At 32.0% G+C, this 60,948-nt stretch overlaps 13 protein-coding genes across 13 annotated transcripts; 6 read left to right on the forward strand and 7 right to left on the reverse strand.

The window, feature by feature from the left end:
* Positions 1 to 2,148: 2,148 nt before the first annotated feature.
* Positions 2,149 to 3,117, forward strand: PGO_132100 (ribosomal protein L15; the record flags this gene model as incomplete). Its single annotated transcript, XM_028689726.1, has 1 exon — positions 2,149 to 3,117. The coding sequence occupies one exon, from the start codon at positions 2,149 to 2,151 to the stop codon at positions 3,115 to 3,117; it is 969 nt and encodes a 322-aa protein (XP_028545527.1).
* Positions 3,118 to 3,541: 424 nt separating this feature from the next.
* On the reverse strand, positions 3,542 to 4,171 carry PGO_132110 (hypothetical protein, conserved; the record flags this gene model as incomplete). The annotated part of the gene is made up of 1 exon (XM_028689727.1): positions 3,542 to 4,171. The coding sequence occupies one exon, from the start codon at positions 4,169 to 4,171 to the stop codon at positions 3,542 to 3,544; it is 630 nt and encodes a 209-aa protein (XP_028545528.1).
* A 1,527-nt stretch (positions 4,172 to 5,698) lies between these two features.
* On the reverse strand, positions 5,699 to 8,035 carry PGO_132120 (diphthamide synthesis protein; the record flags this gene model as incomplete). Its single annotated transcript, XM_028689728.1, has 1 exon — positions 5,699 to 8,035. One exon carries the CDS (start codon positions 8,033 to 8,035, stop codon positions 5,699 to 5,701), a length of 2,337 nt encoding a protein of 778 aa, XP_028545529.1.
* Positions 8,036 to 8,738: 703 nt separating this feature from the next.
* Positions 8,739 to 16,157, reverse strand: PGO_132130 (rRNA (adenosine-2'-O-)-methyltransferase; the record flags this gene model as incomplete). Its single annotated transcript, XM_028689729.1, has 1 exon — positions 8,739 to 16,157. The coding sequence occupies one exon, from the start codon at positions 16,155 to 16,157 to the stop codon at positions 8,739 to 8,741; it is 7,419 nt and encodes a 2,472-aa protein (XP_028545530.1).
* A 1,985-nt stretch (positions 16,158 to 18,142) lies between these two features.
* Positions 18,143 to 21,992, forward strand: PGO_132140 (CPW-WPC family protein; the record flags this gene model as incomplete). Its single annotated transcript, XM_028689730.1, has 16 exons — positions 18,143 to 18,215; positions 18,437 to 18,476; positions 18,714 to 18,730; positions 18,910 to 19,042; positions 19,162 to 19,262; positions 19,433 to 19,524; positions 19,616 to 19,657; positions 19,817 to 19,832; positions 19,949 to 20,034; positions 20,210 to 20,278; positions 20,524 to 20,632; positions 20,763 to 20,831; positions 21,094 to 21,152; positions 21,448 to 21,550; positions 21,732 to 21,785; positions 21,916 to 21,992. 16 exons carry the CDS (start codon positions 18,143 to 18,145, stop codon positions 21,990 to 21,992), a joined length of 1,140 nt encoding a protein of 379 aa, XP_028545531.1.
* A 3,394-nt stretch (positions 21,993 to 25,386) lies between these two features.
* PGO_132150 (transcription factor with AP2 domain(s)) lies at positions 25,387 to 27,852 on the forward strand (the record flags this gene model as incomplete). The annotated part of the gene is made up of 1 exon (XM_028689731.1): positions 25,387 to 27,852. The coding sequence occupies one exon, from the start codon at positions 25,387 to 25,389 to the stop codon at positions 27,850 to 27,852; it is 2,466 nt and encodes an 821-aa protein (XP_028545532.1).
* A 1,007-nt stretch (positions 27,853 to 28,859) lies between these two features.
* Positions 28,860 to 30,527, reverse strand: PGO_132160 (50S ribosomal protein L15; the record flags this gene model as incomplete). Its single annotated transcript, XM_028689732.1, has 1 exon — positions 28,860 to 30,527. The coding sequence occupies one exon, from the start codon at positions 30,525 to 30,527 to the stop codon at positions 28,860 to 28,862; it is 1,668 nt and encodes a 555-aa protein (XP_028545533.1).
* A 1,436-nt stretch (positions 30,528 to 31,963) lies between these two features.
* Positions 31,964 to 32,716, forward strand: PGO_132170 (hypothetical protein, conserved; the record flags this gene model as incomplete). Its single annotated transcript, XM_028689733.1, has 1 exon — positions 31,964 to 32,716. One exon carries the CDS (start codon positions 31,964 to 31,966, stop codon positions 32,714 to 32,716), a length of 753 nt encoding a protein of 250 aa, XP_028545534.1.
* Positions 32,717 to 35,210: 2,494 nt separating this feature from the next.
* Positions 35,211 to 38,882, forward strand: PGO_132180 (hypothetical protein, conserved; the record flags this gene model as incomplete). The annotated part of the gene is made up of 1 exon (XM_028689734.1): positions 35,211 to 38,882. One exon carries the CDS (start codon positions 35,211 to 35,213, stop codon positions 38,880 to 38,882), a length of 3,672 nt encoding a protein of 1,223 aa, XP_028545535.1.
* Positions 38,883 to 39,171: 289 nt separating this feature from the next.
* PGO_132190 (transcription initiation TFIID-like) lies at positions 39,172 to 40,884 on the reverse strand (the record flags this gene model as incomplete). The annotated part of the gene is made up of 3 exons (XM_028689735.1): positions 39,172 to 39,366; positions 39,498 to 39,587; positions 39,997 to 40,884. The coding sequence occupies 3 exons, from the start codon at positions 40,882 to 40,884 to the stop codon at positions 39,172 to 39,174; spliced, it is 1,173 nt and encodes a 390-aa protein (XP_028545536.1).
* A 2,205-nt stretch (positions 40,885 to 43,089) lies between these two features.
* PGO_132200 (hypothetical protein, conserved) lies at positions 43,090 to 44,250 on the forward strand (the record flags this gene model as incomplete). The annotated part of the gene is made up of 1 exon (XM_028689736.1): positions 43,090 to 44,250. One exon carries the CDS (start codon positions 43,090 to 43,092, stop codon positions 44,248 to 44,250), a length of 1,161 nt encoding a protein of 386 aa, XP_028545537.1.
* A 993-nt stretch (positions 44,251 to 45,243) lies between these two features.
* On the reverse strand, positions 45,244 to 47,498 carry PGO_132210 (peptide chain release factor 1; the record flags this gene model as incomplete). Its single annotated transcript, XM_028689737.1, has 8 exons — positions 45,244 to 45,381; positions 45,528 to 45,636; positions 45,773 to 45,837; positions 46,018 to 46,155; positions 46,311 to 46,457; positions 46,626 to 46,676; positions 46,889 to 47,068; positions 47,421 to 47,498. The coding sequence occupies 8 exons, from the start codon at positions 47,496 to 47,498 to the stop codon at positions 45,244 to 45,246; spliced, it is 906 nt and encodes a 301-aa protein (XP_028545538.1).
* Positions 47,499 to 48,451: 953 nt separating this feature from the next.
* On the reverse strand, positions 48,452 to 55,892 carry PGO_132220 (protein kinase; the record flags this gene model as incomplete). The annotated part of the gene is made up of 5 exons (XM_028689738.1): positions 48,452 to 48,742; positions 49,040 to 49,174; positions 49,536 to 55,317; positions 55,501 to 55,624; positions 55,826 to 55,892. 5 exons carry the CDS (start codon positions 55,890 to 55,892, stop codon positions 48,452 to 48,454), a joined length of 6,399 nt encoding a protein of 2,132 aa, XP_028545539.1.
* Positions 55,893 to 60,948: the final 5,056 nt, after the last annotated feature.

The raw sequence follows: 60,948 nt of genomic DNA on the forward strand, positions 1-60,948 counted from the left end.
TAGATGAAAGACGAACGTGCCGAGTGGTGTAGCAAAAAAATGGAAATAATGCGAAAATAAAGTAATGTAAAACAAAAGTGAAATATTTTCCACCGTGAATTTAGCACAAAAAAAAAAAAAAAAAAGGACAGAAATGGCATTTCTTCCCCTTCCACTACAAAAAAAATTCTCAGCAAGAAAATGCCAAGTGAAGAAAAAATGAAATAAAGGTTAACATTGAGAAAAAAAAAATATATTACATCATTAAGAATTAGCAAAAGTTGTGTGTTTGTCAGTATCAACGTAGTATCCTCTCAATATGTTAATCAAATAGACCTGTTCTTTTTTTTTTTTTTCTCTTTTTTTTATGTACTTTCATGTTTTCTTTTCATTAAAAAAAAAAAAAAAAAAAAAAAACATATCCCCCTTAAGATAAATTCCTCTCTTTTGCTTCTGTAACCATTGCTTACGTTTAACGGTATTAAAGAAGAAAAAAGGGGAGAAAAAGGAAAGAAAAAAGAGAAAAAAAAGGGGGGAAAAAAAGGGGGGAAAAAAAAGGGGGGAAAAAAAGGGGGGAAAAAAAAGGGGGAAAAAAAAGGGGGAAAAAAAGGGGGAAAAAAAGGGGGGAAAAAAAAGGGGGAAAATAATTTGTCAAAATGGCTAAAAAAGAAAACGATTGCTTTATGTTGCCTTTAGGGGAGAATATGAAGATAATATTTATTTTTATATTCTTCAAAAAGTTTTCGCTTTCAAAGTGTGAACATAGGCTAATACATTGTAAAAAAAAAAAAAAAAAAAAAAAAAAAAAGGTGACTTACATATATATAATGCTATGATGGGGATAACGATCGCAGACTTGTAACTATGTTACGTGTAAGAAAAAAAGGACATTGCAAAATCGTGTAAATATATATATATATATATATATGTATATTATGCCTTATCGCGTACGTCATTTGTGAATACCTCCCATTTGGCAAGGCACTCCCTTTAGCTAATTCGTTCTGACCAAACTTAGAGGAACCAACTGCTGAAAAAAACTAAAGGGAAAAGTAGCACACGGATTGGCCCCCGAACTGACACGCGAACTGACACCAGGTCGTGTAACAAGTTGACAGCCTTGTCCGCCTTAAATAGTCCCCACTTCAGAAAACGCAGAAAAAATAAATATATACATACATGTATATATATATATATATATATATATATATATATATATATATATATATATATATATATATATATGTATATATATATTTATTTATTTTTTCCGCGTCATATATGTGTACAGCCCTGTTAGTGTTTTGCTTCCCGTTGGGTTATCACGCTGGGCAGATTTTTTTCTTATCATGTTACTTCGCTAAGAGCTGAAGGAGGTGCGAACTGATAAGAAATTCAAATACTTAAGGTAGTGCTTAGGAGTGATTGTAGCTCTCGGTAGGAGAAAAAATTCACACATTATTATATAAACGCGCAATGTTTACTTACACGTATACATATATATATATATATATATATATATATATATGCACGTAGGCATGCCGATACATGTGCAAATGTGATCGAATTCAATTTTATTAACTTCTAATGTATAAAAAAAAAAAAAAAAAACATCCAGCCCATCAATATGTGTTAGTTCCATTCGATCAAGCAAGCCCTTATGAGTAAAGTATCTATTCATGGACACGTGTGAATAAATAATATATAGTAAATTAACATTCACGTTGTACTAAACTTAGACCTAACGTTTTGCAAATATTTCCATTCTCCTTCAAAAGGGAGAAAAAACTGCCATTTTAAATAATTACAACAATAGGTGGAAAAAAAAAAAAAAAAAAAAAAAAAAATATAAAATCTACATTTTTCTAAAATATTGAATATTTATTATTTTATTTTTTCATAAGCTCAATAATTGAGGTAGAGGGGGAGTAGGTATACACAACACATACAGATTTGTACATTTATGTACCATTTCGACTGATAATGATTAAGTAAATCTAAAAGGTTTTTTTTTTTTTTTTTTTTTTTTTTTTTTTTTTTTTTTCCTTTGCAAACATGATAAAAAGTGGCAAAATAGCTAGCTGTCTTTTGGTGAAAAAATTACTAGGTGTTAATAAATTCGTGACATATGGTAGATATATGCACACAGAAAAAAAGCCTACATACGAGATGAGCCACATTGTAACGGAACAAAGCAACAAATGCAACCAAGCCTTAAGAGAACTAAAGGTAAGTAAACATTTCAGAGAAATATTTCATGATGGTTCAGAAAAAAATTTCGAAAGTCATCCATTTAATAGAAGATTTGCATATAGCAAGAAAAGTTTATTTCCAATTGAACCTCGAAACTTAAGAACATTGGGATTGAACAGACAAAGAAAAAAAAAAAGAGGAAGAGGAGATAAATGTCCAGCAAAAGGAATAAGAGATAAACATAAACATAGAAAATCGGGGAGACCAAATAGTCGAACTTTTGAAAGTGGAAGAACTCCATTATATAGAAGGCTACCAAAATGGCCAGAGGCTTGGTTAAGTAGACAAAGAAAAAATTATGATTGTTTGAATTTAGCAAAATTAAGATATTTTATTGAAAAGGGAAGATTAGATACTAGGTTTCTTATTACTCAAAGACATTTACATGATTCCAAATGTGTAAAAGTTAAAAATGGAGTTAAATTATTCAACGTAAATGATTATCCATTTCCTTACAAAATTGATATTGAAGTTTCAAATGCTGATCAATCTTCCATTGACGTTATTAAGAAAGTTGGAGGTACAGTAACTATTGTATATATGGAAAGAGTTAATTTAAGGGCTCATATAAAACCATACAAATTTGAAATATTACCAAAAACGGCCAGACCCAACCTAGACATGATTCATTTTTTGGAAAAAATGAGAAGTAGGGGATGTATTGTTAAGTATATAAAACCTTTGTGGTTGATCGAGGAAGAGAAGAGAATTATCAATGAGCTAACAGAAATGGAAGAGAGTTCCAAATTATCTGATGGGTTCCCCTTCTCGATGGACACAAGTGAGAGTTCGAGAGAGCGCATAAATGATGATGATGATGAAGGGGTGCTAAGGGACAGGTTACTGCAGAAGTATCGGTTGCAGAACACACGCTTCGGGGGGTAGCGGTGAGGAAGTGCACCGATTAGAAGTGCACCGATTTGGGTGCCCCGTATTTTTGCACCCTATTTTTGCACCCTATTTTTGCACCGTTTAGTATTTCTCCATTTTCGTATTCATAATTTGATTCTCATTTTGCCGCTCTGTTTTTTTTCGTTCATAACTACAAACAGGTATATGTGCACGTAAAAAAAAAAATAATAAAAAATAATGAATAAAAAAAGGGGAAAAAAAAACAATTCACCAAATTTTGTATAAATGAATAAAACTGGTGTGGGTGTGATGGACTTACCCTATGCCAAATAGGTAAAAAAAAAAATCCTACGTACAAATCCTGTGGAAATGGAGAAGGCACATAGATGAACATGTGCATCCAAGTATATCAGTATGAGCACGCAAAAGAACGGTCGCACAGAAGGTGAGACTTTTCTCAGCGCCTTTGTCGAATATTGAGATTTTTCTTCTGCTCATCCTTGAGCTCTGAAATTTTTTCCTGCGAATTTGCATTCTCATCAGTTGTTGCATCACTGTCTGAGACTATGTCTTCATCTTCTAAACGGTTAGAATACTTTATCTCATCTACTTCGTCATGTATTAGTTCGGTCGTACATTTGTTGTGAATTCCCTTGAGTTCCATAATTTGTTCATATTCTTCATCACTTTTTTTTATTTTCTCTCGATAATATAAAAGTAAATGAGTAAAACGAATGTAAAATATCCACGCTATTGAACAGAGTAATAAAATCCAAAAGTTTCTCTGCAGTCTTATTTTTTTAAAATATGTTCTGTTCATCACATTGTGTATAGGACTGGAGAATTCTAAATTGGCCTTTTCATTATCGTAATTGTTCAACTCAAAAATTGTAAATGCCAATCTTAACAAGGCATAAAAAGAAATTAGAGATGACACGCACACGTTTATTTGATATTTGTGAATCTGGAAATTGATACTTCTTTTTTGTATAGATATGGCCATACGTTGAAACAGAGCCACACCGCTTAGAAGCAAAAATGATAACCCTATACCCGCAGGTAAAAAGAAAAAGGCAATGTCCTTCATTCCTTATGAGGTATTGTTCAGACCGAAAAGATAATTCAAGCGAAGAAATGTTCAGAAAAACAAATTGAGAGAATTATCAAAATGGAAGAGCGATCAGGGTGGGGAAAAAAAAAAAAAAAAAAAAAAAAAAAAAAAACTCCGTCGTCTTTTCAACCACTTGGTAAATATGAAATCATTTTTCTCCTACTAAAATGGTTCGTATGGATAAGGGTCAGGGATTTTTGTAATTCCACGAGAGAAGATAATAACTCCTCGCCGAGCATAACATTTATGTCAATATGTATATATATATATATATATATATGTGGTCACATTCATAGTGTACATTCCTCTTCTCTATAAAAATGTATCAAATTTTGGAAAAAAATAATTTATCGCACAAAAGTGTGGACATTGCAAAATTAATTTTATTCCGTTTTGTTCCGTTTTGTTACTTCTTTTTTTTTTTTTTTTTGCCATAATTATATTCATGCTTATACTTTTAAAATAGAGGATTTCTTTTGGATTTGCTTGGATGGATAGAACATACTTTTTAAATGGGTCATCTGCTTGTTTTTCATGTGATTCCTTTTTTGACTCATCCGTTGGAGGAAATTTATTTCTGTCGCTAAATTTGTTCTGTCATTTTGTCGGCTTCTCTTTATTTTTTCCTTGTTATGCTTCCTTGAGGGGTGCACAATGGGAAGGAGCTGCATAAGATTAACCTGTAGCTCCTTGAAAATGTCACGGGTTTGTCACCATGAACTTGATAAGTTGAATTATACATTTTTTTTTTTTTTTTTTTTTTTTTTTGGACCAAACCGCACAACTCGCAGCTATTTTCTGGGTGGAAGGAGACATACGTTGGAAAGAATTCTCCATATATGATATAAAAGAAGGTCAAAAAAAAAAAATAAAATAAAATAATAAAAAATATAAAATAAAAAAATAAATCTGCCAAACTAAGTTCCTATATCTTTACGCACACACTTTTCATTTCCCTGTTCTGTGCGTAAAAAAAATATATTTTGTCAAAAGAGGGGAAAAAAGGGGAAAGTAAAAAATTCGCTACTTCCCCCCCCCCCTTCCCAACCTTTTAATGTTGAAAGAAAAAAATAAAATACCCATCACATGACGGCCTGTCGAATTATTTTTGAAAATGGCAACAAAGTTAACAACTTTTTGCAACATTTATGTGCAATGTATTTATATATGTTAGAAAGTTTTCCAGTTTGTCTTTTTAAAAAATGGAAAAACCTAATGAGGCATAAAGAGAAGAAGAAAAAATTGGTCAAAATTCACGGAAAGGAAAATATGCACACAAGAGTGGGGTCTGAGGGGAAAAAAAAAAAAAATAATAATAATAAAAATAAATAAATAAAACAAAACTGTAATAATAAAAATAAATAAATAAAACAAAACTGTAATAATAAAAAATACACCCACATTTTGGCCTCCCCATGCTTGCTTATACTTGGGACCCCTGTGGTGTACACCCACCTACAGACATAGAGACATGGGTGATATTCTTCACGAGCCCGGCCACAATCAGCCACAAAAACGTATATCAGATTCATAGCGCTGGGCTATTCCATCATCCCCTTGAACAATATCAGGAACAATGTCAATATTGTAATTCATGTCAACCCCTCTGTATTCCCTCGAAGCGTTCTCCTTGAGAGTTCCCAAAAAGTTTATGCACATGGGAGATTTTTCATGAAACATAGTTATAAACTTCCTTTGTTCTTCTACAGGGATAGGTAAGGAGTGATCGATGAGATCTTGGTACTTTTCCAAGAGGTTGCTTGATTCGTCAGTTGTTTTTGGATTGTTTTCACTTTGTAGCATTTTTTCTGTCCTATGAGGAGGATTGCTACTCTCATTTGGAAGAATGTTTTTACTGCTGCTTCTTTGCTTTGGATTATTTTCTAGTTCATGTAATTCGGAGCGATGGAACCACAATGTATTATACTTACCTTTGTTCATGTTTTCCAATATGTGTTGAACAGATGGGAGAGTCAACAAATGGGAAAATTCAAAGAAGTATTTACATTGCCATTCCAAATAACCATAAGCAATAAATAACTCACAAGGGTTAATAATTTTTTTCGAAAAATCAGACAATTCTAGGAAACTTTTTTCAGGACAGGTAATCAGAATGTACATTTGAATGTCTGAAAAATTTTCCAATTTAGCACTATTTAATTTGTTAGTAGCAATTGTGTAGCATTTTTTCCCCTTTGATTTTAACATATAATTTATGAGATTTTTTATTTCTTTGTTTTTTTTTAAATTTACATTTGCAACCAAAATTCCAAATGTATCCACAAGTTTACATTTTTCTATAAGATTATACCTCCTAAGTAGTAGTTTATCTGGATTTCCACTTTTCTCAAAATGGCTATTGGAAATGGTTATCTTTTCCCCTATAAAAAAAGTTTTCTTTTTTTCTGCTTCCCCATCTTCGTTGTCTCTTCGCGTCGCCACTTGCTCTTCATAAATATACACAGAGTCAGCTATATTTCCATATTCTAACATACATCTATTCTTTAAATTTACATTTCCATTTGGAAAGAGAAAGATATTTGTATTCTTTTCTATCTTTCCATTGATAAAAGTTTCCCATGATTGTGATGATAGTTCTTCCTTTTTCATTACTTTATAAATGAATTTCTCTAATTTCACATTGTACATAATTTTTGTTGCCAACCTTCCACATAGAAACGCATACTTCCCCCCTCCACAATCATCATTAGTCATGTCAAGTGTGATATAGTTGTCATAAAATCCATAACACGTTTTTTGCTCCATATTATTTGCAATTTTGTGTAAACATACAATTATGTTCGTATCGATTTCATCCATATCAGATTCTAATAACCTCTCTATCTCTTCATTTTTTTTACAAAAATGTATTGTTTTCATATTTTCACTAGAATCAGATGCATTTACATTGTTATAACCATCCGAAAGGAATGTTTTTCCCTGTACAATATTTTCATCAATGTGGAAAAATAATCTCATTTTATCAGTCTTTTTCATATTGGAAGAACTTCCAACAGAAGGATCTACATTATCTACTCTCCTCCCTTGGGGAGTGGCAAGTAGAACTTTCTTACAACTGTTTTCGAAAAAACACTTCACTAAACTGGGAATGCAGCTTGTGTATGTCACGTCGCATAATATAATAGATGTTTTATCATTTCCTATTATTTTATTTCTTTTTAAATCCTGAATAACATTTTTATAAAGAACCTCTTTCCCTTCTTTAACTTCATTAAATATGTAAACAGAAGGTATGTATGGAATAGTAAATGATTGGCATGCATTTCCATAATGAACTAAAAAATCTGATTGAACATGTTCAGCGTTTACATAATCCTCACAGCATTCATTTAATGATGTGTCTCCTAATATGTATATGTTTACATCTATTTCTTCACTGCTTCCATTTGGTTCACTTCTGTTGGTCATATCACTACAATGTGCTTCATTTTGGCAATTATTATCGTCCCCACAGCATGTCCCAGCGTCTCCTGCTGTTGTCATTGGAACTGTCGGTGGGATCGACTCGATAGCATGTGTTTTTTTTACTTCTTCTTTCACGGTTTCCACATTCACGGCTTCTCTTTTCATGTCTTCCACTTTTACCCCTTCCACTTTTACCCCTTCCACTTTTACCCCATCCACTTTTACCCCATGCGGGCCTCCTTTCCGCCTTTTCTGGATCTCTTGCTGAATGACATTCGAAATGGTTAGAGAATCTTCAAGCATACAGTCAGGTAGCTGGATTGCCACCCGAGTGAAGTTGTTTTTTAAAATTATTGACACTACTAAATTCACCTCATACTTTGCGTAAATTTCGTTTTCCCCCTTTTGCTTCATTTCGGAGATGAGGCGAAGCTAGCCAAAATATGCGGGAAAAGAAGGGAAAAAAAAAAAAAAAAAAAAAAAAAAAAAAAAGCTAGCTGGATTTAACCCCTTGGATATGATCGTTCTTCTCTCTCAGTTTTGAAAAAGTGAAAAATAGGGAGGAGTCAACATCTTCTATGCAACTAACACCCATCCATGGATTAAGAAAATTCAAACAAATTGAATCCCCCCTAACTGAGCCCTTCGATCGAGTTGCACAAACATCCCACCTGTTGTAGTTTAAAAATGGAGAAGTGCTCAAGCTGAAATATTAAAAAAATGAACAAACCCAAAGCACCGTGCTGTACATGCGTTAAACTTAAATGTTGCATTGCGTGAAATGTAGGCACTCGAAATGGGCCTACAAAAAATTGGCAGAGTTTCAATAACGGGTCTAGTATAATTTACATTTACGTGTTATACTGTTTGTGCAGTTTTAGTTTTTGCAGTTTGGCAGTTTGGAAGTTTCACAGTTTGGCAGTGGAAGAGCCGAAGATGGGCGTGCCAAAAAAGAACAAAATAGCACTATATATAGATATATATACATGAAAATGTATTTACCCAATTGACTTTCCCACCCACCCCCAATACCCTAAAAAAAAAAAATCCTTCAGGAGACAAACGGTTGTGCAAAACTTAAATCGGGGAGGTGAAAATAGAATCTTGGAAATTCTCATCACAGAATGTGCTGCTTGAAATATTCATATATGGTAACGGCTGCAGAAACATGCACATTCAATGAGCGTATGATTCCTTTTCCAGGTATTTCGATACAATAATGGAGGAAGAGAAGAATGGAGGACGGGAGTCCCTCTTTTTCGTCTCCCAAAATTAAGATAGTTTTTTCTGGAAATGTAAATGTGTTTAGGGGTTGGCTACAATTGGTTTGTTCTAGTCCTATGATGGAATATTTTTTTTTTTTTTTAATTATATACTTTAAAATGTTACTTTTTTTTAATTCTTTTACATACATCCACTTATTTGCAGTGGAAGATATTTTCTGAAATTGAAAATCTTTCACAATATTTGCATTATGAACATATAATTTTTTCACTTGAAAAATTTCACATGTTCTACATAGCCCAGCTAAATTAGGTACTTTATCAATTAGTGATGCCACGACAATTAATTTTTTATTTCTTTTTACCCTTACCATTTGATGATAAGTTTTTCTAAATTCATTGTTAATTTGGATTATATCATTAATCGGGTCGAATTTTTTTTGATAATTTTTTTTGTTTCTCTCCAAAATTGTTTCTATTGATATTTCTTCACCCATCCCTAAAAACAATTTCTCTACATTTGGTTCATTATCCGCTGTTACGTATGCTTCTTCTCTATGGTTTATGTACATCTCTCCATGCAAAAGATCAGAAAAGTTGGGGGGAGAAATGGTATTCCTCAAGGAGAGAGCTTCTTTTTTATGTTGCTTTTCCAAGTCTATATTAAACATGATACTTGACATTTCCTGCTGTACATCCTTTTTCACCATATCAATGAAGGTGTATGATGTGACTAATTCATAATTCCTTAAAACATGTGTAAAGGTGTTAGTATTTTCTTCATTTATATCTTCATCGAAATTATTGTATGAATAATTATATGCAGGAAGTAGAATGCTGATATCATCAAACGCGCTTGGAGTCCACTTATGAAATTGTATTTTCATTTTTTTCCTAATCCGTTTGCAGTCCTTATTATTTTTAATATATGAATAGATACATGAAAAAAATGGGTTCGTCAAAATTTCTTTTCTTATTTTTACAAACCTGTAAAGGGTATACTGTGCAATACTTCTCACTAATGCTGCGTGAGATGAACATAGACTAACAACCTGTTCTACTAATGAAATTAAGCATTTGCGTATAAATTCTGAATAAAAGTAACTCTTATTCGATGGGTATATCTTTTCTCTTTCGTATTCCTGATGGGGAAGCTGTTCATGATGATGCTGCTGGTTATGCTGCTCATGATGATGCTGCTGGTTATGCTGCTCATAATGATGCTTCTGGTTATGCTGCTCCCTATGATGATCATCATTTCCTTGATTGATTTTAATCTCTTTGTGGAACCCCTTCTCGGGGTGAACACAAGAGCTGCTTCTCCCCTGCTTCTCTTTGATAACTTTTGATAACATTTGTGAATACCTCTTCTTCATATCTTTAACAATTTCTTCTTTATTATTCTGATTTCTCTTCACAATTTGGTTGACAATCTGTTTAATTTTTCTTGTATCATCTCTGCTCCTTCTCTTAGTTGCTCTTTTCAGCCTTCCTTCTGCACTGAGTTCATGCGTCTTCTGCTTTTTTCCTTCAAAGGAAATTTTTCCAATCCGGGAATTTCCACTAGAGAGACAAGCTTGAGAAAAGGATGAACTGACATACAATTCTGTGAAGGAGTAATAACTAAACTTGCTTTTCAATAAGATGTAAGAGCATATCATTAATGAACTTACAACCAGTTGCAAATTTGTATTTTTATCTGTGATATGTTTTTTTAAATATGGATAGAGCAGAACGAAGGAAGAATTACTAATTGAGAGACAAAATAATTCCAAGTATTGCCGTGTGCTGTTTAGATGATCATCTTGTAGCAGTTGATTCACTTTTGAAATTATTCCTTTTCTTTTCCCCTTCTTTAGATGCAAAAAATATTTTGACAAACAGCACAGTGCTTGCAGTCCCCTCAGTTGCGTGTTGTGTCCGCTCGACGACGGCAGCGGGGAAGCGGCTGCAGGTGCAGATGTAGGTGCAGATGCAGGTGCAGATACAGATGCAGATCCAGATGCAGATCCAGATGCAGAATTGGTGGCTAGCCAAGCTGACGACGTATTCGTCGGATGGCCGCCTCTCCCAGTTTGACATTTCTTCCCGTTTGACGTGACATTTTTGTTTTTTATTCGGTTCAGAATCTGAAGAAGAAGATTCTCGTAAATCTCTAAAATGAGTTTTCTTCTTTCATGCAAGTGCTCTTTGGCAACACGTCTTGCATTTCGGATGTGCACATCATGACCTTTGCTCATATGGATTAAATTTACTTGACAGAATTTGTAACGAGAAAAATATTTCTCCTCTAGTAAGCCAAATAAATTTATCAAAAACATAAGGGTCAACAATCTGAGGAAGATTGGTGTATGGTGTATTCGATAAAGATCAGACGGGAATATAACATGTTCATTATTCTGTATTTTATTGGAAAAATGGAAACATATATGTTCATTCACAAATTGATGTAAGAGAATATTGCCTCTTTTCATTTTGTAGTGATTGTTTGTAAAGCTTTCTTTCGAATCTACTAATACAAACTCTTTGTATACCAAAATATCCACAATCACCTGTACAATTTTGTCTATATACTCTTTTTTCACTTTAATTATGTCACTACCTTCAATGATTGCCATAAAAAATGATGAAAGAAATGGAATCACTATGCTTCTACTTATCGATAGTTTTGTTTTCCCGTATTCCAAAATTTTCTGCACATAATTTAGGAGGTAAAAGGTCTGCCCATCGCTTGTTCTCTGCTTCTTTGAGTTCATATGCAAATTCATGTCATATTTCACAATTAAGGGATGAAACAGGGTTATAAACACAAGTTCCAATATCTGTGGTGGATATTTACAAGTGCAACACCGGTCAATCAGAAGATCGCTTTGCTGAAGCAGAAGAAACAAAATCTTTCTCCTTCCATTTGTTATGCTCGTACATAGAGAACAATCTGACATCTTCTCCTTATTGCTCTTCTGATTTTCCTTTCGATGGGGACATGCTTTACTTTTTTCCTCGTGGGAATTTTCCTCATTTGTTCTATCAACGCTGTCGCAAAAAACCGATGGAATAACAAATCTTCTGATAATCATGTATAGATATACTAGCTCGTCCTTGCATAGCTCAATATCACCAATTACTTTTTCTGCAAACGTGAAGACATCTTCCGTTTGCTTCAAACTATCAGATTGATTCGAAAAATTCGATTGCTTCAAACTGTCAGATTGCTTCAAACTGTCAGATTGCTTCAAAAAATCGGATGGCTTTAAACTATCCACCTGATCCTGGCTCTGCTGCCGTTCGGGGTGAGCCTCCCTGATTAGAGGGGAATTGCTGAGTGCACAGTTGCACATATTGATATATGCAAATTTGTACTTATAGTAATGGAACTTTTCAAAGTGCTTGTTTCCATATTGTCCATTATTTACCCCTTTTCGATAGTCCTCATTGTAAGTTCTTTTCATCTCAAGATGTATTATCATCTCGTTTGGAACTACTTTACATGCGTGTGGAAACAGCACACCAACATTGGCCATAAATGCAAGAGTTAAAATGGTTCTAATGCTGTCCTCCTGCTTCTTACCATTTGCAAAATTGATTATGTACTTTACACATTCATCGTGCAATCCCTTTGTCAGTTCATAGAAGAGGTTATTTTGTTCTATGAAGTTCTGCTGTTGTAGTGGGGGAGTAGTATTTTTTTCCTTTAAAAATGTTGATATGTCCATTCTGTTGACTCTTGCATAATTCTTCTCTGCTTCGAAATTTACTTCACCTTTGTAATAAGAAACATGTTTAGCCCCTGTGCTGTCGTTATTTGGTGCTAAAAATTCGAGAGTATCAACAAAAAGGAAAAGCATGTTTAAAAGATTGTCCTTATTGGGGTGGTTCTTGCTTAAATGGCCACTTCGAACTTGTACATGTTCTGCCACTCCAACTGCACGCTCTGCCACGCCATCTACATGTTCTGCCACTCCAACTGCACGATTTGCCACTCCAACTGCACGATCTGCCACTCCAACTGCACGATCTGCCACTCCAACTGCACGATCTGCCACTCCAACTGCACTATCTGCCACTCCAACTGCACGATCTGCCACTCCAACTGCACGATCTGCCACTCCAGCTGCACGATCTGCCACTCCAACTGCACGTTCACACGTAGCACTTTCCCCTTGACAAAGGAGAAAATGTCTCAAGCTTTTCAGATGGTGGATCATCACTTGGTTCAAATTTTCCCGGTCAAAGAGGTACATCAAGTTATACTTAAAAATATAAAACAAGAAAAGAGTCATCAATTCGTTCGTCTCTGCTGCTTCTGTACAAAAAAGGAAATTTTCATTTTGCATATCCTTACATGTTACATATAAATGAAAAAATCGCAAGTATCCCCATATATACACATGCTGATTCGTCAATACAACTTTGTTACAATTTTTGAGAAAACAGTTTATTAACAATTCATTGCTTTTATTCTTAAGTGAAATTAAATTTACCATCTTTTGAGAGCTTTTTTCAATATTTTCTTTTACCATACAACTTTCATTTAACTTCAACAAGGCATGAAAGTAATTCATCTTTTCAACAAAAAAGTTGTCTTCGAAGAAATTCAGAAAAATACAGAATTTTTTTACACAATTGAATATGGTTACGTGCTCATTCAATTTTACAACTGTCTGCAACATTAGTGTAAGAATATCCCTCCGTTTACTTATGCAAATATTACTTACATTTTTTGTGATTCCTACAATAATTTCCTGCAGGTTGTGATGCAAACATTCGTCCTTCTCAAATGTCCTCACCTTTTTCCCACTTCTATTGGGGTCAACGAGATTGTAAGAGAAAAGCCCCTCAGATATGTAAGGCCCTTCCAGATTATGTAAGGAATGAAGTAAACTTTCCAAGATAATGCGTACATTAGTATGGAAAAATTTTAGTGTGTTCAAACATGCAAGAAACTGCTTAACATAGAAAAGGGAATTCTTCTTTAAAATCTTCAAAATGATAAATTTTTTTACTCGCAATTCGTAGAAGGGTATATCTCCCCTTATGAACAAGGTCGGTTTTATGCACTCCTCAAAGAAACTGTGGAAGAGAAAGGTATCGCTCATGCTGTTCAGAACGGTTTGCACATCGAGCGTTTCATTCAGTTTGTCTCGCTGATCCTGTTTATCACTTCTCCCAGTTCTGCCATTCTGGGGGAATTCTCCCTTTGTGCGACCTTCCCCAGTGCAGAGGTCACCATAGTCCAACATCTGACAGAGAGAAAAACGAGTTACAGTACCATTATTGTGGTGAAGCAAAAGCCATATAAGAATCTCCATCTGTCGAAGCATTATGAACTCAGCGTAATGTACAAAATTTATTTTTTCTTTTCCTTCGCCATCACATCTTGTGCAACACTGAAAAATGTAGAAATCTAAATCGTCAAAAAGGGTGGAGGAATTGGTTATTCTGATTCCTAATTTTTGCTTAACCATATACACTCCATCAGTATTCGGGTATGAACATGGATGACCTATCCAATCGCTACCGTTGTTCTTCCCCATGAGCTTACTATTCCTCTTTTCAACGTCCTTAAGAATTAATTCGTTGTAACATTTTTCATATTTTTTTCTCACAGAACTAACCATGAGAAAAAGACGAATCATTTTTTGCCAATTGGCTTTCAATAAGTGAACGGAAAAATTTTGAATACATCTCAAAATACACACATACAATTCCCAAGCCTCTAGAAACAGACAAATTTCCTTCTTTGTGCAAATCATTTTTAATTTATGTACAATTATGTTAAATATATAAATCACCTTCTTCACAATTATTTCATTTGTATATGCCATCTTCATGAGTAATAAAAAATAACGCACGTCACTTAAATGTGCATTTTCTAAAAATTTCTCATTATACAAGTAGTCTATATATAACACTTGAAAATTGTACACATCATTTAACAGAGCAGTGTCCATTTTATCAATTTCCTTGAAGTAAACAATTTCATTAAAAGCAAAATATGTGTTCATTATTGACATACTTTCAATGCAACTGTTGTCACATCTTTCCCTTTTGTTTTCTCCTTCTTCTGGAACTAGCATATCAGTATTTTTAAAATCAACATCCACCACTTGATCATTTCTTAAATAAAAACACATACGTTTGATGATGTCCAAACATACTTCTTCGAATTCACTTTTCGTGAATATGTATTCCTTGATTGTGCAGCAGAAATCTTTTATTATAATGTTACGCATTTCGGAGTTTTTCACAAAAGTGACAAAGTTCAAAATTTTTTTTGAGATGTTCTTTACTTCTGCATACCTGCCGATGTGCCTGCGCTCAGGGAGAAAATATACACCTGCCCCTGCACATCCACTTCTATCTGACCCTGCACATCCACTTCTATCTGAACTTGCATCTGCACTTGAACCTCTTTCCTCTGTGCTTTCCACTGGGTTCACCTTATTCCCCACTTGTTCCACAACCAAAATGAACAAATGACACAACCATCCGAAGCTAAACTCTTCATCGTCTAACTCTGTTGCGTATGAAGAACAGATCTGCACATATGTCTCTTCTGCGTTTTCTGCGTTTTCTGCGTTTTCTGCTTTTTCTGCGTTTTCTGCTTTTTCTGCTTTTTCTGCCTTTTCTGCTTTTTCTGCCTTTTCTGCCTTTTCTGCTTTTTCTGCCTTTTCTGCCTCTTCGGCCTTTTCTGCCTTTTCTGCCTCTTCGGCCTCAACGCGCGCGAAGTTATCTCGCTTATCTGACACTTCCGCGATCCGTATTTCTGAGGGAAAACACCCTTTTGCCTTTTTAAAAAGAAGAAAATTTTGATTGTTTTCTTTTACATTGCTTTTAATCCTTTTCTTAATGCAGTTTAATAAAAAAAGCAAAAGATTCAAGATGCCCTTTTCCCCCTTTTCTGTCATGTGAAATGTTAAGACAAGCATATATGCTAAAAATTTAAACAGAATTGGGTTCAAGAATCCATTTAATTTTATCAAGTGAAATACCCAAGAAATGTCAATGCTGAGGAAGTCTCTATTAAAATTTTTCTCAAATAATGAATTTAAAAATAAAATTAAAATCTTTACTTCTTCAAGTGTTTTTTTGTTCCCCATTTTTTTCTCTTTTTTAACTTCGCTAGCTATGTAATTGTTAATACGTACCGCTAGTTTGTATTTATCTACAGACCTCAAGAAAAAATCAGTTATGGCACAAAAGAAAAAAGTGTTCAAAGTCTCCTCATTCTGTTCTATTTTTCTTATATTCGTACGACTGAAATTCAGCAGGGCTTTCAGAACATCTTCTTCGCTGTGCCCCTCGTCTGCCATTTGGTTTGACGAATGGGGAAGATGGGGAAACAGAAGAAATCCACAGAATAAAATGTGACAGTAGGGGAGGAGACGTGGTGGATATTCGGGATGTTTGGTCTGGTCTTCCTTCGAACCAGCTCAATGTACGCACTGAATGTAGCTGTCACAAATGTTTTATGACTTTGTTGGGCGAGATTCAAATTGAAGCAGTTACAACGCAACTTGATTGAACTACTTTTTGGAAAACCAACTTTTCCCCCCTATCTCTCTCTCTCTCTCTCTCTCTCTCTCTATATATATATATATATATATATATATATATATATATATGTACACCGCTAACGGCCACTCCGAGTCGTCGAGAGAACTGCAAAATAATGGACTTTACTTTCCGAGAAAGGAACAAATATCTACCTTTCCTTTTTTTTTTATGAAAAAATAGTCACGCCGATTTGTTTACCTGCCGGTTTTTCTATAAACGTATTTAGCCCCGATTTACTATTTTTTTTTTTTTTTTTTTTTTTTTCTTTCCATATTTTTTCACGATAAACACATCACCCTGATGAGAAGGAGATGCATTTATATATAGCATCTCATTTCATCGAAGAGTTGAAAAGGATTAAAATGAAAAGTTACCATGTCCCCCTCATTTTGAAAACCATGATATAAACCAAATTGGTATTCCTACCAATTGATGATATGTCAAAATAGTTTGATTATAATTTCCTTCCCAATTTTTTTTTTTTTTTTTTTATGCTCATACGAGAGTCAGTCATACGCCTTATGTATGTGGATCATAATGTGTGTGTTCGAATATGTTGTGTACATGTATCTTTTTGAGATTTTAAGAAAAGGTTGAAGCTTCCATGGATGCATACTTGTATTTACCCTTCAAAAAGTAGAAATCCTTTACACCTATCGCAATAATAACAATAGAAGGATTATTTTTGAATTAGATCTATCAACTATGTTACAATAAAAACCTATTTTGTTTCTTCTTCTGAACTTTAAGTCTTTTTTTTTTTTTTTCAAGTCAAATGTTTCTACTTGTACGAGATAAGTGTGTTCGATTCAAAGAAGGTTACTTTGAGTTTGTCTTCAAATTGAAACGTGGTAACATGTAGGGAGAAGTCTACCCCAAAAACAAAGTGAAGGAAAAGGCTTGTTTTGCCATATTTATGTATTCATTTGTTCATTCATTTGTTATTTCATTTGTTCTTTCATTTTTTTTTTTTTTTTTTTGTTGTTGTTGGGCTCCTTTTCGTTAATCTAAATTTTGTTATACCCATTTTGTAAAAAAAAAGAAAAAAAACAGAACGGATGGAAGGAAGGGTTGAAAGAGAAGGACTCTCCATTCAATTATAAAATGTTATTCAGAACCGTTCGGTGTACATACACAAAGACTGATCATTTTCCATAGCTAACAATACCATACAATTTGACTTTCCTAATTCTCCCCTTTTTTTATTTTATTTTTTGGACCTCATTTCAAATGTTCCTTCAGTGTACACAAATATTATGTAGACACAGAAATGGATGGGACAACTTTTTCGGACATTACGTGGGTGAAGAAAAAAAAAAAAAAAAACTAGGAATAAAAAAAAAAAAAAAAGTCATTGTCAATTTGTTCTCAAGCAGCTTTTACAGCTCATATTCCGTTTATATAGCTTGTCATATGTCACTTACATGTTCATCTATTTTGTTCTGCTTTACGTTTTTTTCTCGCATCTTTTTTTATTTTAATAAAAATAGTCAAGTGAATACAAAGTTTAAGGAAGGTGTAATGATGAACCTCTCAACGAGGTACAAGACCGACCAGTTGGCATAATTTTTTTTTTCGTATATTTTTTGGTGTAATTTTTGGTGATTATTTTTGGTGATTATTTTTGGTGATTATTTTTGGTGATTATTTTTGGTGATTATTTTTGGTAATTATTTTTGGTGATTATTTTTGGTAATTATTTTTGGTGATTTTTTTTTTTTTTTTTTTTTGCCTTGACGTTATGGGACTTTTTCAAAGAAACATGTTCCAAGGAATTTTTTTTTTCCTCTTTTCTCGCGCTGTCATTGGGGAAGGTCTATAATGAGGACCCCCTACGCATACATATGCAGATATATATGCAGATATACATGCAGATATACATGCAGATATATATGTATATATATTTGTGCACATTCTGGAAGCACAAATTAGATTTGCATAAGTTGTACATATCTGGGGACTCCCCGTTTAGTTCATTTTTGAGCGACCCCTGAAAAATGAAGACAACATAGATCATACCCGTTTTCTATTTTAGCCCTTTCTCAAAATGGCAAAGCCTGCCGTAAAGACTATTCGTATGAACATTTGTTTCCACCAAGCTTTACATATGTGCACACACAAAATTGTCTAATTGTGTGTATGCCACATATGTCTGATTCATATCTATACACTTTCCTTTCCCTCACCCCATCATCCCTATTTTGTGCATACTCATCCAAAAAAAATTAACCATAAAAATGGATATATATGTACATGTATCTCTCTCTTTTTTTTTTTTTTTTTTTTTTTTTTTTCATTTCTTTTTGATGAAGACGTCCCTGCGCAGAGGGTACTACAAGAAAGATGGACACACAAAAAATTAAACTTTTCCCCACCATTTTTGACCTTACCTTTCCCCATTATTTTTTACCTCCACCTTCCATGCGAGACTAATTCATCCAAATTTATCGTCAACCAGAAAGCTATCCACACCAACAGATATTTTCTTCTCCATTTCAAAAAATTCAGGATGGCATGAATTGAGAAATTCTAGTCAATGCATTGCCCCTTTGTCCTATGGTGGGCCCTGTCCACGTTTTCTACAAATAGAAGACTCAACGAAGCAGAAAAAAATTATGGAACAAGAATGCCATATTTTCTGGTGATATAAGTAACAGTGCGGATGTTCGCCCTGATATACACTGTGCTTTTCCCATCTCTACACTCTACACTCTGCACTTTTCCGTTTTAAATACTTATGAATTTTGTTCCTATCGTAAGGCCTTGCCTTTTTCAGTGTGAAAAAAATTATTCTCTCCAGTGCCCTGAACAATGGGTACCAGAGGACGATAGAATATGCCGCCCTTTGGCAATTTACGAAGGTAAGCCTATAGAATCAAAGATGCACTTGTTCAAATTAGAGAAAAACAAAAACCTAATGTGGTTCATGAGGAGAAAATACAAATTCGAAAAACGCACATCGAATCTTTAAAATTTCTTGTCTGTACATACAAAAAAAAAAAAAAAAAAAAAAAAAAAAACACCTTAACAGGAACATGTCTATTATCCCACGATTTCTCCAATATGACTAATACACAAAAAGAAATCTGGAGCAACAAATGTGGGACTAGTTGGCCATGCAAGGTTAGATGTGGAACCCATCGATTGGATACGTGAAATGTACTTCTATACAATTGAAGGAAGAGAAATTCATCTATGTATTCCATCACTCTACCCATCTACCCAACCAATTTTTTTTTTTTTTTTAAAAGGAACTGTGCAAAAAGGACTATTCTAGGAGATGTCCCAAAGTTCTACCAAGGAAAAATAAATATAACTTACAATATCGAAAGTTGCAAACTCCAATTGAGAACATCCTACTGATAATTCATTGATCAAGTTTTTTTTTTTTTTTTTTTTTTCCTTTTCTTTTTAGGAATGGATTAAAGATAGTACTGTCCATAAAATATATCGTTTACTTTCCTATAACATGTAACATATTATTTTATTTTTGCTTTGTTTTATCTTTTTCTTTTTTTTTTTTTTTTTTTTTTTGGTAAAAATTTAGAGGACGGGAGTTGTTCTGCCCCTACAAAATATTCTGGGCCTTGTCTGTCAAGGGTGTCTTTACTTAATGTGGACAAAGATATCAAAGTTACATATATAACAAAAAAAAAAAAAAAAAAAAAAAAAAAAAAGGACGAAAAACACCATCATACTTGAACATAACGAACAGTCCCAAGCATGTATAATATCACATATTATATCGCTTGGGATAGTGTACCAACTATGAGAATACAACAACTAACATTTCCTTTATTCTTCGAAGGTGGCCTTAGAGAAATTATGCAACTTGAGCTTTCCATGTATAAAGGAGTGTGAAGTGGATATGAATGACGTAATTAAAGAGGACGAAAAAACGAAAAAAAAAAAAAAAATCGAACAATAATGCAATAACACAATAATAGGATAATACAAATGATTATACGGACAGCTTTTTGCTCTGGCAAAAATGGACATACATATATATATATATATATATATATATATATATATATATATATATATATATATATATATATATATATATATATATATATATATTTTTTTTTTTTTTTTTTTTTTGGGACTCGCTTTTTATAGCCTTGTCCCTCTGGATGGTTCCTAAAATCGGATGAATTTGGAAATCCATTGAATTGTTTGCCCCCCGATAACTATGAAGGTCTATGTGGCGAGGAGACAAAATTTATTGGTAACCTTTTCCTCTTTATGTTTCTGTGTGGAGAAACTGTTGTGTTTTAAATATTTGGTGCAATCCAGTCGTATGGGTTTACACATGTGGTAAAACCTATGGCTTGTATAACAATTTCTCTTTTCCAAAGGTCTCATCAGTTTGGAAATGAAAGAGCAAATGGCACATGAGTGTGGCGTGAAATGGCCCTGTGTATCTGGTAATAGAAATGAACTCACCAAAATGGGAAAAATAAAGGAGCCCTAACAGTGGCAGAAGTAGAAGCAGCAAAAAATGGAACGAAAAGGAATCGTACCAAAAAAAAAAAAATAAATAAATAAAAAGGCAGAATAAAAACGATTTACTTGTGTTTGTATACACTAGCTGATTTTGTGGAAGTTAAGAGATATGTTACTCCAATCCCAACACATACACCCTTTCAATGGCTTACATTTTTTTTTCTTACATCACTTTCTTCCTAGACGTTAAATTGGTCAACTATGAGGAACTCTGCCCAGAACGGTGGACAAAAAGCGAAAAGGTAATTCTTTAAATAAATGCGTGATCAAAATAATGCATGTCTGTGGTGTTAGAACCCAATGACACATAAATACATTTTCAAAACCGACTCAGAGGTCGTGTAGACATATACATATAGATATATATAGATACAGATATATACGCATGTTTGAGCCCCCAGACATGGCGTATTTGCAACTTTGAACGAAACATATCAAGAGGTGTGTACACGAACATTGTATTCTTTTATCTTATTATATCTTTTTTTTTTTTTTTTTTTTTTTTTTTTTTTTTTTTCTTTCTCACTCAATCCTTAGTTCTGTGTTGCCCCCACAAATTATATGGGCCCATGCGCAAGGAAAAAAACATTTGTATCATTCAAAAAAGAAATTAAAAAAGCCTACGCTGAAGAATGTAACGGTTAAATTATTTCGTTTTTTTAGCAAATGTAATCAGGCGTATAGCGTGAGTCAAGATGTGTTTATAAGCATTTATGAGTTTGTCTATTGAAGTTCTTTTGCACACACGTTTGCCCAAATGCTTATCAACACGCTTATGTTTTTTTTTTTTTTTTTTTTTTTTCGTTTTTTCCTCCTTGCAGTTGAATGGCCTCCGTTCACAAAGGAAACAACCGAATCTTTCCCCAAAATTTCAGGTACAGGAAAGAAAAGTGTAATGCTGTGCAACTTTTAACATGTACACGTGTAGCTTTTTTTTTTTTTTTTTTTTTTTTTTTTCCATTCCTACATGAAACTTCTCAACTGCAACGGCCCTGACATATTTAGTCTCAAGGAAAAGGAAATATAAGTTTGGGGTTGTGGAACCATTTACGGGGGATATTATTTCTGGAATTGATAAATGAAAAAATATAAAGAAAACTATGGGAGTCACGTAAAATCGCTTTCGCTTTTTATTTCTCTTATCGTGGTAAAGTATCGTTGTTTATATTTTTACAAATTCTGTGTTTTTAGAATAATCATTAATAGCTGTATCAATTTTATTTGTGTATATATATTTGTTCTTTTTTGTCCCGTTATTCAATCCGTCTGTGTTTAAAAATGTAGAAGTGTGCTATGGATTACATCCCATTGAGTATAATTGTCGTTTGTTAAAATGGCGAACATTCATTTTCGCGTGAGTGTCTATGTATATATATATGTGTGGATGTATATATATATGTGTGGATGTATATATATATGTGTGGATGTATATATATATGTGTGGATGTATATATATATGTGTGAATGTATATGTGTATATATGTATGTGTTTTTTTTTTTTTTTTTTTTTTTTTTTTTTTTTTTGCAAAAATGAATAACCGAACAAACTGAACAACTTAGTCCAGTGTATTTTGTGCACGCTGATTGATCATCATAAGTGGGAGCTCAAAGAAAAGTAAAAATAAAAATCCAAACTTAAGTTTTGACTTCAGGGCGATGAATGATTAAGTTTTATACTTAACCTGGTTCTGATGAAACTTCGTTTTCTTTCATTTTCTCGATCTTTCTTATGTTCCTTTATTATTTTCCTTTTTATGTTCCTTTTTTTTTTTTTTTTTTTTTTTTTTTTTTTTTTTTGCTAATGTGCAATCTTTTGATGCTATCCCACCTGACTTGTTCAGGCAAAAAAAATAAAAATAAAAAATAGCCCCATGGATATTTCAAAATGCACAATCAAAATTACGTTTTAAAATATGACCAAATCTTGAAAGTGCAAAGATAAGGGAACATAGTGTGTATATGTTCACTGAAGAAAAAATGTCCAAAGGACAGAGCGAAATATCAAACTTTATGAAAAAAGTTTTTTATGAAAAAGGATCGTTACACGTGCTTTCGCAAATGAGGTTATATATGCGCACGCATGAATGTGCATGCATGTACACACACGAAAAAAGGTGTATTTATTTAAATGCGCTAGTAAAGGATACAATGAAAAGAAAATGGAAAAGAAAGACACTAAATGAATTTCCTCGGAGCGATTACTGATCCCATCAGGGAAACATTTTTGTAGACTTTCTTTTTCCTACCTTTTCTACTTTTTTTTTTTCCTTTATCGTTCAGTATTTACCATCATGGATATGGAAATTCACTTAGTCGACCTGTGTGCATAGTTGGGATACAGCTTATTGATGCAGTTCCTACTAATCGACAAAGACACCACTGTGAAGTTTTACACACCTCTTTATTTTGTTTTTTTTTTTTTTTCATTTCCCTTTTCTTTCTCTGATATAACTAGCTTATTAGTGTTGAAATTTAAAAAAATTGTGCAAAAAAATGGAGCAAAAAAATGGAGCAAAAAATGGCTCAAAAATAACGACGTTTTCTACAATTTATTTCGAAAAAAAATTTCCAACTTTCTTTTAATTTTTAATTTGCATGTACATGTGTCCGGACCTTAGTTAATAAAATGTAAAAAAAAAAAAAAAAAAAAAACTATGAGGTACAAAAAAAGGGTTAAAAACAAACATCAATGAGCAAAGAAAAAAAGAAAAAAATAAAGAATAAAAAGATAAATACATATTCTCGCACTTTCGTACATATGTGCAAATGGACGACCTATTAACCGATCCTCATTGAAATATAAAATTTCTCGCTTACGCTAAGATTAAGAACTATTTTTGGAAAAATAACAAAAGGGGAAATGCGAGGAAGTGAGTGGGAAATGAGTGGAAATGCGAGGAAGTGAGTGGAAATGAGTGGAAATGCGAAGAAGTGTGTGAAAATGAGCGGAAATGAGTGGAAATGAGTGGAAATGAGTGGAAATGCATGGAAACACGAGAAAATAAACGAATATGGATAAGTCGAAAAAAAAAAAAAAAAAAAAAAAAAAAATGAGCATATAAACGGGCTAATACTAAGCATCTAGGGAAAATATGGTCACATGAACAATTAAATGAATAGAATTAACCGCGTCGAATTGCAGAAACTCATTCACCCCCTCCTTCCTACACAAATGCCTTTTTTTTTTTTTTTTTTAATAAAACATAAAAAGGAAATATATAGCATTTGTTTATTTCTATGAATTTTCTTTTTTTTTTTTTTTTTTTTTTTTTTTTGCAATGCGTCCTACGAATAAGTGTGTATAGTAATAAGTGTGAATATAAACGTATTGTTGTGTCTTCCACTTTTTTCCTTTTTTTCCATTTGTCTTAGCTCGCGCATGTGTTGCATGCTTATTGGAGCGTTTTTCTGATTTCACAAGCTCACAAAAAAAAAAAAAACCACATGCGTGGCACATATTCATGGGAACTTATATATTTGACACTTGTGTATGGACGTGTATGCGCATGCACAAGTACTCATGCACATGAATGTAAATTTATTTTTTAAACAAAGCAGATTTGACACATCCACCTTGTACGTAGATTTTACTTAGCTGGAAAAAAAAAAAAAAAAAAAAAAATCGAAAGAGTGAAGTGATAAAATAGTGAAAGAATTTCCAGCACACTACACACTTAACTGAATTGGGAAAAAAAAATTCTCCATATTCTTCATAAAAGTGTTCAGGTGAATATCACACTTGTTCAGCCATTCTATGTTCCATTCGGGGGTGCAGAAAAAAGAAGAGAAAAAAGAAGAGAAAAACGGGGAGAAAAAAGAAGAGAAAAACGGGGAGAAAAAAGGAGAGAAAAAAAAGCAGGGAAAAGGGATGAGCAAAAACAAAGGGAACAAAACGAATAAACATTTGCAAAATAACAACAGAAGAGAAAAAAAAAAAAAAAAAGAAAAAAATTTGGGAAAAATAATGAGAGAAAATATGCCTAACTACTCCCTATCTCACCTTCATAATTACACCTACACACATATACTCAAAGACGAGAGTGTGTATTCATGTGTGTATGTACAGCAATGTACCACATTGCATGATCACGTGCATGCACATATTTTGCACAACATCATGTTAGTGTATAAAACACACTGATACATGAAACCAACGATCGATCTATACAATACGGTAATTTTTTCTCAGAGATACATCTCTCTGTTGTGCCGTTCGACTCCAATGGTACATGAACATGACAATATTGCAGTGTGAATGCATAACCGCATAGGTGCTCAATTGTGAAAGTGCTAACATATGGACAACGTCGATAAACTTTTGAATTTTCCCCCACTCGTCTATTAAGTTCTTCCTTTTATATGAACAGATAAAACTGTAGATTTTTTCCCTTTTTTTTTCCCCTTTTTTTTCCTCGTTTTTCTTGCATTTTTTCTCGCTTTTTTTGCCGCTTTTTTTTTTCCGTCCCGGAGCCCGAAATGAGTGACCATTTTGGAAATTCGGATGAACTCCTAGAAGAATTGGATCTAAAAAATTATGTCATCTTTATAAAAAAATGTTTTAAAAATGGAGTAAAAAAAGAAGAAGAAGATATATGCGCTCAAGACTTGAGAAATTTAGCAAAGTGCCTCCCACGAGTATCAGGGGTTTGGTATGATTTGCATAAAAATAGTTGGGAAGCAAGATGGACAGAAGGAACTAAATCTGCCAGAAAATATTATTCAGTTCAGAAGTTTGGATTTCATGAAGCTCGAAAATTAGCAATTAAAACTATTAAAACGAAAGAAATTAATTATATATATAACAGTATAAGTGAAGATTTCAGCAAGCCATTGAAATGGAACCTGAATAACGATTTTCTCGAAATGAATCATGACCCCACAATTAATTTAAAGAAGAAATGTAGAGCCAAAAATTGCAAAATCAGGGAAAAGAAAATTAAAAAGAATCCTGCCAGTGCTGAAAACCATATTACTGACGAAAACCATATCAATGGTGAAAACCCTGCCAATCACAATAGTGTTTTTAATAAAAAAACCAAATTTGAAAAAAAAAATAACGCCCAAGGTAGAAATTTAAGGAGGGACGATTGTCTTAACAATTTTACTGCAACTAGTATAGCTTCTACAAAAAATGGAAATCATGAAACAGAGAAACTTCAAGATGATTTGAAAGATAAAAACAAAAACGTAACAATCACACAAGGGGATACAAAAAGTTACAGCAACAATAGTGATAAAAGTACTATAAAAAATACATGTGGGGAAAAAAATCAACCTAACCGGAAAATTAACAACACAGGAAAACAACAACATGAAATTTCGAAAATTTGGAACAGTACAGTTTCCAATTCAAACAATGACAAAAAAGGAATTTTTGACATTTCTAGTCAGCTACACATAAAGAATACTACGTTAAACACTTGTTTGAAAAAGAATGAAAATTCTACATGTACAGAAATGGTATTGTGTACGTATGAAAATGATCAATGTAGTAGAAACACCAATCTTTGCAGTATTGCATGTCCAAGTGAGGATGATATTACAGCGAAGGAAAAATTATGCACTCTTATTGAAAAGGTTAAATGCCCCTCTAGCACTGTCAGTGCTGATGTTAGTATTAACCAGAAAGACATGCACAATTCAGTGACAAGCGCAGACAGTAACAACGACCAAAGGGTATCATACAATTTGAGTGACCAATCTATTAATGATAAAAACATCAAGGAAAGAAACTTGCTTAATAAACACACCCTTCGTAAAAAAGTGCAAAATTGCAGTGACAATAACAAATCGAGTGTTATAAAATTTTCTGGAAATAAAATTCTAAACTATATGCTCAATCACAAAAAAAAACCAACATCCAAAAGCACAATTTATCGTAAACAAATTGGAATATTAAAAATTAACATAAAACAAAGCTCTAATAAATTTTTTACCAAAGAAAATGAAGGGATATGTAGCAAAAAAAATGCAAAAAAAAAAAAAAATTTTTTAAATGAAAAAAATACATGCATAAGTGAAAACTCTGTTTATATAAAAAAATTTAAAAATTGTAATAATCCTGATATTTTTTTTGCGAAAAATGGAAATATCGAGACCAACCAAAATTATAGAAACTGTGATTTCAAAAGGAGGCAGTTGAAAGGTCTTCATGACAATGATACCCTATTGCTTACCCCTCACCCTTCCAAAGAAACGTGCGAAGATAATGGAAGCGATGCGAATGAAGCAAGTGAAGAAAAAGTGAATGCATTATCAAAGGTGGATGGATTTTCAAAAGTGGACGAATTTTCAAAAGTGGACGGATTTTCAAAAGTGGACAAATTTTCAAAAGTGGACGAATTTTCAAAAGTGAACAAAATGAACAAGACAGAGAAACATCATGACAGGGAAGAATGTGAACAAGGCATACTCACGGGTGGAGAAGCGGATATTTATAACCAAGGGAACATACAAAACTATGAAAGAAGCACCAACCGGGAGTGCAAAGACATGGATATTTTGCACAAAGATGCAGAAGTGGAAAATAGCACATCTTTGAGTATCGAATGTGGTGACAAAAAAAAGGACAAAGTAGAGAAAAAGAAATGCTCTGTAGAATTAAATTTAAAAGAATCTATACATCCTGACACGCTTAGCATATTCAAAAATGCAATTAATTTACTCTTAAACGACTTGAAGAGCAAATGTATACCTCATTTCGACAAGCAGTTTTTAAACATCCAGGAAATTATCGACAATCATATAAGTTACGTAAATTCAATGCTGAACGAAAATATTTTAATCACATATGTACACTTGTTCGACATTTGTGTGTCTAACAATATTTTGCCAAGTCAAATGGATCAAAAAGTTCAAACGGTTTTCTGCAATGCATTGATTGCATTTCACATCCTCCTTTTCAATTTCCAAAAGGATAAAAAGAATGAGGGCGCGTGCTAAAGGGGGGAGACTCTTCCATTTTTTGCTGGATAATTTGGGCGGAAATTTGCGCTCTAACTTGGGCGAGAGTTATTACACGAATTTACAATTATAAATGCGAGTGTGTGGTTGTCTAGGGATGTTCCAACATAGCTTACTTACACAAATATACATAAACGCACATGAACATGTGCAGAAAAATGTGCATATAGAATTAATCCTACGACGCAAAAATGAACATGTGTATACATATACACCTTTCTGCGCAAAATTACACAAAAAAATATGAACTTAAAAAAAAAAAAAAGAAAAAAAAGCGCATGTACACCATGGGTAATTTTTGATCACATATACTGATAATAGGAAAGACGTGACCACTTACGTTACATATCAAAAATTGAACGAAACACAATGATATTTTTTAACGTTTTATGTATGGTATATGGTTTGGGATTCCCAGAATGATCCTGTGCATGTGTGTGTGTGCTTATTTATATTTATATTTTTTGCCATTCAAATGATTTGTAAGCTGTGAGAAAATATTCTAATATATTAAACACAGAATTTGGCATTCTTACAATTCCATAAACGCGTAATATGTTGCGTGAGTAACATACCACTTAACAACAGAAACAGGTTGTAACAGAGAAATGCTGTACCTTTTTTTTTTTTTTTTTTTTTTTTTTTTTTTTCCATGTTTGCGTGCGCAAATATGTATTTCTCTAACTTTTTTTACCTGAACGAGCTAGCTAACTAACCTCATATTTTTGCAAATATTCATTAACAGTTCATACAGAAAATTAAAAAAAAAAAAAAAAATATATGAACTTTATTTTTTTTTTTTGCAAATTATGTCATGCGTGCTTTTCCCATTTTGAGTAGCATACTTGTCACCTGTCCCATTTTACGTAACATACTTGTCGCCTGTCCCATTTTTACATAACATACTTGTCGCCTGTCCCATTTTTACATAACATACTTGTCGCCTGTCCCATTTTTACATAACATACTTGTCGCCTGTCCCATTTTTACGTAGCTCCTTCTTGTTCACCTTTTTCCCCTTGCTGGTTTTCCATCTTCACACTCTTTAACCATTTCATTTTCCTCTCATATTTGGACGGTTTTCCAGAAAAGACAATTCTTCGTGGAATTCTGTTAAAATTTTCATCGTCTGGGTTATATTCTGAATAAACAATATCGTGCGTATTTTTTTTTAACAAGAGGCACCTACCCCCCTGCTTAATAATTTCGCGAGCAGCCTTAACTGTAAATGCGTGAGCTTTGACAAGGACATTTTTAGCATAAAATTGGAAATCGAGACCATATTTCATTTTATATTTCTTCAAGTTACATCCGACAACTTTAATTGGATGTCTTCGTTTGTATTTTCCTATTTTCAACCCTAATTTGTCTATAACATTCCAATCAATTTCCAAGTACTTTTTTTCTCCACTTCTTGTATATGCTAAATTAATTAAATTTAGAGGAATCAATTCATAGTCATATCGATTGAAACGATGACCTGGTCCTAATGGGGCAGCAACAAATTTTGGCAATTTCCTATATAATGGAGTTTGTCCTCCTTCAAACCCGATGGGTATAGACCCCCCACTTCTACTTTTTTGTCCTTTCATTCCTCTTCCTGACGATCCTCCTCTTTTACTTCCTACTCCCCTTCCTTTTCGTTTTTTTTTTTTTTCATTTAGGGATGGTATATTAGATGGAGTAATGAAATATTCATTTTGTTCTCTGTTTCCACCTACAACTGTTGATTCCCAGTAGACATCAGCTTTTAACTTCATATTATTGATTAGTGGGTATACAGCCCTAGGCCAGTCCATCTGTGTCAAATCCCATACTAAAGGGGTTTTTGTCTGTTCATAGAAATCATCCATAATTTTTTTGATCCCTAATTGAATAGCTTTTTCTTGGTATTTTACATTAATTTCATTTATTTTTTTTTGGATATCTTCTCTCAATTTAACTAAAAGTTCATTTTTTTCATCGTATATTAAATATTGGTTTTTTTCGATTTTCTCTATTTCTTTTATTATAGGTTCTATAGCTTCTTCCTGTTCTTTCATTACTTTTTGTAAAAATGCCTTTTGTTCTTCATTGTAAGGGGATTTAAAGGTACCATTTCTTATGTCTTCTTCGAGCTGTTTAAATTGCTTATACCTCAGATATATTTTTCTGTTTATTAATGCTTTGTACTTTTTGTCTACTAGCTTTTTTTCTTCTTTTAATTCTTTGAACATGGTATTGGCCCTACCTATTTTAAAACTTCCATCGAGCATGGTGCCAAAGATGCTTTTCAATTCGTTTTTCTCACTTGTATCATGTGAATCATTTGGGTCCTGACCACCTTTGTCCTTGTTGATCTCATCGCAACTTCTTTCCTTCTTTTTTTCCTTAGCTAATTTTTCCTTTTCCAAATTGAAATCTATATTAAACTGTCTTTTTACCTTTCCTAACAAACTATTAATTGTGTCAATCATGTTATACTTTTCCTCTACCTCTTCTTCTTTAAAGATATTCAGTGGGGGCTTCTTCCTATTAGGAAAATTCGCTTTATATTTCCCATCCACCAGAAATCTTTTCTTCATAATGCTGAGTGGTTGACCCCTTTTACCTTCGTTTATTATGTATCCCCTTAAGAGTGTTGCACAGAATAGCAGGCAAATTATGCATCTCATTTTTTTGGCATCATTTTAGTGACGTCATTTTGGTTCTTAACAAGACTTAGACACTACTGATGTGTGAATATATCCACATGTTTTTTTTTTTTTTTTTTTTTTTTTTTTTTTTCATTCAGCACATGAGTAAATTGTTTTATAATGATCCTTTATATTTTGTGCTTCCTCTCAACTATTTAATTTAAAAAAAAAAAAAAAAAAAAAAAATATCTAATTTGTGCATGCAGAATGCATACCTATGGGGTGTATACCCCCTCTCAGATGTTTAAATTGGTAAAGGATCAATACTCCGGATGATTGAAAAAGGATCATTTTTATTTACCATACATTTTGTGTCCCTTCTACAGTTAAAGAGGGATATTAGAAACGAGCTTACATGTTATTTCTGCAAATGGTGGTTTGTTTCCTGTTTTGCACACTTGTGTTGTCGATGCTGTGTTGTCGATGCTGTGTTGTCACTACTGTGTTGTCGATGCTGTGTTGTCGATGCTGTGTTGTCACTACTGTGTTGTCGATGCTGTGTTGTCACTACTGTGTTGTCTCCACTGTGTTGTTACTACTATATTACCTCTGTTGTGTCTTTCCTGTGATGAACACCTTGAAAACATATTTCCCTATTTGGTATCTCTTTGGTCTCCCTCTTTTGCTGAAATGACGAATAAGCTGGCTCACCAAAATGCACATATATATATATATATAAATACAATATGCACATTCGTATGTGCCTCCAGCGGGGAATTAACTAACAAGGGAGGTGTTCAAATGGAGCTTTAACAAAAAGAAATCTTCGTACATCTTTTTTTTCATATTTTTTTAAATGCTAATTGTTGTATACACATAGATTTTGTGTATATATTATTGTGTGCAAAGTCATTTTCTTTTCCTTTTTTTTTTTTTTTTTTTTTTTCCCATCACTTCATTTTACGTATAGGTAATGAACATTTGCATTAAAAAAAAAACTAAAAAAAAAAAAAAAAAAAAAAAAAAAAAAAAAAGGTAATTGTTTCGTGTAAGCACGTATGAATATTCTTACATACTCATTTGCCCCATTGTGATTTTGTATGCAAATTTTAAGGCACGTAGAAAATCTTCCAAGTTTTTAGAATTCGGTTTTCTCCTCTAAGGGAACTTTTCTACTTACAAAGAAAAAATATAATTTTTTGTGAAAAGTTGCATCATTTTATTTTGTTGTAACGTATAAATTTTTGTATGCATGTTCATATAAATTAAGCGAAAATAAATGATTTTTTTTTTTTTTTTTTTTTTTTTTTTTTTTTTTTTTCTTTTTTTTTTTTTTTTTTTTTTTTTTTTTTTTTTTTTTTTTTTTTTTTTTTTTTTTTTTTTTTTTTTTTTTTTTTTTTTTTTTTTTTTTTTTTTTTTTTTTTTTTTTTTCTGATAAATTTTGCATGTGAAGGAAAAACACATCAAATAACGATATGAAGGAAATTTCCATTAATGAAATTCATTCCTTACCCCAGAGGGATAGGCGAAAGATTAGTAGAGGGAACTCAAGTGATGATATAGAGTCTGAGGATAACTGCGAGAAGAAGGAACGTGACCATAGGGAAGTATCAGGTGGTAGTGATGAAATAAGTGGTAGTAGCGTGAATATTGAAAGCAGTGAAAATGTTGACAGTAATGTGAATATTGAAAGTAGCGATAAGACTGGAAGTATTGAGAACATGGGAAGTAGTGACAAGGGGAACCCACAAAATGTAGGTTTACCTTATGAAAAGAAGATAATACAAGATGATCGTTTGGAAAAGTCATACAGTTATGAATATTTGGATCATCCAGCTGATGTTATTTTACACAGTTATGGGAAAACATTAAGGGAATGCTTCGAGTCTTTGTGTGTTTCAATGTTTAATTACATGTGTAATTTGAATGATGTGGAATTAAAAATATCGAAACAAATAATTGCAAGAGGATCAAGCATGGAAGATTTACTATATAATTTTTTAACAGAATGCCATTTTTTATATGGTAGTGAATATTTTATATGTAAAGCTATTGATATCCTCGTATTTGACAACGTGACATTTTATATTGAAGCCCATGGATTTGGAGATTTCTTTTCCTTAGATATTCATGAAAGTGGTACTGAAATAAAAGCAATCACAAAACACGAATTAAAAATTTGTCTAAATGATGATCTTTGTGAAGCCTTTGTCTTAGTTGACATATAAATAACAATCTACGCGGTTCGAAATTTATATTTAACAGAAATTATGTGACCATATGAGGAAAGGAAAAAAAAATCTTCTTTTGAAAGAGTAATTCGATTCAAGGGAATGAAAATCACAAATATGGAAAGAAAAAAAAAAAAAAAAAAAAAAACAAAAAAAAAAAACATATAAAATATATATCACATTGGAATGTAACACCTTTTTTTCAAAGTAGTGTAGTTTCTTTATCCTTTTGGAAGAAACGATTATGCACATATATAACATTTGTCTCCATAGGTGGTATAGATAAAAAAGGTGGAGTAAGTAAACATAGTAAAAATATTTCTTTCTTATGTAAGTTTCTATTTTGTGAGAGAAGGGATGACGCACCTCTCCACCCCATCCCCTAAACACACACCACTTTCTCTAAAGTGCATCAAACGGTATGGATAAATGAGTCTCATTTTTATCTTGTTATTATACTGATTTTTTTTTTTTTTTTTTTTTTTTTTTCTTCCCTCTCCTCCCCCTTATTTTTGTATTTTTGTTTGTTTTTGTGTATGACTATTGTTTCCCCCTTTTTGGCACCACAACTTAGCATGGTGATTCTTCCAAAAAAAAAAAAAATAAAATAAAATAAAAATACATCAGCTCTGCCTGTCCCACTTCTTATCTTTCTGTATATGCATCCAAAACAGATATTCTATATCATTGGGTGAAGTAGTAGAAATAGTTACAACCACAGAGGCACCATAAGTTTTTCCTCATTTAGGTATACAACATTGGGGTATATATATGCTGAGCATACAATTTTTTCCATGCAAGAATCGTCCGATTACATAGGTATACATTTATATAACACACACAGGCATAGTCTCACACCCACGTACCACTATGGGCAAAAAAAACAAAAATAAAAAATTCCCTTGAATTTGTCCCAACCTCATGGTGTGAAGTTCAAAAAAACATTCTTAAAAGATGGTGTAGAAATGCTCATCCCTTTTTTATTTTTGACATTATCAAACTGTTCTTGTGTCCCATGTAGCACTCTACAAGACTTGAAAAATTTTTAATTTCCCCAAAAAAGGAAAATAAAAATATATATTGAACACAGAAAAATGAAAACGGTAAAACGAGCAGTGGTGTGCTATGGAGGAGAAATATACATAGAGTAACAAATTGAATTCTCGTTTTGCTTTTCCGTAAGAGTTATTAGTTTTTTTTTTTTTTTTCCCTTTTGTCATCATTCCGGGAAAAAACTTGTTCATATGATGAATACTGCAACTGCAACCTTATTTAAGGCCCACCCCCAAGTTTATTATTATATAAGATATCTTCATGTGTCCCGAATTGGTAAATAAAAGAGCTATAGAGGGAAAGGGCTTGGGAATATATATATATATATATATATATATATATATATGTGTATATATATTTTTTTTTTTTTTTTACACGACAAAATATGACTATTTTCAATTAACAGGATTTTCCAAGTATTCATGTGTGAGGTGCAAAAACTTGTTCTTCTTTGGAACAGTTGGCTAGCGATAAAAAAAAAAAAAAAAAAAAAAAAAACTATAAAAAAGCTATAAAAAAATTATGAACAAACCTTAAAAAAATTATGAACAAACTATAAAAAAAATTATGAACAAACTATAAAAAAAATTATGAACAAACTATAAAAAAAAATTATGAACAAACTGTAAAAAAAATTATGAACAAACTGTATAAAAAATTATGAAAAAACCATAAAGAAACTATAGAGAAACTATAAAAATGTGTATACACGTAGTGTGCATACACATGTTTACATTTACAAAATTGGTAAATCAAGAAGGAAGCATAGTTACCCTTTTTTCTTCCACAAATGAAATGCCCTTATATGAACAGCTACACTCCCATTTTAAGTCCACATTTATATATACATATATATATAAAACTACTGAGACAGTGAGACGCAGGGCATTACAATTCATTCAGGTGTAAGGAAAAATACGAGCATACAGACAGTACGCCATTCCTAGCCCACCATTCCCGTGTGTGTATATCCCCATCCTTCTTTTTGTTAGGAAGGTCTTTTGGTGATTCACACAAAAGGGTGACTTCATAGGAGGAAGCTAAGGGCACTGTAGTTGGTTAATAAAAAAAAAAAAAAAAAAGTTGCATGTTCTAAAACTTGCATATTCTAAAACTTGCATATTCTAAAACTTGCATATTCTAAAACTTGCATATTCTAAAACTTGCATATTCTAAAACTTGCATATTCTAAAACTTGCTTATTCTAAAACTTGCATATTCTAAAACTTGCATGTTCAAAACTTGCATGTTCAAAACTTGCATATTCTAAAACTTGCATGTTCAAAACTTGCATGCTCAAAAATTTCCTTGTTCTAAAACTTGCGTGTTCAAGTGTTAACCTCGCACAATTCAAGAGAGTCTTTTTTGAACCCCATTAGCGTAGCATTTTGGACAGGTTGAGAGGAGACACGGATAGACGGATAGGAAAACAAGTGCAATGGCTCCGAGAAAAAGAAAAATTGGGAACACAGGTTGTGCTGTGAGAAAAGGAGTAATAGTGGACTTGCTGAAAACTGCTATACCTAGCGAATCGTCTAACACAAGGAACACAAAAAATTCTAGGATTGCAAAGAACTTGGGAAATCCAAATAATAAGAGGAATGCAAAAAGGACAAGATGTAAACGAAGAAAAAGGAAAGATTACGATAAACTGCCTGACTTTTCATGCCTAAAAAAATTAATCTATGAACAGAAAAGGAAAGACAACATATCTAACTTATTCTCTTTTAACGATCCATGTATAAAAGAAAAAATTGATAAATTTAACAAAATAATTGAAAGGAGAAAGGAGTACTATTATGACACCAGTGATAGTAAGGGACAAGATGAAATAACTCCCAATGTATGTGAATCTTCTGCTTTTGGATATACCTTTATCGATAAAGTTATGAATTTCTCTAATAAGGAGGATATAGATGACTTAATACAGCATGATGAAGATGAAGAAATAGATGAAGATGTAGATGCAGAAGTAGATGAAGAAGTAGGTGCAGATATGGATGCAGGTTCTGATTCAGATTTTGATTCAGATGCAGATACAGAATATGGAAATAATCGAAGAGAGAATCAATATGACAGCCAATCAGACGTCTATCATCACTATAATGAGGAAAATAACGAAAGAGGTATACAATGCTTTAGACACATGGATGAAGAGTTCATAAAGAAGAATATGAAAAACACAAATTGGGAATATGAAAATAGGGGGAATAAAAATGACAGAAAAAAAAAATTGCCTAAGGGCTACGTCGGTATGAGTAATAATAAAAAGAAAACAGAAAAAATGAAAAGAACAAATTTATTTAATAAAAAAGGAATTATAGATAGCAAAAAAAAAGATCTCATATTGGACCAACTAAAACTGAAGTTTGATGAATTCAAAATAGACACCTTGACGATTCCTCAAAGGCCAATAACCATTATTGATGAAAATGGAATTCAGAAGAAGAAACTCTTTATATTTAACATAAATAATAGTAGTGGAAAAAAGAAGAATGAAAAGAAAAGGATTCAAATAGTGTATGACACAGAGGGGGATCAGTCGATTACGCAGAATTTGTCAGCTCATAATTTGTCACTTAATAATTTGTCACTTAATAATTTGTCACGTAATAATTTGCCCGCTCAGAATTTGTCACCTCACAATTTGTCTCCCCACAATTTGTCATCCCACAATTTGTCACCACATAATTCGCTACCTAACAACCCTCAAACAGAAATGCAAACGCAAAGGCGAGACGAAGGAGACCTAATCGAGCTGGTGAATAGAATAAGTGAACAGAAGGAGTCTTACCTCTATTTTGTGGTGAAAAATAATCAGCTGTTGTTGAAGAAGAACAATGACTATTTCAGCATCATGATGCATTACTTATGCGAAGGGTCACCAAATATGAATCTCCAGATGAGATATTATTTAATTATGAAACCACCCAACATGGATATGTTGTTATATCTTATTTTGACATATTATAAATTTTCATTTATCGATTTAGTTGAACAATATCAAAATATATCCATTAGTAACATAGTGGAAAGTTCCTTTGAGGAAATGATTCTTTATGATTACTATTACTACTTTTTTCATATTTTAGAAATATCACATGAAGAATTTTACATGTCTTTAGAAGTATTCAACAGTATGAAGTTTCTTCTTAGCAAATACAATTTTTTTCTTAGTAGGATGCACAAGGATTCTATTTTTTCTAAAGCCAAGTTCGTGTTAGGTATGGGAGACATAGAGAATGTCGATGAAGTGTTTCTTCCCCCATCAAAGGGATTGCCATATGAAAGAGAGAAAGAAGAGCAGGAGGAGCAGATGGAAGAGGAAGAAGATGCTTCTACCAAAGTTCCCACTAAAGCAGAAAAAAACGTGATGTCGAACTTGACAGATGGAGAGACAACCAATGCAGAAGAAAGCATAGAAGAATTGGAATTAGAAGAAAAGAAAACAACAAATCAGGCAACAAATCAGGCAACAAATCAGACAACAAATCAGACAACAAATTCGTGCAAATGTAGGTATAGAAACAGAAGAACACAGCATCTTAGGAGAAAAAACGGAACATTGCAATACATTTTGAATACCAAACTTGATTTTATAAATTATCAACAAAAGAACTTCTTCAATGAAACACATTGGAATGAGATAGAAAATTATAATCACTTAAATAATCTAGATAAACTAGTGTACTTTACAAAAGATTTGTATTACAAATTTACAAAAAAAAATATTTATCATAAATTAGACGAAATAACATGTGAACAGAAGCATTTGGATAAGGTACAAATGATTGAACAGTGCAAAAAAAAATTACCCTTATACAAAAAAAATGTCAAATTTATGAATTTTCTTGGTGTGTATTCACACTCATTTGTATGGCAGGTATACTGCATGCATCTGGAGTTATTTTGCATTTTGAAGTTTAAGAAAATACGTCCTTATTATTATCCATGGATTAGTCAGATGAAGAAAATCTCAGTGTTAGAGGATAGCACTTCCCTTGATTGTGGTAAAGTAAAAGGGGAGAAAATAGGAGCTGAAAATGGTGATTCAAATCTAAAAGAGCTACTTCATCAGGAAAATGACAACCCAATAAAGATAATGCATGAACCAAAAGAAAATTCGTTTTTGCAAGAGTACAATCTGAGAGACATAGAAAATGAAATAAATGCATCTCTCAATTTTTTTCATAACCAAGTGAAGGATAAAAAAATAGAAAATTTGTATATCCCCATTTCAGTTGAAATTAATAAAAAATTGATTGAAAAAACAAAATATATTAATGGAACTCCTCTGAACGAATTTATATATAGTGAATTTTTATCAGGTATTGATTTAAAATTGCGCGTATTTAAATTAAAGTGCATTGTTTTAAAAATAATTAAAATTATTTTAACCTTTTTAGATTTCCATACACTTATTATTTTGAAATGTTCAAGAATCTTTCTCAAGGAAGACAGCTTAATAATAAATGGTGGAATTCCCTTGGGTTTTCTCTCACCCACATCTTTACGTTTCCTGCTCTACAATATTGATGAAACCATTGCGACCAAGTCATACAGCAAGACTATTTTTCATTACATTCCTCCCGAGATAAGAATGGCTTTGCACAGAATTGGCAGCAGAGAAGGGAACGATGGACAGAGCGCTGGCTTGAGTGGAGGGTGTGAGAACTGCTTCCATCTGATGGATAAAAGCAAATTGGAAAAGGCATATTCTTACATGATTGGAAAAGTGTTTGAAGAATCTCTAATCGACACATTCACTGGGGATAAGTTCGACTATCTGAATTTCGATGAAGATGTTAAAAACTTCCTTCTATGTTGTTTAAAAGAAAATTTAAATGATAGAGAACCAATCAGCAAATTGCCATATCATAAGTGCTTTTCAGAATGCTTTGACTTGTATATAAACATTTATGATGACAATATAAATTCGTATAAGAATGACAAAGAAAAGGCAATTAGGTTACGGGATTTAAATTACATTAACAATTTTGATTACAACATTTTTACTATTCCATCTGAATCTTCATCCCGTCTTCCTTCCTCATCTGATTCAAGGAATTTCAACACCTCTAGCCAATACTCCTCTTCTTACAATGCATAGTTCTAGTAGTCGTCTCTATCCCTGTTACTCATTTGTGCACTCCAAATTATATTCGCAGCTTTTAAGAATGAGATTCTACTGTTTTTTTTTTTTTTTTTTTTTTTTCCATCACACCCCTACCCCTCCACACACTCCTCCATTTTTCTTCCTTATTTTATTTTTTTTTTTTATTTACACCCATTGTATAGATATACAACCGAATGTACAATTTTGTGGCATATAATGATGTAACATAAAGAAGTTTATCATGTACTGTTCGTAAAAATTTTGAAAAAAAAAAAAAAAAAAATCAGTGTTGAGACTTACTTTTAATCAAGTATGGATATAATATATCGATACACTTTTGAAGATTTTCATAACTTTTTCCACCTGTTAAGGTTATGTTTCCTGTTGAGAAAATACTAGCCGAGACGACATCTACTTTGTTTCGGATTTTTTCTGCATTGCTTTTGGTAGTGTTCCATGCGTAGTTACCTTCATTTTGCTGAGTAAGACGAAAGAGAAGAAGGAGTAGGTATAAATGTCTTGTTTTGAGAGGGGTGTATGAACTAGTGAATGACCCAATCAAGCGAAAACCAAAGGTGGTATAACATAAAAAATGAAATGGATATTTACATCGCTCATCTCGGACGTGTCCTTTTCATTTTCATTCGTCAGGGCAATTTTCACTTTGCAAGCGGGGAAAACATTTGGATCGTAGTCTACCTATAAGTATAGTTGGGAAAATGGGAGCGGAGTTGGAAATGTTCCACATAACCGAATCCACTGCTGGAACAACAGAAATGTGTAATCATAAAATGAATATGCACGTGTAAGACCAGCTATGTATGAGCAAGATAACTCAGAGATGGGCAAGTATATATATATATATATATACATAATTGTCACTTAAAAGAACGCCATATGGAGGGAACACAAGTCGGAAGCACGTGAGGAATGCACTGAAGAAGAAGCAGCAAGAACGCAATTCGTTCTATATATATATATATACCAAATGTGAACATATAAAATATTCTTATGTGCCTTTCCTGAATAGAAGAGATAACGCATAACGTAGACGAGAAGGAAAAAAAAAAAAAAAAAAAAAAAATGTATTGCTCGGGAGCGAACTCACACTTTTATAATACTGGGCAAAGAGGGGTAGCACAATAGAGAATCCCACATTGTACACTGCAAGAATATTTGTTATTGTTATATTTTTTAGTTTTATATTTTTGAAATTTAATTGCTTTAATTTTTTTTCTATTTTTTTCATAGCTATTTTGCATGCTTCGATGGAATTATTTCCTGTGCATATTATTTTCCCGTTCGAAAATATAGACACGTTTATAATAATTTTTTCATTCATATGGTTATTATCTTCAGTTATACTTTGTGAAATAGGAATGTTGTTACATATCTTAGTGGTGAAATAACCAGAGGGTGAGCAATTATCTGTTTTGACTATACCATCAGATGATACACCAACAGATGTCGTTGATTTGTTATTTTCTTCTCTGCCAGTGCTGATTCTTGTGAGATTTGTGACTTCCACTTGTGATGTATCTCGCGTCGGATCACTACTGGGTGTAGTAGTTGTTGTGGTTGCTTCTGCTTTTGCTTCTGCTGTTGCTTCTGCTTTTGCTTCTGCTTTTGCTTCTGCTGTTGCTTCTGCTGTTGCTGCTGTGGTGGGGGTAGCCTCCCCTTGCGAAGGCATATGATCATCATCACCACATTCAACAACTTGCATCTTAATTTTTCTCCCACCTGTTTTCTCCCTAATGTAATTTACATATTTATTTATAGTGCGTGTACTAACAGGGACGTCAATACGCATGCACTTGAACTCTCGAGGATTGTATATACAATTGGCAAAGTGCTTGTATATGTTATCAAGGTTGAGGGAAGAACACAATATTGCATTCATAGAAATGTTATGAACACTCATGTTACTTTCACCCTGGGCAAATATATTCTCACCTTGTTCATTGTTTAATTTCAATTTCTTCCTAGGTTGTGCCATGGCTCCCTCTACCCCAGAGGGAGTACTCTCCTCGGCGTTTCTATGGATCGGTTTAGGTGGTTGCTTGGCGTGACTGTTGCTGTTTAAGGGATCTGCTATTCCTATTTGATCAGTTGTACTTATCTCAAAAAAAAAAAAAAAAAAAAAAAAAAATTGTTTCCCTTCCTAAAATGGCTAGTTCCTTCTCTTAATGGCTAACTCGGGGGATAGGAAGATCACTATAGGCAAAAAAAAAGAAAAAAAAAAAAAAAAAAAAAACATACACGCATACATACATACATACACACATGCATAATGTATATACCATATGTGTACATAGTGTGTCGTGCATATTCCCTCTTAACGCTCGCAGGCTACTCAATTTTTTTCCCTTTCGACACAATTGCATCTGCGCCTAACATTTCCAGTTAGTACAGTGTATATAAGTCTTACTCCTACGCATCACACAAATTGGGGATGGGGAGAGGGAGAAGAATAAGTCTCCTTATCTTTTTTTTTTTTTTTTTTTTTTTTTTTCTTTGTGCATATTTATATTTTGTGAAGGCATATATCTAACATAACAAAAAAATTAATCTAACTTTGTTGCAATTAGTTGTTTATTCAATCAGCTCAATTATTCAGTTTGTTTATTCTGTTTTCCTTTTTTTTTTGTGACTTTAGAACGAATGAAATATGATCCATCTTAATTTCCGTTTTTCACAAAAACAGAATAAATATAATAAGGGGTAAAATTTTTTAAATGTGAGTTCTTTTCGTTTTGCTCTGCTCTGCTTTGTTTTTGTATTTTTTTTTTCGTTTTTTTTTTTTTTGTTTTTTTTTTTTTTTTTTTTTTTTTTTTTTTTTTTTTTTTTTTTTTTTTTTTTTTTTTTTTTTTTTTTTTTTTTTTTTTTTTTTTTTTTTTTTTTTTTTTTTTTTTTTTTTTGTATTTTTTTTTTTGTATTTTTTTTTTTGTATTTTTTCTTTGTCATACACAGTGCAGCGGGTATTAGAGGCAAAAGTATTTTCAATGAATTAAGTGTAGCCACATTCGTATCGCATGTCGAGAGAAATGTAGCTGAGAAAAGCCGATCAGTTGAGACGCAAATAAAATTGAACCCCTTCAAGAAGGAATAGGTGTCGCGAATCGACATATCGTTTCTGTTTTACAAATTTTTCTTTCGTTAAAGTGGATCTAAACAGAGCCCTCTCCTCTTTCTATCAACAGGAGTCACAGAGAGAGAGAGAGATATGAAAAAAAATTTATCTTATCATCTTCTATACGTAAAGTTCGATTGCTTATGTGAATTTTCTCATGCTACTTTTTCCAGAAGTGGGGTAATGTTGAGTATAGAAAAGAGTAGGGGGAGGGTGTAATGATAATATATGGAAAAAAAAAAAAGGGTAGCAAAAAAGGGGCAGCAAAAAAGGGGTAGCAAAAAAGGGGTAGCAAAAAAAGGGTAGCAAAAAAGGGGCAGCAAAAAAGGGGCAGCAAAAAAGAGGCAGCAAAAAAGGAGCAAAACATTTGCAAGGGTGTGTTAAAATTTGTTTAAGAAATATTTTTATTACAACTTCACCAACTTGGTCACCTCCGAGAGAATCACAAATTGTGGTGAAGAGTCATGATAATGATGCCCTTTTCGTAAAAATGCACGTGCATCATGAAAAGGTAATTATCACTTTAAGGAAAATATAGAAAAATATAGAAAAATATAGAAAAATATAGAAAAATATAGAAAAATGTAGAAAAATACAGAAAAATGTAGAAAAATGTAGAAAAATGTAGAAAAATGAAGCAGGGTTCATAATTACATATTCAGATATCCAAAACAGTATATATATACACATATATGCATATATATACATGTGTGTATAGCGAAAAAAGGGGTATCTCAATTTTGCCCTCAGAAAAAAAGGGAAATTTTGGTGCTGATTCATTTAATCAATTGTTGTAGTTTATATACAGAGGGACACACTAAACCCATGTAAGGCTTATCAATAAGTTGTCTTTTACACATCGTCGTGTGGTTTTGTATTTAAAAAAAAAAAAAAAAAAAAAAAGTGGGGAGAAATATATAGGGGAAGAGGAGGCCCGTTTTATCATCAAGTACTCACGGGATCAAAGTAGGAAATGCATGTGACAATAAACGTAGACTTCAGAAACATCGGTGAAACACCTCAGGAGAGACTAAGATTTTACCAGTAAACTTCCTCCCTTTTCATGCAAAAATGGAGGATGAAGAAAAGGAAGAGACAGACAGAGAGTATGTACAGGGACGAGAAGATGTAAACATGTTAAGAGGAACAAGAAATGCCAACTATACAAACAACTCGCAACCCGAACCAGCAGCAACAACCACGACAGTGTGTAATTGGGCAGAGGCATTGTGTGGGTCGTTGATATCTGATTTAATGGTAAATAATACTAAGGGAGAAGAGAAGAGGAAAGTGGAGATTTTTGAAAATCCAGAGAAATTCAAAATAGTGGAAAATAAGCCAGAAGTATATGAGTCAATATATTCAGACAAGTTATTGTTCAGAGACAATCAGGTAGAATACGAACCAAATGGAATAAACAAGCTAAATAGAAACATGTATGAATCTACCCAAAGATTAGAAGTAATTGATAAGATTTGCAATGCATGTAACTTTTGTGAAGATGTATGTTTCTCCACAGATTGTGTAAACTGCGAAAAAAAAAGGAAAAATTTGTACGAAAAATATAAAAAATACAAAAAACAAAACTTAAGAATATGCCAAAAAAAAGCTAAACTTATGTTCAAGTTAAATAAACGTGTTCGGAGAGACATACTATTGGGAAGTCATTCAATGGAAAAGGGGTATGAAGAAGAAAAATTTGTGAACACAGAAAAAAATTGCACAAGCGAAGAAGGCATAAAAGAGGAAAAGCAAAGCAAAACCCCACTTTCTACTATCAACAATATTGATGAGAATGAAAAAAGAGGAGATCAATATGACACACTAAAGGATGTCATCAGAAAGAGCACAAGCATGAGCAATAATGAATGGAAAACTGAAGAAAAGGGAGAAAAAACTATAAATTATTACAACTATACAAAATATAAAAAATATTTTACAAAATGTGAAATAAAAAGACACTGTAAAATAAATGATTGCTGGGTTGTGGCAAATGGTTGTCTTTATGATGTAACAACAATTCTTAGTCACCATCCAGGTGGAGTTAATTGCATTTTAAAAAAAGCTGGTGGTGATGTATCTGTTGATTATTCTTTTCATTCAAAATATGCACAGAAAATTTTCTGGGAACCTCTAAAAATTGGAAAAGTTATAACGTGTTCTAAGGAACTTGATGAAGTCCACACAAAAAGTTTCTCTTCTCCAAAAAAGAGTACGTGCTTTTTTATGTGATTTGTTTTTACTCTGTTAAGAGTAACGAGTGTAAATTTTTCTTTTTTTTTTCTTTTTTTTTTCACACTTTTTCTTTACCTCTCCTCCCCCTCCCTCCCCCCCCCCTATATCCCCCTCTTTTTCTTCTCCTTTTTACACTTTTTCGTATTTCTTTTTTGTAAATTTTTCAGTATTAGAGATCTGGTTTAACGAAACAGTTCTGTCGACATATACATCTATGAACTTACTTTTTTTACCCATATATATATATATACTTATTTGCTTACATTCTTAATCGACATGTATTAATATTTCTCCACCCTTGGGCATACACCATTATGGTAACGATATATATATAAAATGCCCACACATGCCCTATTTATTGTTTCAAAATGAAACATGCTGTTTTCTCGATAATTTGAATCGAATATGTATTATTGTATATGTTTTCTACACAAATAGATGAGCTGATTTTATATGCACACAACATTTGTCTATTCACCCCCAACCCAACCCCCAACCCCATATATATGCGTAAGCGTTTTTGCATAGATAATTCTTTGTTAACCAAGGAGAAGTAACTAATTTGTTCCTGTACATATTGTATGTGCATCTCTTTCTTCCCTATATCTTTTCCTTTTTCTTTTCATTCCATTAGATGAGCAGTTTGTCTGAACCAGCGTTAACATATTGCTTGCGTTTGCATGACTCATTTTTATATTTTAAATTAAACTCTTAAACTCGTAAATTTTTCCACTTTTAAACTTGTAAATTTTTCCACTTTTAAACTCGTAAATTTTTCCACTTTTAAACTCGTAAATTTTTAAATAGTTTAATATTTTCTTTTCCTTTATTAGTCGATTCGCATGCTTTGTGTCTGACCGTACATGGGATGATCTTGCCCATATGGTTTCCCCCCCTCCTCCTCCCATAGTACCTATTGATTATATTATTCTCCTTTCTTTGGTCTAGACGCATCAATTTCTCCCCCACTTGTACATCGAGCTTAGATTTCTATATATGCAGTAAATACTCTAACTTGACCTTTTCAAAGTACATCAAGTTTAACTTGCGTTTCGTGATGTGATCAGTTATATATCCCCTGAAGAAGTTATACGTTCGAATTCGGTTACTCCTGTTGCTGTCTTTTATCTGCAGTGAGAGAAGAGCGAAATCGGTCAGGGGATCAAGGCAGGTGGACGAATGAACACACCGGCACAAATGGGCAAATGCTGTGAAAACAGATAATAACTCCAATTTAAAAAAAAAAAAAAAAAAAAAGAAAAAAAAAAAATTACCAATTTGGCCCGTTCACTCTGAAGAAGATGGTCATTTTCCTTATTTCTAAATTCACGTATTTTCAAAGTTAGTCTTTTCATTGCTATTCTTTTGTTCAATTCTTGGGTCCTACAACGGGATGATAAAAATAGTTTCAAAAAGAAAAAAATATATATGAATAGATAAAAATGGTCAATTTTTTTTTATTTCTAAACGTGTTTTCATGCATAATTTATTATTTTTTACGTTCGCTATGATGTATAACCTTTCTTCTTGGCATTCAGACTGTATTCCTGTTGGTATATGCATGATAGAAACACCTGATTCGATCTTTGTGTATTCATATGTGTGTATTCATATGTGTGTATGCATATGTGTGTATGCATATGTGTGTATGCATATGTGTGCATACACTTATGAAGAGGGGGAAAACGGCACAATTGAGACATGTTCAAGAGTATTTGCATTCGAATTCGATAGATTTGAATGCTCCTCCTTGAGCATACATACCTTATTAACATTTTGCCCTCCTGGCTTACTAGATCGGAAAGTTGTAATCTTCAAGTCTTTTGAATTAATTTCGCACTTTCTTTCCTCATAAGTATGCAGGAAAATTGCAATCGTAGCTGTAGAGGAGTGAATTTTATCCTTTGAGAAGGGAAGAGGGGTGAAAAAAAGGAAGACATGATGAGAAGTGAGCCAAATGTGTTTCATCATATATGTTGGTAAAAATGGACAACTCAGAAAGAGGGCCAAAAAAATGCGAAATGTTTGAAGATTTGTAATTATTGCAGATTGCTTGCCTTGGACTCATTCCTAGGAATTCTCTTCACTTGGTGAATTCCACTTTCATTTTTAAAAAGATCATATAAATTTGTTTTAACTTCCCTTCCATCCTTGATTATGTCTACATTATTGTGTGAACTTAAAACTAAGCATTCGCTGTCATCCTGCAGAAATGGAGATAATTAAAGCATAAGTAGAGAACATACACAATTCAACATTAAAAAAAAAAAAAAACGATTGAGTTGAAATGCACTCTAAATGGTCTAAAATATGATGAGCCTCGTTTACTACAACAAACTAGAACGCATTCAGTTGAGGATCTCCTCTTTTACTTGAAATTTTTTAACTCCACAATTGATCCTCTGTGCGAACAGTTTATATGTCTAACAGTTGAGAAGGGGGGAAATTAAAAAAAAAAAAAAAATTAAATAAAATCGAGAGAAATAAAGTGGAGTGGCACGAAATGAAAGAGACACGACGGAGATGAAAACGAAACCAAATGGAGTGAAGGGATGGATGTTACAAAGAGTCAAATGTCTATATGTACACATGTGCATTCGATTGTGAATGCAGTTTTTTTTCTCATTTTACAAACATTCAGCAACTCCCTTGACCATAGCAATGCTTCTTCACCTCCCACTCCTGGGCGAAATTCTATGCGTATCAAATTTTTGTTCTCCGCAAATGAACCTTCCTTTTTTATGTATAGATGGAAAAGACTCTTTTTGCAAATTTGTCGTTCATGCGTTGCTGCTTTTCTTGTAAAATTGATTTTCTAGCCAAAGTGGGAAAAAAAAAAAAAAAAAAAAAAAAATGTACACATATATTATTTTAGCTAGCTCTAATCAGATTTTACCTCACATTCTTTACACTCAATTTACGGAACCTTCTTTTGAAGACACACAAGTGTGTCAATATAAATATGTGTAAAATATCTGCGTAGCAGTGAAATGGCAATGTTGTAAAAATAAAAAATATACAAGGGTGGGAGAGACGAAGGGGAAAGAAAGGTGGAGAGAAAGAAAGAAAAGGATGGGAAAAAAAAAAAAAAAAAAGGTATGTACATCTCTCACGCATTTGTACAGTGTAAACCTATTACATTATAACTATATAGTTTGAACATATACCTGATCTATGTAAAAACCAGACACATGGAAGTAAAAGATAAAGAATAGAAGGCAACCAAAGAGAATTTTCTCCCTCATAACTTAAAGATGACAATAAATAGGAAGATATAGTCCAATTACAGAAAGAACATATTCCCTTTTGTCGATGTTTACACATATTTCACTACATGGCATTTTTTTTTTTTTTTTTTTTGGGATTTATTAATTGATGAATTTTAAGCTATTTGTGTAGTTTTTGTAGCACTGCCAATTGTTCTTTTTTCTTTTTTTTTCAAAAAGGTTTTTACACATAGCTATGAATTAAAAATTGGAATAATTAATTAGCTTCTCCTTAACATCACAGCATGTTCTTAATTGACATTTATGTGGTGTAAGAAGAGAAGATCGGGTGGATTGTTAACACGAAACAAATTTTTTAAAAATTAAAAGAGGGTGAGAATATTAAGAAAAGTGTAAAAAAAAAAAAAAAGAAAAAATTATAACTATAAGAAGTGTGACAATTGTGACAATTATAACAAAAATGTGGAGTAAAATAAATTCTCAAGCCCAAACCCAATGTGGAGAACGTGTGAATGGCAAATAAGCACCTACACACATTGTGAAGTTGTATCTTCAAGATAAAAAAAAAAAAAAAAAAAAATTATAATTTACAAACGTATACACGGGAAAAAAAAAAAAAAAAAAAAAAAAAAAATGCATAATTTGAAGATAATTCACTAACCCTAACATCCTTGCACTTTCAAGTAGTGTTAACAAATTATCAGTTCCAGGATTTTTTGGTGAGAAAAAAAAAAAAAAAATTCACAGTTGAATTCCTTCGTCAAGTAATAACAGAATTGAAAAACATGATCAATTGTAGTGCTGTTTCTGCATCATAACAATGTTCCTCATCGTGATATGCAATGTGTATTGTGTGGAAAAAGTATGAGACGAGCATTTGTTATACACCATACAGCAGCCAATTGGTAAAACATAAGTTAATTTACAAAAAAATAATGTTGCAGTAAAGATATATATGCCAAAAATGATTACTACCTTTTGGCATAAAATTGCTTTATGTAATTGATAAGAGAAGACTCATTTTCAAAATTCTTTTTAACATTTAGCCTAATGAGGTGGGTACTATAAATGATGTTTAAATTTTCTTCACCAGTTATGTTGGAACTGCTAATTTCTGTTGGTCCTTCGTAATCTTCTATATTTAACGATATATTAGAACTCATCTTTTGGGTTATTTGTACATGTATATTTATATTGTTGTACTTGAGTAGTCCCTGTTCAAATTTGGATGTCTCGATCAGCGGGGATACTTTGCACTCGCACTGTGTGGTGAAGTCAAATGCGTAAAAATGCGTAAAAATGCGTAAAAATGCGTAAAAATGTGTAAAAATGTGTAAAAATGTGTAAAAATGTGTAAAAATGTGTAAAAATGTGTAAAAATGAGAAAAAGGGAAAATGGCAAATTGGGTAATTTGGAGCTTCACACAAATTCATACGTCTCAATATGGCATTTTGGCTAGCGGATACCAATCTCACAATTCGTCATATGGTAACCCTCTCAATAGCAACCCTCTCAATGGCAACCCTCTCAGTCGCAATCCGCTGCATCACACCCCTACCTTGATGTTATTCTGAATTAAATTGTTATAAAGGGAGAAAGCGTAGACAAGTAACTTATACGCCTTGATGGTAATGACCACACTGGGGGAGTGGAAATCAATGAGCATATTGCCAGAAGTGTTCCTTCGTACTTCCTGAAAGGATGAATATAAAAAAAATGGAAAAAATAGAAATAGAAAAAATGGAAAAAATAGAAATAGAAAAAATGGAAAAAATAGAAATAGAAAAAATGGAAAAAATAAAAGTAGAAAAAATGGAAAAAAAGTGAAAAGTTTTTGCGTGTTAAACGTGCATGAGAACAGAACAAAAAAAACAACCCAGGTGTCCTCTATCCCAAAGTATGCACACAAATAGACAGAGCCCAATTTTTTGACCTCATATTAATCTCTCTCTCGTATGAAGCACAATGGACTCTCACATAGTCTGCGAAAAAAAAAAAAAAAAAAAACCAATAATGGGAAGAGCCGAGATGTGAGAGGCGAGAATGGCACTAACCTGAAATATAATGGTCGATATGGAGTCAACAAAAATTTCAAAGACGAAATTGTAAGTAGCTTCGGATGGAACTTTGTGAATCATATTTGTAAATACATCTGTTGATATGCCACCAATAGACAATAAAATAGTTCGATCAACTTGTGAATAGATATTGAAAGCAAAAGAAAAACCAAAGAGTTGTTTATATTTGTTCATAAAAAAATCCCATATAAAAATAGTATTTGAATTATTATTAAAATGATGAAATAAATTATTCAAGTAAATAATAGTAGAAGCTAAGTAGTTAATAAATTTTTTATTCTTGTGATCTTTCAAGTAATACATTTTCCTAATTTTATTCATTTTTTTGTTTAAATTATTACATTTATTAAATATCAATGAATAAAGAATTTTTAAAATCTTTTCATCATATAATGATATGTTTAAAAAATATAATAATTTTTTTAAATTTTTATATGTTATATTTCCTTCTCTAAAACGGTCGTATATGTAAAATGTCTTTTCATCATTTTCTATCGAAAGCATGTCTCTAATTATGTATATTAACATATCTGTAAAAGACCACTTTATGGTTATTTTTTTTAAATAGTACTCAAACTTCTGTATCATGTTTAGTACATTGTATATATTCATAACTTGATATACGCAAAAGGAAATATTCACGTAAGTGTCTTTTCCAATTTCTATATTTCCATCTTCACTGTCACTGTTCCGGGAGGTGATGGTCTCATCGAAGTTCATTATGATATCTCTACCTGTGTCAGCAACACTGCTAGTTTTAGTTGGACTATCTGCATTAGCTGCATTATGTAATGTACACCCGCTGGTTTTCTCGCCAACGGTACATCTAACATAGAAGTAGAGATCCTCCCGGTTGTCCACTTTTATCATGGTAGTGTACAGGAGGCTGTTCTCTCGCCTCACCATCTTCTGTTTACTATTTTGCAAAAAATGATTTTGAAAGAAACAAAAGGAACTACTGAAATTCTTCCCATAATTACAATATGGAATTGTATTAACATATGATTCGGTCAGGTAAAATGGAACATACAACAATTTGTTATTCTTTTCAATAAACATAATTCTTTGATTAAACCTATTTAGTATAGAACAATTTTTCTCTTCCCATGGCAAGTTGTTTCTTAATGGCTGTTTCTTTATTTCACACACTTTGTCTCTTCTCATAGAATTATTCTTCTCGTCAAACTTCACTATTCTGTGTCTGTCAAATAGTGCACCAGGCACTGAAATGCTCTTGTGAGAGTTATAATAGCTTGAGTGATATGTCTTATTTCTTTCTTTCTCAATTTTTTTCTTTTGTATATACATTTTTTTAATAAATTTTGTTGGAATTTTTTGTGCAAAATTGTTATCCACAGTTTGGTATATATGGAGATCATTTCTTCTCATCATTAATTGAAAAGCAAGTGGTTGATTATACGTTGCATCTTTTTTAGATAAAAAGGCATTCATGTGTTCCAGTATACAACTGTTTATAACATCTTGTTCGTATGTGCATGTGTTTCCATAAGATCCTACTCTCATATTTACATCCATAAGAACACCACCTTTGTCTGATTCACTTTTTTTATATAATAAAATTCTTAACACGTTTCTGCATTCGATTTCAGAATTGATCTTCAACTTTTGTAAGAAATATTTAAATAGATCCCTCTGTATGACCATTGGTATTAACGGGCAATTCAGCAACTGTTCAGCTGTTATTCTGTGTGTATTTCCAATTTGATCATTGCTTTCGATGACATTCAGTGGAGATTCTTCCTTTGATTTGTTATTCTCTCTTGGCCTTACATCTGTTTTGTTATTTTGTCCCCCATTGAACTGACAGATGTCTGTAGTGCCTTTACCATCATTACGCAAAAGAAGAGTAGTCCCTGAAATACTCGTGTCACTTTTTTTTTTTTTTTTTTTCGATCGAATGGAAGAATCTTTTTTTTTCTTTCGATTCTGTTCATGCTCCTTCTTGGGTTCTTGAGAAGGGCCAGAACTAGCCTTTGGTATTTGTAGCGAATCATTTAAATTGCTGAAATGTTCTTCCAGAGCATCCGAATTTGCACTACTAATGTGTGAAAAAGTGTCTTTTTCTTGCTTTAACGATTTATACACCCCTACATCATACTCGGCATCATGTTCATTTTTTTTTATTTGTTCATCTCGATCACTTAGGGGTTGTGATTTTTCCTTACAGGAAAGAGCTTCTTTCTTGTAATCATTGATAATAATAATGGAATTTTTTTTTTTTTCTTTTATTTTTTCCTTAAATAAACTAGTGTGCATATTATTTCCACTGATGTGGAATTTAAATTTTCCATTACTCGTCTTTGCACATAAATTTGAAATATCTGGATATTGAAGTCTCTGAATGTTTTCATTTGAGTGGTAATTATTAATAGTGTTCATTAAAATAAACTTCAAAACTTTAATTGCTCCATTGTCAAGAGTATTTTTTAAAAAATCATCAGGAAATTTTTTCTTTTCAATAATTTCTCTAAAATTTTGTAATTTTTCTTTTTTCGATTTAAATGGTATATGTAACAATTCGTATAGCACTAACCCAAGGGAAAACAAATCTAACTCTTCATAACTGTACTTTTTCTTCCCTAAACTATTGTAAAAGTACTGATTATATGAATGTGTGTAGAATTCTGTGTATTCTTTAGGTTTATTTGTTGACACATTCTTGTTGTAATTATTGTGATCCTCTAATAATTTCCTTTTTATGTGATTTTTCAAATGGGGAAAGAATGACCAGTGTTGTTCTTCTTTCTCTTGTGATTTCACTCCTATTTCATTTACTGCTCCAATTTTTGTCTCGATTCCTTTTTCCATCTTGATACTTGGATGATTTTGCTCTGTGAGGGCATCCCCTCGGCATGGAGATAATAATGTCTCACAGTGGGGTTCACAAACTTTCTTGGCTTGTTCCAAATTTTTTTTTTCCTTTTTCTTCTCATTCGGGTTCGGGTTCAGGTTCAGGTTCCGATTCTGCTTCGTCCTGTCGTCTGGGTTCTCCTGCTGGTCACGGCCAGAATCGTGCTCGCGACAAAACAATTTCACAAAGTTGGACAGATAGGAAGACTTTTTTGCATAAGAGTAGTTGTAAAAATATATGTAATCAATCATATTGCTTGCAGTGTAATTTACGATTTTTATATGGATTCCATATTCATCATTATCAATAAACATGTTTTCTGTACTTAAATTTTTTATATATATTTTACGTCTATGTAAATAACTTAGGCATTCCAGAATTTGCCTGAACACAGTCCATATGAGATATTTATTGTTTTGAAAAAAAAAATTTTGAATTTCTTTTTCTAGTATTTGTCCCTTGCAGTACTCACATTGAACGTAGAGGACATCGTATCTTTTTTCCTTTTTGCTTAGCAAATTTTCTAAAAATTCAATTTTTTTATTATAACTTAGTGTCTTTTGTGATAATAACATGGGTTCCTTGCTATAACTGTATTGCTCCTTGGCTTTGTTCTCATCATTGTAAATACTTTTTCTCGTATATGCCATTTTTCCCTGTGTGCTTTCACTTAATGTCGAACTGAAGTAATGCAAGAGAGTTGATGTTTCATTTTGCTTTTTCATTTTTGTTCTTTCTTCTGGATTTATAGTGAATCTCTTCATTCCATTGGAAATGTCTTTCCCAAAGCTTCTTCTATCTGGAAAAGTGCATGTTCTATTCACATTTTCAATATTGCTGAGGGGTGATGAGTATAAATCTTTACTAACAATTCTGTAACTACTTTTTTGTTGTTGTCTTTGGTTACTTTTTTTTTTTTTTTTGTTTTCTTTTCTTTCTCCATTGTCTTCATATTCGTTATGATCACTACTTTTTACCTTTTGGAAAAGATCTTCTATTCTTCTGGCTTCCTCCTGTAGACACAAATGTGTGTCTTGCTCATCTTTTGAGAAATGTTCTATGGTTTTATCTCCCTCTAATTCATAATTGCGAAAAATTCTACTCAATATGAGGAGTTTCATTATCTTGAATACTTTACACATGTCTGTGTTGTATCCCATGCATTCATTAAGAATAGCATACTCTCTTTGAGACCAGGAAACATGATAGCGTGCTAAATATTTGTGTTGTATTTTAGTCAGTTTGAGTATCTCTCTGATTATTTTTTTCAAATTCATTTTTTGCACCATCCGGAAATGCTTAATTAGGTTTCTTAAGCGTGCAAAATTTAACTCATTTAAAATATGTAACAATGTTTTTTCATTTTCTGTACTAACTGTGCAATGCTTCTTGGCATACAGTTCATATTCACTGCAAAAATAGTTCAGACATGATGGGTCGTATACTTTTTTTGTCTTTTTCTGATTTCTAAAATCGTTCATGTCTTTTAAAAAGTCTGTAAATATTTTTTCGTTTTTCTCACTTTTCTTATCTTTCTTGTCTTTTTTGCTCTTTTCATTACGCTGGAAATGCTGACAATTTTGTCTACTTTGCTCTTTTTGGACAGATGGATTGTTTTTTTCCTTTTTTTCGCTGAGCAAATTACAGAACAGATTAAATCCTCTATTACAGTATAAAATGTGATTCAAGAAAAATGTCAAGAAATGGAAAGTACCTAAAATCACATATGTATGAATTATGTACATATTGGTATCGATACTATGTCTTGCTATTAACATATTTCTATAATAATTTATTGGTATTTTTTTCAAAATGTGAAAATGTTTTAGTCTTCCGTTTCCATATTTAATTATGTTTTGCTCATTTGAGGTTATTGATATATTTTTTACGTCTCCTCTTAATTCGTCTTTCAACACTTTTCGATCTTGCCTTTTTTTTTCTTTTTTTTTTTTTACATGAAATTTTAAATTTTCTTCCATCCCCAATGGGTAACTATTTATAGAAGAAAAACCAGAAATATTTTTTAACTCATTTGTGTTTAAAAAAAATTGTCCTCTATCATAAGTTGTATAGTGCTTCCTACGTCTCACATCTGTATTGATGATATCGAGTTCTGTGAATCCTTCAGTGTTATTCAAATTGATGAAACTTTCTTTGTTTTCTTCACAATCGAAATTGTTGTTCCTATGTGTGCACACATTTCCACTGATTCTACTTCCGACACTACTGTTTCGATTGCTACGGCTAGGATTATTTTCTAAACCAAATACACTCGAGGTGATTCCATTTTCACTATTTCTCTTTCGATCATCTAGACAATAGACTTCATTCTCATTGTATTTTCTAAAATATTGAGAAGAATAAGAGGACATTCCTCCTTTACTCGACGTTCTGTCGAGAAAATGATTCCAATCAAAACAATTTTTTATTTGTCTCTCTTCATTCTTTTTTTTACACTTATCAATATCATCAATTCTGTAATTCATTTCTTCCCATAGATTTTTAAAATTATTACTAAAAGATTTGTTCACGTATTCGTTAAGAAATATACAAATGTCAAATAATGTAATTCTCCCATAATTTTTAGCACATATTTTTTTTATATTTAAAGTGATATAATTTATTTGCTGTTCACTTAGAGTACTACTTATATTTATGGAAATGTTCGGGTAGGAATATGGATATTTCTTTTCAAAGCTGAAGGTTATTTTATATTTTGGAAAATCATTATCAAAATTGAAGAAAATGCAAAATTTTAAACAATCATCTGGATTTATTTCATCATTCATATCGATACACACTGTTGCTTCGGTCAATATTCTACTCTTCTTTACAAAATCGTCTTTGTTCATGAGTTCATTTGGAAGGTGACATTTTTTCATATGTCTGAGAAATGGAAGGATAGTAGTGATTGGTGAAATAAAATGCATAATCGAATCAAATGGAAAGATTGCTACAGATTCTAAGGTACGAACAGGAGGCGATAATAAAACTATACACGCAATTCGAGGTTGTTTCAACTTTACCCAATGTGTGTTTTTAGCACTCACACATGCTCAACCTTCTTACCCAGTATTCTCCACGTATATTGGAAAATAAATATGATTCAGAGCTAGTATTTCTTCAACCTGTTCTATATACAGCTCCTTGTATTCCTCCTCGGGATTTTTTGTTTTTTCATTTTTCTTACTTTCTGAGAATGTGAAAAAAATGGAATAGTGGAAATGTGTTGAAACGAAGGGAAAAAGCTGAGGAAGGGCTGAAGGATGGTAATTGTTAAAAAAAAAAAAAAGGTTCCCTATTTTTAGTACATTTTTACACCACAGTGTGTGTGTGTATGTTAGTGGTATTCACCACTTTTTTTTTTTTTCGAATTATTATTTTCATTAATTACTATTTATGGATTTTTTCTTTTTTTTTTTCCGAGTATTTTCTTTTTCTGCTGAAATGGATGATATCATGATTGGCCACAGGATACTGCAGAAATGTAAAAAAAGAGAATCTAGGAAATTCTGCTAAAAAAGAAAAAATCAATAAATAAAGAGGGTGAGAAAAATAAAGTATGTATAATTTGTTATAATAGATTGTTTCGAGTGAAAAAATAAAAAAAGGAGGAAATGAAAATGTAGAAAAAAAAAAAAAAAAAAAAAAAAAAAACTACTAAAAAGCAAATTTTTTTTTTTTTTTTTTTTTTCGCCAATACCCACAGGTAGACTCTTTCCCCATTTTGTTTTATCCTAAAGAGAAAGATAGATTCCTCTTTTATTTCCAAAACATATTGTCCATGTTTGTAAGAAAGGTCATGTGAATACTTTTTGCAATATGTTGCAGATAGATTTATATACGCAGAGCTCTGAATAATTCGTTAGACGTGTGCAAGTGCAGAAATTATCATACGATGTGAGTGTGTATTCATATGTGTACACACTTTAGTGGCCTTTTTAGAAATTTGTTGAGGACCTTTTTTTTTTTTTTTTTTTTTTTTTTTTTTTTTATATTGCTCCATTACTTCATTGCTTTTTGCTACTGTGAAAATAAAAATTTTATATTCCTACCTTTGCAGTACGAGGCCTGAGGGGAAAAAAAAAAATGTTAATAAATTGTTAATAAATTGTTAATAAATGTTAATAAATGTTAATAAATTGTTAATATATGTTAATAAGTGCTAATAAATGTTAATAAATTGTTAATATATGTTAATAAGTGCTAATAAATGTTAATAAATTGTTAATAAGTTGTTAATAATTTTCAAACAAAAGTGGTAACAAAATGCTGCTGCAAAATATCCAAAACAGCAACTCATCTAATTGCTGTGCCTTATGTTCAATGGAGCAAATATAATTTTATAAAAAATTAAACTGAAAGAAATGAATATTAACTATTTAACCTTTTTAACTTAGAACTTAGCAAAGCGTCCACATGTGCATGTTTTTACATGTTCATATGTACATAGAGAAACCAGACATAGTAACCTCATATTTTTTTGGGTGCAACCTTTTGCAACTGTCTCTCCAAATGTTTAGCCTGTCGTAAGAACATATCATTTTTTTTTCTTCTTTTTTTTTTCCTCGTTTTTCCCCCCTTTCCTGCTCTCTCCTTGCTGACTTTTCAATTGAGATAGTATATGAAATAAAAAATTTTCAATTTAGGTATACTTATAAAAACAATAAATATTTTTTGACAGTTCCTTCAAACAAACTATACTTTTAAGTCTTCATAGGTAACACACATTTAGCTAATTTGGTTTCAGCTGTTTTATTTCCCTTCTTCTTCCCTAAAAAAGTAAGATGACTCGTGGTGTTGCTCAGTATTGAATAAAAAGGCGTCTTTTTTTTCTTTTTTTTTTTTTTTAGACCTATACATGAATGAATACTCTCAATTGTTCGCAAGTGTGTGTAAATGTTTTGTAGCATGTGTATGTATATCTATGCATATTTACATATATGTATAATACACACATGAACATATGCACTGTATAACATTTACCACTTTGAATACTACATATATATATGAATGTCTATTCCCCTCTAAGGACTGTAAATAAGTTGCCTCACTGATTCTCTCAAGGAAATTTTTTTTTTTTTTTTTTTTTTTTACGAGCTTACATCGTACAGCAAAAAAAAAAAAAAAAAAAAAAAAAAAGCAACATGCATGATATGCATAAATGGGTATTTAAAAATAACTTCACATACACATACATGTTAGTAATCAATTGACAATTCCATTCGCATATGCAATCACACACTATGCTTTACACTTGGAAAAATTATTTCCTTGTGTATATTTTACCCATGCTGATAATGTTAAAAAAAGGCTACAATAAATTGTTCTGAAAAAAATGGGTATCCCTTACTGTACCCCTTCCCCAAAAATGTGTTCCATGGAAAGTGAAAACATGTTGGATGTCTATTTTACATGCACCCAAGGGTATATTTTAAATGCACATAAAATGGAATATATATATATATATATATAAATAAATATCTGAGCATAAACTTTATTGCAAGTTTTTTTTTAAAAAAAAAAAAAAAAAAATGTCTTTATTATTTCCACGTAGACAGTTGCTCACCATGAAAGGTTATTTTAATTCATTCGTACACACCTAACTAAGAATAAAAAAAAAGAACACCCATGGACCTTTCCGTTTTCCTTCCATTTCACCCCCAACAAACTTCGAGGGAGTATTTATAAGGAACAGATGAGCGTGTTAATATATAAATAAAACAAAAGTGACTAAGACAAAATTAGTTAACCTGAAACGGAAAAAGTTATACTAAAACAAAAACAGTTAATTAAAATAAAAATGAACATTTTTTTTTATGCTGAAAATAGGTCTCTATATATATATATATATATGTGTGTTCTGTTTTTTTTATTTTATTTTTTATTTTTATTTTATTTTATTTTTATTTTATTTTTATTTTTTTTTTTTTTTTATTTTTATATTTTTATTATTTATTTTTTTTTTTTAGCTAATTTCTAGAAAGGATTTATTAAAAATGTGTCTCATTTGTTTCTTCATCCCTGGGGACGCATTTGATCGTACGCGATACATCCCACCCCACTATATCCCTCTTATAATCCCATACGTCTCAAACGTTCTATTTTTATTCAAAAGTAACTAACTGCATTCCTACAATGCCTTTTCAGGGATGTTCAGTTGTAGTGCAGATCATTAGAAATAGTCACATAAACCCAAACACATATGCACACAGGTAAATATATGAACACTAACAAGATACATGCGACTGTATTTTTAGTTTAAAAAAGAAAAAAAATCTAAACACAGATTAATACAAAAACGCATGCAAATGGTAATAAAATCCGTAAAGCTGTAAATGATTTTCGAAATTACCTCATACCCATCCATTCTACTTTTCATTTTCATCCCAGGAATGAAAACAAAAGTAAAATCTGCCTACTCTACTACACATATTATTTTTGCATGCATATGCATGTCTACATATATACCTATGCAAGCGAATAGATCGTAACCCCAATCCCTTCTTTTTTGTTAAAAAGAAAGAACCATTCATTTTTATTCACACTCATTTTGATTTATGCTCCTCAGGAAAAGGGATTATATATGGCCCCATAAGTGATTCCCCATTAATCCTCTACGGGCATATATATATATATATATATATATATATATATATATACATGCCTAATTCTAGTTCATTTGGCAGTTCACACTGAGCGGTTCACACTTAACAACTTAGGCTTAACAACTTAAGTTTAACGAGTTGCACTTGTAACCTAATGCTTTATGCTTTTTTTTTATTTTTTATTTTTATTTTTTTTTTTTTTTTTCTGACGTTTGCATGTACACACGTATACATGGTTTGACAAAATTTCTATTCTGTGTGGAAGGAAAAAAAAAAAAATAAAATAAAATAAAAAAAGGCCAAATTAAGCTTCTAGTTTGGGAGGAACTTTTTTTTTTCTTCTTAATCAAATAAGAATAAACTAAAAATGTGATTAAGCAGGAAATGTGCTCTTTGAAAAAAAAAAAAAAGATCGTAATTGCAATGATGATATTTTTTTCTTATGTCATTAAAAAGCAAAAAAACATTTATGTAACATAATTTGGGAACATAAAATCATATGTAGAAAAATATAATTGTTTTTGGTACTTTCTTTTCGTCCTCTTTTGTCTACTTCTTTTTAAAAATGTTTTAAACGCACTCTTCAAGGAGTACTGAGAATCGATTTCAAAATTAGTGTGGTAAAAAAGTGTATACTTGCAGGAGTGTTCATATAACTTTGGAGCAAAATTTTTGCCCACAATTTTTGCCTACATTTTTTGCCCACAATTTTTGTTCTTTACATACACAACCCCGACCTTCTTCCAATTATAAGAATGTGAAACACTTTCTCGCTTCTGCACAATTTGAGGTCATTTTTCATCCCCTTGGCTTAAGGGAAAAAAAAAAAAAAAAAAAAAAAAAGGAACAGGAACAGGAAGTAGGGTGGTTTGTATGTTATATATATATATATATATATATATATATAAATATATTTATATACATATATATATGTATGTATATGTATGTGTATATGTATATATAATATGGCACGTCGAAACGCAGCACACATACTGTGTTATGCACATATTTATTTACACTATATAGAAGCACCCGCATGGTAATAATATGCATATTACGTGGTCATATATTCTCTCGCTGAGGTATCTACAAAAGGTGAAAAATTCCTCTAAATTGATAAAAAGAGGTACTTTTGTAGTTGGGTAGAAAATCAATGTTGTACTAACAATTGGCAATTTTTTTAATTTTATTTTTCGCACTTTTAAAATATTTTATCCCACATATATAGGATTTATAACTACATCTGTAATCGTTATTACTGTACTCGCACAACTGTTACTAATATATCTATTATTAAAATTATTGTCAAATCATACATTACACTATTGTTACCATATTTGCTAAGCTATATTTATTGTGCCATGGTTATGCTACTTTCACGATATTGGTAAGTGTATTAAGCCGCTATTGTTATGCTATTAATATTAAAGCTCACTTTTTGCTGCTGTAAAAATGCCAATTTTGGTGAATAAAAAATGAATTACTACTCTTGTCAAAATGACAACATATATAACAACATAAGAAAACTGAGAACTAACAAGCAACATGTTAATTACTTAAATCAGAATGTTCAATCAAATGAAAAGTTTATTGGTAGACTTCAAAACACCATGACTTTGTCAGGTAAAAACTTCAAAAAAAAAAAAAAATAATAATAAATAGTGAATAATAAATAGTGAATAATAAATAGTAAATAATAAATAGTGAATAATAAATAGTGGATAATAAATAGTGAATAATAAATAGTGAATAATAAATAGTGAATAATAAATAGTGAATAATATATAGTGAATAATCAATAATGAATAATAAATAATGAATAATAAATAATGAATAATAAATAAAAAATAGCATTTTTTGTATGACTGTACATACAAAATGGATAAACACCTTAGCAGCCTTTTTACAT

This window comes from Plasmodium gonderi (genome assembly GCF_002157705.1).
Source record: "Plasmodium gonderi DNA, contig: Chr13, whole genome shotgun sequence".
NCBI classification, from domain to species: Eukaryota; Apicomplexa; class Aconoidasida; order Haemosporida; family Plasmodiidae; genus Plasmodium; species Plasmodium gonderi.